Below are 62,699 nucleotides of genomic sequence, written 5' to 3' on the forward strand. Positions count from 1 at the left end.
GTTTTCAATGTTAATAACACATTTGCACAAATATTTAAAAAGTAACATGGTAAAGATGAAGCAAAATTGGACTCCAAAAAGAGTACAGCGTTAATTGATTGAAATTGATGTGTACACGTGGTATATAATTAGAGTTCTAATTAGTGTTAGTTACAAAGTGGAACCAATAACAACTAACCACTTCTAATTTGTAAAAAAAATGTTGCAAAATCTCTCTGCTACACCTAGCATCTATCATTATTATTATTATTATTATTATTATTATATATAGATTTGTCAATTGGTCACCAATCATTCGCAAGCATGCACGAAAAAAATAAAAATAAAATTTACCCTACCTTTTCTACCTTTCGCTTCGCACTTTGTATTTTCTGGAAAACGTTTTACACGAAACAAACACAACCTTATTTTCAAAATTTATCTTGATGCCGTGTCCATTCTTATTATTTTCAAGTCAAATATAAAAAGCTTTACAATAATCATTATTATCATGATTCTCTCTCTGTCCTACATAGACAAATAGTGATAGTGTACTTTATTGCAATCACAAACATAATGATCACCCTTTGGCACGCATAAGAAGTAAGAACATCATTGTTCAAACATAAAAACAAAGAGCATAATGCCAGAGTAGTTAAAACAAGTTTCTCTTAATGAAAATATTTATGGTTTAAATGCAGTACTGTAATTATTGAATTATCAAAAAATAAAAAACTCATAACCATAACTAAAGTGGATATTCGGCAAACTCAACTTAATAAGAACTAGTTGGCTCAATTGACACATACTGAATATTTATTATTTCTTAACTTGTGTCGTGTTAAAAGCTCCGTACTTTATTGATGTTCTATTGTGAACCTTGTGATAGTGGAGTAGGCAACCTGAGAATAAATGTCAGAAAAATTCGATACCTAAGCACCAATTGCATAAGAGCCCGAAATCAGTGGCCCTTAATGGTCCAAAGATAAGACTATCTTTGTAAGATCACTAGTGGCGCATTACCTTACTCCTTTATAGTTTATTCTCCATCCACCAGCATTTCTTGGTACAATTTTTAATGGTGTTAATCCCTTGCCTTTTTTATATTTGTTTTGGCGCAAAAAAGTATTATATTTGCTTTGGTTTATAGAACATGTAGCCGAAAAAAGAGAAAATATCATCTCATGATGATAATTGATAATCCTAGCAAACTTGAGAAACATTTGTGGTCCAACTTTGCCCTGCACTGGCCACTGGCCACTGGCTACCTACCACACACCTCACTATCCCAATTAAATTTGACTAAGAAAATGATGCCTGGCTGACTTTAACATGAGGGCGAGATTCAGTGGCATGATTGGCATCAAATCTATATATCTATATATATAATAATAGGTGAAATAGAAAGAAAATCCAATTAGATTTCAATTAGATTTTTAATTTTGCGCCACTTGTCCTAACCAAAACTCAAAAAAAAAAAATCTAATTAGATTATAAATTTGACTCCAATTTTGTGTCATGTATCTTATCTAAATTTTCTAATTTTTGTGCCCAAATAAATGATGCATTAACATTTAACACGGAAGCCAAGAAAACCACAATGATAATGCTCATTAGCCTAAGCAAGAACATCTTACTTGCACACTTTTATGGAGATTATAAATTGGACTCTAATTTTGTGTCATGTATCTTATCTAAATTTTTTAATTTTTGTACTCAAATAAATGATTCATTAACATTTAACACAGAAGTCAAGAAAACCACAATAATAATACTCATTGGCCTAAGCAAGAACATCTCACCTGCACACTTTTATAGGTAATCTCAATAGAGTCTGGAGCTCTTCTAATCCCACAACCAGAATCAAGGAGTCCAACGAGAAAGACTATAAAACTAAAACATCATCTCCTCCTAATTCCGTATCGTCATCTCATGTCTCCTCCTCTCTCAACCTCTACCACTAAATCCACACATTACCCTCTCCTCCTTTTTACGTATTTCTCAAAGCAAGGTCAGGTTCAAACACAATGTTCAATCCCACTCTTCCTTACTTTACACTCTCATACATTAGTGCTTCATTGGCGCCTCCAAGAAGATTTCAAGCTCAATGATCCGTTTTTATTTTTTAATGCCCCTTTATATATTTTAAATAATAAAATGCAATATTCTCTTTCTTTTTTTTATTTTTTTTTATTTTTTTTTTATCTAATACTATCCTATGTATGATAAACCAAAAAAAAAAAAAAACCAATAGCATTAAAAAAAAAAAAAAAAAAAAACCAATAGCATTACTTAAATAATAAAATGCAATATATATTTTTCATTGTTTGATGTAATTCTATCATCCGTGTGATAAACCCAAAAAAACAAAAACAAAACAAAAACAAAAAAATTGACCAATAGCATCATTACAATTAACCAGTCCCATGCGGTAGCACGGGATTACATACTAGTAAACATTAATGAGTGTATTTTGATTCGCTTTCAATAACAAACTGAATTGCCAATTAGTATTAATTTCTTGAGGCTATAGAATGAACCTAAGAGTATATGCTACTTTTATAGTAGAATCGTATCATTTTTTATAAAATGTAGACCAAATTCAACAAGACAAGACTAACTTAAATACAACTAGAGTTGCAGATAGAATTGTTATATGGTCCTAGTAATGAATAAATTTTGGTTGGCATCCATGCTCTGTCAAGCTTCTGAGAAAAATGGATGAAAAGGAGAAAAGCTAGTTCTGAAATTTCACAACTGAAAATGATTGTTTCATTTTGCATTTAAATTAACAAGCATAATCCAAAATAATAACAACAACAAACTACACACTACAAGCATCAATGTTAAAAAGAAAAAAGAAATCAAACCCACTGCTGCTTTGTTGCCTCCATTCTCTCTAACAAGCCAGTAATCTCAGCTTCCATTCTGCGTTTCATGTTGAAATAATCACCATGTGAATTTTCCAAAACCTTTAGCTCCTCCAGTTTCTTCCTGCGCCTTTCCTCAGTCTCTTGCAAACATAGTTTGGCAAGCTTTCCAGCATACTCTTCTTCCACCTTGTCACTCTTAGTCCTAATCATCCGCCGGAAACCTTCAGCCTCTCTCCGTGCATCATCAGCCTTGTTCTGGAACATCCTCGCTTCTGCTTCCTTGATCCGCACTAAGCTTTCCAAGCTGTCAAAGCTATCTTTCTTTGACAATGACCCAAACCGGAAATCATCATCTGTTGTCAACTCACTCATTATGGAAGGTTTGAGGTCACTCTGACGAAGATCATTCGACAATAAATCATTGCGTATGCTAGAAGAGCTCATGTTGAACCCTGTATATTTTGGGGGTAGAGAAATGGATTGTGAAAGAGGGGTTGCTTCTTTTTTAAGGATAGATTGAGTTGCCACCAACTCATTTGAAGCCACAACAGGAGCAGGAACGCCAGACATGCCATCTGTGTCCATTTGTCCAAAAACCAAAACCTTCAGAGTTAGGCATGCACACAAAAAATGTGACTTTATGTTATGCATATTAAGACAAATATTCAACTGATATACATTATGTACATGGCTGTCTCAGATGGAAAAGTATCGTCATAGATGATAGTGAAAGATTGAAAATATGTGATGGCATTTCATAAAATTCAAACACCATTCACTGTAATGGCCTCCATTTTCTATGGTGGTCCTGTATAAAATTTAGGATTTTAAACCCTCAACTACCGAGTAAAACACAATTTTCTTCTTCAATTCGCATGTGGCATTCCTGTAAAACATTATAATGGGAAAACTTCTAGTTCTCAGAAGGTTCCTCCAATATTCTAATGAGTAAGAAGCATCTGGAACAAAATGACAGTTTCCCAGTCAGTTTCTTATCAAATTTAAAGTTAAAATGTGTGATGTGGCAAAGCTTTCTGTGAGGTCAAGTTAGCACTCTGGCTCAGTTAAATATAACTTTTATACTTCTCAAAATATTTTTTTAAAGGAACTTTCCAGATACACACTAGAAATTACCATGAAAACAGCAATGTGAATTACAATGCTATGAAACATAATTCAGTTGTTCAGGAATTAGAACTTAGTTATGAATTGTGAGCTTTCTAACAAATGCAATATCTATCCATGTTGCAGTTCCTTCCAATTAACCCATTTAGTACATATGTAGACCCAAAATAGAGAGAGAGAGAGAGAGAGAGAGAGAGAGAGAGAGAGAGACGGAGGCCTCGCCACGTCTTGTGGTATTTCCTGACCCTCGGTTATAACTCCCCCCAATGTTCTCTGGGGCTCAACCTCCTCGGGTGGTTGGTCAGTTAAAGATATATCCTCGGCGGTCTTCTCGTGACTCTCAACCGCTGGTAATGAGGACTCCTCCTCGGGAGCAGCAAGTGTAGTCTCACGAATTGCAATAGGGTAATATACCCTGTCCTCCCTCCTAAGGTCAGATGAGGCATCAACCCCTGCTTGGTTGAGGGCTTCATGCCAGGTCTAAGAACAGTAATGCCTGCACACTGCAGGAACTTGAGCCCGAAAGGTGGCTTCAGTCTTAGCCACCCCATCTGTGAAAGCCTCCTCCTCTGCTTGTTCTACAGAGCGCTCAGCGTCTATTTTTGCAAATACCGCCTCGTCTTTGGCTCTCACAGCCTCGTCCTTGGCATACTCGGCAACACCTTTCTCATGGATTGCCACGGTCAACTTTTCCTTCATATAGGCAATGTCCCCTTTGGCGGTCTATAGTTGACCCTCAACGTCTTGTAAGCGATTAGTTTGATCCTCAGCTTGCTTCCTGGCCACGACTAGGTCGGAGATAGCAGTATCCCTGGCCTTCATCATCTCCTCCAGATCCTCGGTCGCCTTTTTTAGGTCGGCCTCAGATCTCTTGAGGGTATTGGCAGCTTCCAGGAACTTGTCACACTCTTGCGCTAAGGCATTGTTCTGGCCATCGACCTCCTTGTCTAGAGGGCCCGCAAGTATCAAAACCCTCCTCCCCGTCCGAGGGAACGTGCAGCAGGGTTTTGAGGGGCTATTGTGGGGTCCGTGGGCCTGATAGCCTTGGCCCATCGTGTAGCAGGCCCAAGGCCCACGTCGGGGAATATTGACCATTCAAGGCTAAATTGGGGAAAGCCTCTTTTCTGGATCCCTGACAAGGATGATTTTGGGAAAGATCAGGCCCAAAGTAAGTTGTCACCCTCGCATTTAATGCATTCACCTAACCCCTCTAGCTGCATTAATGGAGATATAACCCCTTAGCAGGGCAACGTTGATCAGAGTGAACCACTTGAGTACTGATAAGGCCTCTGATGGGACGGACGGCCAGAAGAGAGGCAAATGGATGATCAACAGATGGAATAAGGAGATAGGAAGATGAATACTGTATAAGAAAAGCAAGTAAAGTAAAAAAAAGGAGGGGGGGAAGAAGAAGGGGAAGAAAAGGGGCTCATCGGCCATGGGCCGAGGAGCATCCCCCCAGTTGTAAAGAAACTCTAAGTATTTTCTTTTATAAAAAAGAGTTCATGCTTGATGAACGATGGTCAGTGCCTAAACCTTTAACCCACTCTCTATAAATTTATTATTTGGGCTTGTTGGGCTGAAAACCCATTCATACTCAGGGTCAAATCCAAACTGAGTTCCTACACTTACATATTACATATTCTACATTCTATTTTAATTAAAATATCAAAATTTTCTTGAATTTAATTGCATATCTTTCTTCAATCCCCACAACCATCCTCCACTTTTTTCTTTTATTCTCAGTAAACAGAAAAAAAGAATAAAAAATTGAAATACACAACAACATCACTTATGTATATTTGCACAAATACAATAATAAATATGCATTTTGTACAATGAATGTATAAGTTGAATTGCATTTTTTTGGGTTGATTGTGTAAAATTTTGCCCTTATGCAATTTTACATCTGATGTGAATTCTTTAAGAAGGTCAGTGTTAGGGAGGGTATAGGGACATAATTTTTTGCGTTACAACTATTAATTGTGACAATTCAAAAGTGGTTGAATGTAAGCATAGAAAGGGAAAAAAAAAAAAAAGTCCATGTACTAATGTACAAATAATTGTTCATACTTATCATGAATCACTTTAATAAATTGTGGCAAATGTTAGGGTGGTCGTAATGTCGGTTTAGTGTGAAAGGATAGTCTTCTCAAGGCAAATGTTAGAGCATTCACATCACTCCATTTATAATAGAAAAATGTGTAAAATTTACATTGTTTTGCTTAAAAATGACTTACATCAGTTTGTGTATAATTGTGTAAATTTACAAGTTTATTGCAGTAATCGTTTAATAAAAGAGTTTATTGCACTAAAAAATGACTCACAAGTTTAATGTAAATTTACATTGTTTTGCATTTAGTTGTTTATTATTTCTTTACATATCTTGAGGACGAAAGAAAAGAGTGGATAATGTGTGTGAAGAAAAAGAAACAATAAAAAAAATCAAGAAAAATTGATATTTTAATAAAATATAGCGTAAAATAGATAATTTGATGTGGGATACTTTGAAAAGTAGTTGTGTAAAAAAAAAAAAAAGTAGGCTCTTCTCCTAAAATAAACGTGAATTTTTCAATATAAATTCTCTAGTGGTAGTAGTGTGAAAGGATAGCATTCACAACGAGTCCTTGGCCACGAGAGTTAGAGTGTATTTGGATACCACTTAGTTACTAAAAATGAAAAATTTATTACTGAAAATATTGTAGCAAAATAATTTTTAAATTTGTAAATAATAATGTGTGACTCAAATTTATATTGAAATATGCATTTAGATGACTTTTATGAGTTTGTAAACAGTACTATAATACTTATATTTTTTCAACAAAACCCACAAACACAAACACGAAACGCTTTCCGCACACTTAAAGAGTGGGTAGAGAGGTTGGCTACAAGTTCTTAGTTTTTTCATAGGAGAGTGTGTGTTTGTTAAAAAAGAGTGGTGCCGCCTGACATTAGGCCGAATCTCGGCAATAATTTTTGAAATTTATCCACAAAGTAAAAGAACAGCAAATAAACTATTCTCAACTATTCATGTTTTTTTTTTTTAATGGACACTCTATTAGGAAAAAAAATAATAATAAAAAAAAGGAGAAAAAGAAAAAGGACACTCAACGTGCTTTCTCTCTCCCCCACTAGTATAAATAGGCAAAGCGTCGAACCCCAAAGTTCAAACTATGCCTACGAGCTAGAAAGTAGAATCAAATTTGTTCACCTTAACTACACTTCACACCCACCATCAAGTCTCATATTATCAACTCTCCCAAGTCCAAGTACATATCTCTATTTAAGCTCCTTATCTTTCCAACCAAATCTCTCTTCACAACACACAACAAATAGTAGACAACGCCAACACCAACACCAACACCAACACCAACAACAATGGTAGTCCTATCCAAACCAGCAATTGAACAGTACTCTTTTATTAGAAACTGCATACCCACCACCACATTTTATACTGGAATTCCCATAATAGACCTCTCAAAACCTGACTCCAAGAACCTCATAGTCAAGGCCTGTGAAGAGTTTGGATTCTTCAAGGTCATCAATCATGGAGTCCCACTTGAGTTTATTACCAACTTGGAATCTGAAGCTATTAAATTCTTCTCCTTACCACTCTCAGAAAAAGAAAAAGCAGGGCCTCCTACTCCAATGGGGTATGGTAACAGGAGTATTGGATCCAACGGTGATATTGGTTGGGTCGAATACCTTCTTTTATCAACCAATCCAGATTCATGCTCTCACAAATTTCTCTCAGTTCTTGGAGAAAACCCAGAAATGTTCCGGTATGAAATACACACAAGAACAACCACAAGTTGAATTTGATTCACTTAGTTTAACCTTTTTCTTTTTGGTTAACTTGCATGTCTAGAACTCGACTTTTTTTTTTTTTTTATCAAACACCAAGTAATTATTACAGGGAACTAACACGTTTGTGTTTTATTGTTATTGCAGTTCTGCTTTGAATGACTATATATTAGCTGTGAAGAAGATGACCTGTGAGGTTCTTGAATTAATGGCTGATGGATTGAAGATTCCAACAAGTAATGTGTTCAGTAAGCTTTTGAAGGATGAAAAGAGTGACTCTGTTTTCAGGCTCAATCACTACCCTCCATGCCCAGACTTTCAGCCTTTGGAAGATAGCAATATGGTTGGATTTGGAGAGCACACTGACCCACAAATCATTTCTGTGCTGAGGTCCAACAACGCATCTGGCCTCCAAATTTCTCTGAGAAATGGGAATTGGATTTCAGTCCCACCTGATCAGGACTCATTCTTCTTTCTTGTGGGTGACTCTTTGCAGGTAAAGCTACAGTTCTAATAGCCAAAAACAGAGTTTAATTCTAATATCCAATTCCCTACTCCTATGGATTACATAGGAGACTAATTATTTGTCAAACTCAACTTTAGCTTTTACAAGCTAGCGGGTTGTTCATGTTTTGTTTGATTGATTGATTTATTTTCATTTTGGGCTCTCTTTCTAAATATAGAAAACAGAGGTTTTATAGTTTGTTAGTATTCTATTTGTGTCATCACTCATCACTCTCATAGTCACCCCCAATAATTTTTCATGTACCTAAGCTACTATTTGAACTATTTTGCCCTGCCCGTGTCCCATAAGAAAAAAAAAGAAAAAAAAGAAAAAAAATATTTTTTACCCTATATTTATTTTTTTTACTGACGTAAATATCAAGAGATCTTCGAGTTTCTGATTATTCCTTCAATACGTGTAGAACAAAATCTAATTATAAGAATAAATAGTTTTATCTAGTATGGGTTTTGCTTGGTTTATCTTATCTTTAACATTGAATTTTTGTTTAATGGTTTTTTTTTTTTGGTTGGTTGGTGGATGTGTGCAGGTTATCTTTAACATTGAATTTTTGTTTAATGGGTTTTTTTTTTTTTTTTTTGGTTGGTTGGTGGATGTGTGCAGGTTATGACCAATGGAAGGTTCCAAAGTGTGAGGCACAGGGTTCTGACAAACAGCTTGAAATCAAGAGTTTCAATGATCTATTTTGGAGGACCACCTTTGAGTGAGAAAATAACTCCATTACCTGCACTTATGAAAGGAGAAACAAGCTTGTACAAAGAGTTTACATGGCTTGAGTACAAAACATCAGCTTATAATACAAAATTGGCTGATAATAGGCTTGGGCACTTTGAGAGAATTGTAGCCTCGTAATGTTACATAAGTCTCACCTTTTTGGGAAAAAAAAATAAAAAAATGCATGGTGGCTTAATAGTACTTAAAAAATAGGTTTGAAATAGTCGACCGAATAACTCAAAAACCAAAAAAAAAAGAGGGTAGTATATCAAATTTCCAATAGATGGAATACTTCCACTTTGTATTTTCTTTGTTGCTTTGCTTGGTTTGCCTCCTGTTTCAGCTACAAACTTCTTGTGATCACCTCTCTTGTTAATAATACTGTAGTTTCTTTTTTATTCCAAAACTGTTACAAGATTACCATTATTATCTACCATTGTAAAAATGGAATTTACTCAGTTCAGGTTACCTATGGGCAATAGAAATGTTAAGAACTCCTCCACAAGAAATTAAAACCATGATTGAATGGCTAGCTAATTATATTTTCCTAAACTATATTATCATCATTTTATATAAATTTACTAATTAACCAATTTGTTATAAAAGGTTTATAATAATCTGATATTGAAATCAATGTGACATCACAAGCATCATTAATAAAAAAAAATTATGTTATATTTAAAATTTGACACAATAATTTATAAAAATGATATATTAAATTTTGTAATATTTTTAACATCACTGTTATATAATATCATGCACATGGACATGGACTTAAGCAGCATGTCCAAGATGTTCAATCCCTTTTAGGTTTTTTATTTTTATTTCTATGAAGTGATAAAATTGAGTAAGAACGTCTTGGTAGCAAATTATAAGTTTAAAACTTTAAGAAATAGAGACTACGTGTGTGTTTGGCACCCGCTTAAAAAGCTAGCTTATTTTATTATTTAGCTTATTTTTGCTACTATTAATGGGTGTCATTGCACTTTTTGGTACTATTCATAGGTCTTGCTGTACTATTTTAGCTAACTTTTATCTTTATCTACAGTACTTTCAGCAAAAAGTTTTCAGTTTCAGTAAAAGAAGCAGATCCTAAATAGTGGAATTTTAACAATCTATAGTTCGCAACGGAATTTTAACAATCAATTTTAGGCATACTTCTCTTAGCCTAAATCGATGATCACGCAGAAGTTTTGAGATTGTTTTACATTGTCTAGACCCAGCATCCACACAGACTAGCAATTCAAACTTGTTCTATATTCTAGATTGTTTATCCCATGAACAAAAACATTTCTCCGATGGTGTTACATGCTCTATAATTATGCAAAACAACCCACAACCTAAGAACCTCACAATACTCTACAAAAACTATGGAAAATACAAATTTTATTCATTATATGATGGGTTCCACTTATAGTGTTTATATATACATCACTCCATTAATATTGAGTGTGATAGTATGCATAGTAGGGTAGCGTAATTGTTCAAGACATTATTCTATAACTCCTGAATATTATTCTAGGTGAGGAATATAGAGGGACATGCCCACTCTCAATTTCTAACAAAAACAATTACTTTAAATATGCTTATATAAAAAGAATAAAATGACTCTTTCGAAATGGACTAGGGTCTCTTTTTCCTCCTCTCTCCTTAATAAATTATATTTACTTATAAATATATATATATATATATATATTTAAAGACCGACCATCCTTATAAATTTACAATATTTATTGATAAAACCTAGGAAGAAGTGGTTTTATAAAAAAAGAAAAAAAATTATAAAAAAAACCTAAGAGGTACGAAAATGAAGAATTAAAAAAAAAAAATGGTCAAAATTATGTCGATAGCAGGAGGTAAATAATTATGTCGTGTGGGCTCTTCTGGGTCGGGACCAGTTTCCGCGAAATTGCATGCAACAAACCATGGCTTGCGCCAGCCAGGTCGATATTAAACCGCGTGAAAGAATGTGAACTTCACACTATACATACATTGCTATTGGTTGCTATCTCAGCCCTTTGGTTAACAACAATACACTTAGGCAAGGAGCATGTGATTCAAACATTGCTCTTGGTTTTGATGCCAAGTGTTTTCCTAGTCATTTCCCTTTTGTTTCCTTCTCTCCCTCCCCCCAAAAAGCATCTCCTTAGTCATTTTTTTTTTAGGAATATAATAAATCAAAAAAATTTGTTCGCACATTTCAATATCCAGACTTGATACACGTCACTCACAAAATGTGGACATCAAGTATTTACAATTTTTCAACTAATTTTCACACTTTCTTAATGGGTGTGTATATTGAGTGTACGTATTGGAGTGTGAGATAATCATGGACCCATATGAAAAAAATTGCCATTTGTATGAACTACAATGGTATTGATTGGTGTGTTTTGTTTTAGAGTTTGAGAAATATCTCTACGTTTTTTAAAACTAAATTATATATTTTTAAGTATGAGGATATTTTGCTTTTAAGTTTAAAATTTTGAGTTTTTATCCTCATGTTATATAGAGCTTTGATTTAAGTCATTCAGTTAAAGTCCTTGATAATATGGTCATTAGATGATTTTTCTCCCATGATCTAGCATCACACACGATCCATATTGCATCCATTTTGGAAAGAGCCACGGAGGTTGTTGAGGAAATGGTAAATGGATTAGAAGTAGTATACATTTATTATATTTCCGAAGTATTCGCTAATCAACCATCCATCAACAACAAATTTGGCTCTGCTAATAGAAAATTCAAATTTTGCTCTATAGTGTTTGGTTGATAGAAATTTAAGGAGAGAATTCAAAATTCTTAGGAGTTTTCTTAAATTATAAGTGTTATTTTGAATCCTAGTCATGAAAATTAGAAAATCATGAGATATCATAATTCTCACAATTTATGACATTCTAAATTCTCACCTAAAACTTAGGAATTTTTCTTACCTAAATTCTCACTTAATATACATTTTTCTTATCTAGATAATTGTTTATTGGTATCAAATTGACTGATAATAGGGGTGTCCACGGGTCAATTTGGGTTAGGTTTGAGTTCAACTCACACCTGACTTGGTCCCATTTGGTGGTGGAGAACCAAACTTGTTGTCAACCGATAAGGGGGGTTGAATTGGACAGATCTAATTTCCATTGGTTGTGGTCAAATTTGGGCAAAATCAGTAATAACAAAGAGGCAGAGCAACGATTGAATCTCATTGGTCCAATGAGATCTCGCTAGATCTGGTGAGAAATCTACCAAATTTGACTTGATTCTTTTCCAGAATGGGTGGATCTCTACTGAATTTCATCAAATTTGAAGGTTTTCAAGGTCGAATCAAGCCGAGGTGGATTTTGGAGGATAAGACCCATCACTCAACTTGCTAACATTAGTTTTTGAAGGTAAAGACCCATTGTCGACAACTGGGGTCATACAATCGAGCAGATTAGGTCCGGCCGGTTGGGTTGAGTGGGCAGGTGGCTTGGATAGCCTTACCTTATAGTATGTGTTTGTTTCAAAAAAAAAAAATTGGTAATTATTCCACATTGCTTAAAATAGTGTGTTATGTGCAGTATAACTTGCTTCACCCTCTTTTAAAAGTTATTATGGCTTTTGAGTAGAGTTTATTGTATTGTTTGGTGTGAGAACCCTATTCCCTCTCCTTTTCATGTGAGTGTCTTTGTTTCTAAAATATGTAAATGGCTGATAGTAGAGTTTAGATTTAACTTTTTTCTTTTTAGAAGTGAGGTTTGTTTAAATTTGTGTATCCAATAGATATGTTACGATCAAGTGTCTGACATAACTTAAGTGCAAGTTCAACCATGTGTATATAAGTTTTTAGGTACTCTTGCCATCTAGATTTCAAGGGTAAACTCTGCCTATGAGTTTGTATGAAAATATTAATTATGGTTTTAACTCACAATTTTCACTTGACACACTAATATTTTTTTATTAATTTTCCCATGCATGTATATATGTTAATTTGTATGTATGTGAAACATGCTAAAACTGATCCCTTTTAATCGAATACGAGTAACCAAACAGTCTACGGATTTCTAAAATCAATTCTCAGTACTTATCGGACTCTAAGATTTTCTCAACAATTCAATTAGCCATGATTTTTATAAATAAAAAAAGAAACAGAAAAAAATAAAAAATAAAAAAAGAAGCCAGGAATTTAAACTCGCAAGAATCTTAAATTCTCATAAATTAAATTTAGGTCGACTAAACACTGATAAAATCATTCTAAATCATAATTATCTTTTGAATTTTTTGGAAATCCTTCTTTGAATAAATGTTATAAAAATTGAATATAAATCCAAATATCTACAACCTCTATTATATTAAGAAAAAATTCTTCAGTTGCTCAATTGCCCAATCTTCTCATTACCTAGCTGGGTTTGGATTCTGTGTTGGGTCTTTTGGCTTATGTGGAGCCTAGTTTTTTGGACCTGACTTAGAAGTTTTAGGGTTTTAAATGGTTTTTGCCGTTGTTGTGAGGCTTAGTTCATGGACCAAAGGCTTGGGCTTATTGCCAGACCTATTTTGAGGTTATATGTATTTTTACTTCAAAATCAGGGTTTAATGTATTGTAACCAATAAGTCACCTTTGGATTATTCTCTTAAACATAGTGAAAATTGCTACAACTCCATGGGCATGAATATATTGTCGAATTACGTAAATCTTTTTGTCATAATATTGAATTTTCGGAATTGTGTTTTAAAATTTGAAAATTTAATATAGTTGATGTTTTTTACTCCCTTTACTAAATGTTTTTTTTTTTTTTTTTTTTTTTTAGTAATGCTAAACAGTGAACTATGAAGACCAAAAGTATGAACAAAATTGGCTTCTTCTTGCAAGTTGCAAAATGATAAATGGATTGCGGTGGGATTGTTTTGCACAACTAAACAACAGTATATGGTGAGCTGTGGGAATTTTAATCTAAGCAACGAGAATTGCTGTGGTATTCCGAAGAAACTGAGTCAAGGACGGTGGTGAGAGTACGGTCCTCGTGCAGTGGATGTATATTGCTTGCAGTTGCAGGAACAAGCCTCCTAGGATAGTGAGGTACCGACTTTTAAAATCAGAGATTAATTCTCTTTGGAAGAAAATTTTGCATACTTTTACTACTTTAGCGAACAAAAAACGTGACATGTTATCTTGATGTCTTAATGGTGGTGTCAAATCGTGCACCGCATGCAGTGAGCCGAACGAGTTGACTGCAACACGAATGTCGGATTCTCTATCCATGAATGCAGCGTGCTGGCATTTTCTTTTCTTTTAAGGTGTGATTATCTTTTGTGATGAAATTGTGGGGGTATTGTTTGGATATTTGAAATGGAAAGGCAAAAAAAAAATAGGATAGTGAGGTACCGACTTTTAAAATCAGAGATTAATTCTCTTTGGAAGAAAATTTTGCATACTTTTACTACTTTAGCGAACAAAAAACGTGACATGTTATCTTGATGTCTTAATGGTGGTGTCAAATCGTGCACCGCATGCAGTGAGCCGAACGAGTTGACTGCAACACGAATGTCGGATTCTCTATCCATGAATGCAGCGTGCTGGCATTTTCTTTTCTTTTAAGGTGTGATTATCTTTTGTGATGAAATTGTGGGGGTATTGTTTGGATATTTGAAATGGAAAGGCAAAAAAAAAATATATGACTAGAAATTTTGATTAGACATAAAGATTTTTTAGAATTCATTTATTTTGCTGAAAGTACTGTAGATAAAAGTAAATGTTAGTTGAAATAGTACAGCAGAACTCATTAATAGTACTAAAAAATACAGTGAGACCCATAAATAGTAATAAAAATAAATTGAATAGTAAAATAAATTTGTAAAAAATAAGCTAACCAAACAGACAATAGAAACCGTTTTGGTTAGGCGATTCGGTAGATTAAAAATACGTTTTTAAAATCCAAAAAAATAGTTGGGTACGATTACAAGTAGTATCTCTGGTTGTGTTGCTCTTAAAAAACTCAAGTCATAAAACTCAATACCGTTTTATGTAATTTTCCCCTATAATTTTATACTTGCTACTTCCATCCATGCACTATTACCCATTCAACGTACGTAATTGTAAAGCGCCACGCAGATGCTTTTTTCGACATAAAATTGAACATTGCAATTCTTATTTTTATTATGTTTAGTCACAGAACAGTAGGTTTTCTTTTTTTTTGAAAGGAGAACAGTAGGTTTTCACTATTGAACTCATTAGTTTCGTCATTCATATAATCTTTCATAAGATTCATTTATACATTTTTCTACTCAACTACACATATACATGGGCGGCTTTGCATTAAGGCCAAGGGGTTCATCATATAATCTTTCATAAGATTCATTTATACATTTTTCTACTCAACTACACATATACATGGGCGGCTTTACATTAAGGCCAGGGGGTTCAAATGAACCCCCGACTTGGCTCAAACAAAATTTTTATATATAAAATTTTAAAAAAAAAATTCATTTTGAACTCTTAAAATAAAAATTTGAACACCATAATCCTAAATTTTGTTTGAACCCAATTGAAATAAGCTTGAAACTTGAATATGATCATCTTAATTTTAATTTCACAATATTTTTACAATAATATGAGGTAAGTTATAACTACTCTTTATCTAGACCCACAATTAACAATATTTTTTTTATCTACCTTTAACAATTGGCCACCTAGATTTTGTTGTGGAATTTTTTTGAAAGTATTGTATCAATTCCAAAAATTTTACTCATTCATTAAAAAAAAATATGAATATTCTTTCCAAGATTTTGGCTTACTTTGCAATTGACAAGGAAATGAATTTGTTTTTCCTTACAATTTTCTTCTTCATTAACAAAAAAATTACATTACAGTTACAACCAACACATCTGTACAAATTTGTATCTATATCTGTAATTTTTTCCTCATTCTCTCTATCTCGCTTTAGCCCTTTTATTTTTTTCTTAGTTTTTCTTTTTATCTCCAGTTATCTCCAATTCTAAGAGAGTGACTATGTCTATGTGTATGATTAAGAAGTCATCCACTTCAAACGTAAAATCTTATATCAGTTACTATTTTATTTTCTTAGTTTCAAATTTACTCCTAGTTCTACTCCTAAGTGTGTTACTAGTCTTCTCCTTCTTTATCATAAATTTTTATATAATTGATATTACATATAAATATACTAAGTTATTATTAATTTGACAAAAATGTATGATTAGTAATTTAATTACATTAGTATTATCTCCAATTCTAAGAGAGTGACTATGTCTATGTGTATGATTAAGAAGTCATCCACTTCAAACGTAAAATCTTATATCAGTTACTATTTTATTTTCTTAGTTTCAAATTTACTCCTAGTTCTACTCCTAAGTGTGTTACTAGTCTTCTCCTTCTTTATCATAAATTTTTATATAATTGATATTACATATAAATATACTAAGTTATTATTAATTTGACAAAAATGTATGATTAGTAATTTAATTACATTAGTTTATGCATTTAATAGTTGTTGTCTTACCTATTTTATAACAGTTTTAGGCTATTGTATTGTAGGGACTGGATCTGAGCACATCTTCTGCTGACGAGTGGACTTAGATCCAACTAGCCCAATACAATAAATTTGTAGAGAATGGGTTTAAGAACTAGGCCTTAGCGCATGGACAACGGTCAATATGATGTTCACCACCATCAAACATAGACGAACTGAGATTATCTTAGAAAGTCTGTCCTTGGCTCAATTCGAGAAGCTTTGTAGTAATTATTGAATGAGCATGGTTACATGAATCCGTAGTGTACCACTAGAACTCTCTGAGTGTTCTAGTGGTACATTACTCTCTTGACTTCATAGCTTATAAGGCAGCAAGTGGAGGGGTTTTTTTTTTTATTGTGGATACCTTAGGCATGCAAGGCAACGTCCTAGGCATGCTTGGCAACGTCCTCGGACGGAGTCCTAAAAGTATCACATCAAAGGAAACCCCCCCCCCTCCCCACACTTGCTGCCTTATAAGCTATGAAGCCAAGGGAGTAGTGTACCCCTAGAATACTCAGAGAGTTCTAGTGGTACACTACTCCCTTAACTTCACAGCTTATAAGGCAGTAAGTGGGGGGGTTTTCCTTCGATGTGAGACTCCTAAGACTCCGTCCGAGGACATTGCCAAGCATGCCTAGGATGTTGTAAAGCATGCCGAGGGCGGTCTAGGATGTTGTCATGCATGCCTAGGACGTTGCCTTGCATGCCTAAGGTACCCACATGTATAATATAGTTGTATTGTATACTAAATTGTATTTAGAATATTATTTTAGATTATTGTATATAATATGGAAGTTTATCTATAGAAAAAAAAGATTAATCATTTAATTTTTTACTCACGCCTCATGACAAATGACAAATTCCTAACTTTGCTATTGCTAACCCCCTTAGAAAAAAAATCCTGGAGCTGCCACTGCAAATATATGACCTATGACACCCGTGATAATTTTTTACGTGGACATGTCGAAATGTCAATCCTAAAATTATAACCTTTATGAACTGGAAGATATATTTCTTACTTAAATCATCCACACGGTAAATATTAAAAAACAAAAGTGCCTAACCATACCGTTCAATAAAAAGATATATAACTAAATAACAAAGTCATATAAACTCTTCAAAATTAAGCATAAACAAAAAATAACTCCTGGTAAAACATACCTACTAGATATTATTTGAACTTCTAATACATAAATTCCCCAAAGTAATTGTGTGTTTGAAATCTCAATCATAGTACACTTGAAAGCAAGAATAATTGTCTAACGATCTCTTAAAACTAAGAGCTTGAGCAAGTAATCTGAAAATTATCGAAATAGTATATAATGATTTGTATAGCCCAGTACGTCAAAAGCCACACACACCATTGAGTGAGGTGACGAATATGAGTACGGTTAAATGGATATAAAGCATTATCAACAACAACAAAAAAGGTTATCAAAGGTTATTCAAAAAGGAATAACACAATGAATCATGATAAGAATTAAGTTCAAGATATGGTTCATACTTCATAGAACTAAGTTCAAGATAAGTTCAAGATATGGTAGGAAAAAAAACATTAGTTTATGCATTTAATAGTTGTTGTCTTACCTATTTTATAACAGTTTTAGACTATTGTATAATATAGTTGTATTGTATACTAAATTGTATTTAGAATATTATTTTAGATTATTGTATATAATATGGAAGTTTATCTATATAAAAAAAAAGATTAATCATTTAATTTTTTACTCACCCCTCATGACAAATGACAAATTCCTAACTTTGCCATTGCTGACTCCCCTAGAAAAAAATCCTGGAGCCGCCACTGACGATAGCCCGTTTGCGTCTTTAGTACCGTAGGTGTTTCTGCCGAGAACCGATCCAAACGTCATCGCTTACTTCAAGATCGCCGATTAGGATGAGAATTGCTTGATCAAAGACAAGGAGTTGCAATGCGCGTTGTCTTCATACGATTAGAGCTTCAGCTTGAGGACCGTTCATCTTCTCATGCATCACTTCACCAATTCCAACACCAAGAAAATCAGTTAGTGTTTTCATTTTTGGAAAATTTATTGTAACTGAATTTTTTAATGGTGTAACTGAAAATTGATTTATTAAAAAACCAGTTTGGGAAAAAAAAATCGAAAATCTTTCTAAATTGGTTTTGCTGGTGAATGATTTCAAGTGAAACACAGAGTTCAAAACAAATTTGCAATTAGAACCAGAGGCGGGTCAGTGCTGGGGTTTCTTTACTCTCTCCCCTTCTCTCTCTCTCATGGGTGGGTTTGTGAATTTTTTTTTTTTTTTTAGAAGCAGTGGGTTTGTGAATCAATTGCAAATACTGGTTTTAATTTAGTACCGGTTTGTGAATTTCTTACGTGTAAATTTATTTTGTAATTTTTAATTAAAAAATGTGTCATGTTATTAAAAAAATGTCAAGTCATTGTTTCATTAATCACGTAAGTAACACTAATAACAACAATTAGTAAAATGATTAATACAGCTCAGTTTTAAAATTTGAGGGACCAATTGTGCACTCTTGAAACTTGATGGACCAATTGTGCGTACAAGGTAAACTTGATAGACCAATATTATAGTTTCGCATAAAATTTTTCTCATGAGTTGAGTTTAAGTCTACCATATGAGCTAAGTTTAAGTTACATCTTTTATAATTTTAAGTAATCTTACATCACTTAATGGAGTAATTTTTAATTGGATTAATATTTTGAAAATTCTACGATTTTTATATAATTTTTATATTTTTAAAATACATATCAAATTTTATGTCAATCAGATGTTGTTAATACTTGATCCATAAACTCATATTTTATGCATAGTTTAAAAATACAAAAACTGAAAACTTAAATATTTGATAGATAACATACAACATTCGATTTTCAAAAAAATTTAATACGCATGTTAATAATAAAAAGAAAATCTAATACCACGATGAGATTTCCAAAATATCAAACTAATATAAAATTATTAGGTAATGTAAAGTTCAAGCCTTGTGATTCGATATTATTTCTAGAGCTCGTGGCATGACCGCATCAATCATCATGCGATACCAAAAAACCAATAATTAAAATTGGACTAAACAGTACATTCACATCACTTTTTTCGTGAAGCCAACGAGTGTACAAATATTTTGATGAGGATGGGTAAAGAATAGAGCATCGTGGTGCAAGAATACACCTAGCATCCACATTTTGTACTACTAAATCTAGGATGGGATGTAATGCAGTTAGGTTTAATTAGAGATCGCCCATAAACTAATGATAATATTACAAATAAGACGTCTTTTATATAAGAAAAACGGCTAAAATGCTAAAAACACTAAACAGTACATTCACATCACTTTTTTCGTGAAGCCAACGAGTGTACAAATATTTTGATGAGGATGGGTAAAGAATAGAGCATCGTGGTGCAAGAATACACGTAGCATCCACATTTTGTACTACTAAATCTAGGATGGGATGTAATGCAGTTAGGTTTAATTAGAGATCGCCCATAAACTAATGATAATATTACAAATAAGACGTCTTTTATATAAGAAAAACGGCTAAAATGCTAAAAACATTTTTAAGGTTTGAGCTAATACCAAGCACTAGATAAATTCGTTAAAAAAAAAAAAAAATGACATGCGTTACCTATTTCACAAATATCATTTGAAACAATCACGTGGCTAATGTTCATCCTCTAATTATTTAACAATCATCCAACTGCATGCTAGATTCTACCTTGCATATAACCGTGTGAACTATAAAGCGCTGGATTAATATATTAACTAAGCAATTATAGATTTTTTTTTTTTTGAATTAACTAAGCATGGCAATGTTAATGAAAATTTTACATATTATTGTGCTAAAATAAAAATAATTATTAAAAATGGTAAAAGGTACTCTCTCTGTCTATGTTTGGAGTAATTTACAATTTTCCCGTCTTGTTTTTGAAATTAACCAATTTTCCCTTCTATATTTGGGAAAAGGTCAAATACTTCAAATCCGATACTTTTTTCAATTCAATCAAATGGAATTACAATAATTACAAATACAATCCAATAAAATAACAATGCAATTCTCAACTTTTTATCTTCCTTGTGGTGTATGACTCATAATTTTTTCAAAAGATTCTGTTGAATTTAATTAAAAAGTAACAAATTTAGAGTATTTGCTCATTTCTCAAATATAGAATGGAAAATTGATTTGTTTCAAAATAATAGGAAAAATCGTGAACTACTCCAAATATAAAAAAATAAAGTGTTTTTTTTCCCAAAATATTTTTTATTTTTTATTTTATATTTTAGAATCGTTTGATGATGTATTTGAGAATTGACTGTATAAGGTTGTCTTGAACAAAGGATGTTTGTAAGGAGGAAAGCAATTGGAGTGTGATTTTTATTTTTTATGAAATTGGAGTGTGATTTTGAGTTGGGGAATTTTAGTACACAAATATTTTAACCCAAAGGGTGACAGTTTCAAAGTCATTTCCTTCCGAATCCAGAGAAAGCCAACAACTTTACAACTCCAAAGTACCCTTTTGTCATAGCTCACAAGATTCTCATAATATTAAGCTAGAGCTTTCTTCGCTTAATACAATGAAAGGGAAGTCGAAACGTATAATTATAAGTTATAACAATCATCGTGTTTTATTTCTCAAAAAAAAAAAAAAAAAAAAACAATCATCATGTTTTTTTTTTTTTGGGGAGAAAGTAACAATCATCAACAACAATCCTAAAGGGCATTAGTTTAGGAACCATTTTTAGAAACATTTTATTAGAAAATGATAAAACAATTAATTTTTTTGACAAATTTTTATATTTATAATAAAAATGGCGTTAAAATTTTCTTAATTTAATTTATTAACAATTGTCCTAAATAACACATTATTAGCACAATTGCTATTGCTATCAGTTTTTTTCCTAAAAAATAAAATAAAATTGCCCTAAAAGTACTCATTATCATTACTCATCATAATAATACTCAAAAAGAAAAAAAAAAATCATAATCATAACAACAACACTAACAATAATCTATTGGTCATGGAGAACAAAAAGCCATTCTTGTACGTAGGTTGGAGTCGTTGGACTTTGGATCCTCAATGGAACAAAAAGCCAGGAGAACAAAATATTGGTCATGGAGATTATAATATTTATGTGATTTTCGTTTGAAGTGGAGACTCTTCTTTTCTTATTTATCTTACATATATATACTTTTTGGTAGAATTTTTTTTTTTTTTTGGTAAACAGTTATTGTTGTAAAAGGAGTGAAAGTGAATAAAAACATGACTTCTAGGTTAGTTTGCTTCTTCCTCAAAAAAAAAAAAAAAAGGGTTAGTTTGCTTCTTCTTTTTTTTCCTTTTGAGAGAGAGAGAGAGAGAGAGTTTTAGTTTATGGCGTCTGCTCCTAATGATAGTTTTTTTTATCATCAAACCAAGACACCAATCAGTTTTTGATGTAGGCGGAATTGAACTTCAAATCTCTTATTTAACTATCAGAAACTTTAACAGTTGAGTTAATTAGAACTCACAGTTTTTTGTGTAGATGGGGTTAATTTGCTTGTTAAAATAATTGAGTTGAGTTGAACCAAGGGGAGAATTGAAAATTAGGATTGATTCATTTAATTTTATTCTAAGCATGAGTATGAACTGAAAATAAACATATAGCCAAGTTAAATTATATATTTAGTCCTAGTTAATTTTATTGTTGAATAAGTTGAGCCATTAGTTAACTTGTTTTATCCTCATATAAAAAAAAAATATCATGACTAAAATTTTACAAGTTTACAATAATGATTAATTACTCATATATGAGGTAGTAGGTACTTAAATTAGAAATTATCGTGAAATTGTTATGAATATTTTTCATGAACCTAACTCTATTCATTCCAAAATCCGAATCCTTCACAATAATATAATTTTATTTGTGTTTCTTACATATATATATATATATATATAATTTCATTTCAACACGTGTTGAATTACTAATACTCGATGCGAATACCATAGATATTTTAGGATAAGGTAGGTGTATATGAGGAAGGTTCGCTAATTAATTTGCACCGTGGGGTGTGGAGTGGTGTGAAAGTAGGAAAGATCCATTGGGTTATTAATTTCTTACGTGTATTAATTAATCTCATAAATGTATGTGGTTGGATTTGGTAGGTATAGGAATATGGTGAGATTCTATGTCTGCAATTAGATTATGTGGTTTGCTTTAACTGTGTTAGAATTTATTTTCCTCCCCCTTATGTATGAGTGTTCGTTTCTGAAAAAAAGAAAAAAAAAAATGTTGAATAACTATTGATTATCATCAGTCATCACCAACTTGAGGAAAATATTAATCTTCTACAGAAGCTCACGATTAATTTCCCTCCGGGACCCTTTATCCCCCCCCCCCCCCCTTTTTTTTTTCAATGGTCAAATATTTGATGTAGGAAATTATTTGAATCAATTAATGTACGTACTTTTTTCTCAAAAAAAAAAAAAAAAGTATGTACTTAACTGCTTAATTTGAGATTCTCAACAACAACAAAAAAGCTTAATTTTAGAAAGTCATTATATCACTTTTATAGTACTATTATCTAATAGGGGGATTTTCCTTTGTATACTCATGTACACAATGATTAGAATGCATATGTACGGTACAATTAAAAATAACACAATTACACATGAGTTTAATTCCTGTTCGAAGCTGATGACAAAGAAGTCTTTTACGCCACCCAATGAATGAAAGCCACGCCGTCATTTTACAAAAAAATCAATACACCTCAACACACACAATCATAACTCATTAAATCTACAATCCTCCTCACACACGATAGTTTCATATCTGGAGAGCTAAACCCCAAATCTGCTCTCCTCTCTTCTTAGCACTGGAGCTCTACGCTGCCACATACGCTACCACGTGCGTCGTTTCCGGCATTTGAAAATTATGTCGGAGCCTTCGCAACTGTGGTGTCACTACCTCAAGGTGTGTTCTTTGAAGATTTGTTATTTCCCCAAATTTTGGATTTTGAAATATTGATGGGTTTGCGGTATTTTTTGGATATCAATCACTTGATTTGGTATGGGTTTTCCTGGTTTTTGGTATTTTCATGGGTTTTGATCAGATTATTAAGTCGTTGGTTCAAACCCTAAAAACAATTTGATTGTGGTTCTTAATTATTTTTTCCCAACTAGTTTGGGTTCTTACTTATTATGTTTCAACTCTAAATCATGATTCTTGTGTGCTTCCTCTTTAATTTATGAATTTTTTTGAGGTTTTCTATGTATTTGGATCCCCTGTATTGCTCTACCATTGTTCTTTTGAAAGGATTTATTTAGTTAGTTAAATCATTCTTTTTGTTAATAGTTAATACTTACATACATACCATTCATGTTCCTATAATATATACCGTGGGAAGTGAGATTTTTTTATTACTCTTATATGTTTTAAAAATCTGATATGGAATTTACTTAAACCAGATTAAATAATAAAAATTCGGTAGAGGTACTCCTTTCTTTCTCCTCCTTTTCCTCCTTTTCCCAACCAAACCATAAATGGTGCTTTCAGGAACTACTTCATTTGTTTGAGCATCAGTTTGCTGAGGGGATGTGAGTCAGTGAGATTGATTAAATGCAATGAAGTAAAACCAAGGTAGCACCAGCTTTGGTCTAATTTTGTTTCAACTCTATAACCACGTTTAAATCGTTGGAGAAAACGAACAATGAAACAAAATTAGACCACAAGGCAACAAAGGGTATCGAGATTGGTAGAATGCAAATAATGCAGTTAAATTAAGGTGGGGTAACTTGCCAGTATTATTGAGCATAACAATCACATTCTACAGAATTTTTATTATTTAATCTGGTTTAAGTAAATTTCATATCACATTTTTAAAACATATAAGAATTAAAAAAAAATCTCATTTCCCACAGTATATAATATAGGAACATGAATGGTATGTATGTAAGTATTAACTGTTAACGTAAAAAAACAATTTAACTAACTAAATGAATCATTTCAAAAGAACAATGGCAAAGCAATACAGGGGATCCAAATACATAAAAAACCTCAAAAAAAATTCATAAATTAAAAAGAAAGCACACAAGAATCATGATTTGGAGCTGAAACATAATAAGTAAGAACCCAAACTAGCTAGGGAAAAAAAATGAAGAACCACAATCAGATTTTTTTTTTTTTTTTAGGGTTTGAACCTACAACTTAATAATCCGATCAAAACCCATGAAAATACCAAAAACCAGGAAAACGCATACCAAATCAAGTGATTGATATCCAAAAATTACCCCAAACCCATCAATATTTTGAAATCCAAAATTTGGGGAAATAACAAATCTTCAAAGAACACACCTTGAGGTAGTGACACCACACTTGCGAAGGCTCCAACATAATTTTCAAACGCCGGAAACGACGCGTGCAGCGGCGTATGTGGTGGTGTAGAGCTCCGGTGCTAAGAAGAGAGGAGGAGAGGAGGTTTGGGGTTTAGCTCTCCAGATCTGAAACTATCATGTGTGAGGAGGATTGTAAATTTAATAAGTTATGATTTTGTGTGCTAAGGTGTATTGATTTTTCTATAAAATAACGACGTGGCTTTCATTCATTGTGTGGCGTAAAACACTTCTTTTTTGCCAGCTCTGGACATAAGTTAAACTCATTACATATATATAGATTCAAATTATACATTGTTTAAGTCATAGATAATACATGAGTTTTACTCTTTCTTTCTTCTTTATTTTATTTTATTTTATTTTTTGGATATACACATGAGTTTATTCTTTTTTATTGTTTTTTTTAATAGTTTATTTATATTAGACTCTTCATCTTTTGCACAACATTAACTCAACTAGAAATTAAAAAAAATATATAGATAGGGCATGTGGCGCTAAATTAGACAACAATTAGAATCTAATTTGAAATCTAATTGGAATTTTTCTCAGATTTACCTATTAATATATACTAGGTTGTAACCCCATGTATATGCATAGATACACTTAAAGATATATAATAAGATGGATAATATAATTCTTATATATATAATTTAAATACTATTGACAATCATTTTTATATTTTGTTAACTCTTTAAAAATTTTTGTAAGGATATTATTAGGTATAAAATGTAAATTGTCAATTTTTTTTTTTAATTATTGTGAAACACTTTTTTTTTTTTTTTTACAATTAATTTATTCTAGAATCTTTGGTTTTTTTAAGGATATTATTAGGTATAAAATGTAAATTGTCAATTTTTTTTTTTAATTATTGTGAAACACTTTTTTTTTTTTTTTTACAATTAATTTATTCTAGAATCTTTGGTTTTTATACTTAATAACTCACTTGGACGAATATTTATGATGTAGTCCCACATTTAATTAACAAATTAAGAAATAAAACTCTTTAAGAATAAATAATTTAGGACATATGACGCAAAATTGTACTCTAATTTGGAATTCTAATTTGAATTTCTCTCAGCTTCACCTATTATTATATATATAGACTAGCTTATAACCTCATGCATATGCATGGATATACTTAAAAGATATATATTAAGGTGCATAGTATAATTCCTATATATAATTTTAAATTTTAAATACTATTATTAATATATGGTCATTCTTATATTCTGTTAAGTCTTTAGAAAATCAAGTAGGAATATTATTAGGTAGAAAATGTAAACTGTCCGTATTTTTTTTTTAATGAATTCTTAATTTTTGATATTGTGAAGCACTTTTTTTTTTTTTTTTAAATTCTAGATTCTTTGGTTTTTATACTTAATAACTCACTTGGATGAATATTTATAATGTGGTCCCACAGTTGGCTCCAAAATTAAGAAATAAAACTCTCTAAAAATAAAAGGAAATACTAATGGATGCCCTTAAGGCAATAATTAACAATCCATTTAAAGAAAGTTTTTATGGAAAAAGAAAAAAAATTAATGTTTTGATAGCTTTTTCCATTTTCCATAAAAGTGGTATCAAAACTTTCTTAAAATGGATTGTTAACCAATGCCCTAAGAGCACCCATTAGCATGACCCAAAAATAAATAATTTAAGACACATGGTGCAAAATTGGACTTCAATTTTAGAATCTAATTGAATTTTTTCTAAGCTTTACCTATTAATATATATATGGATTTTCCTTTGTATATGAATTTACACAATGATTAGAAAGATTATCTAGTCATTTTCTATTTTTGAATTAATTTTTTAAATATACCTAGTAGGAAAGGAGAATTTGGATTGATATTTAAGTAAGGTCACTCTTGCCCTATTATATTGTAACTAGTGTGTAGCATCGTGCATATGCACAGGTACAATTAAAAATAATCATAATTATACGATTTAAATTATACATTATACATATATATATATATATAGAAGAGGTTCAAAAAAAAATTTTAAAAAGTTTCAACCTATGGCGTCTACTCCTGATGATAACTCTTTATCATTAGACCAAAACATCAATCGGTTTTTGGTGTAGGCGAGGATTAAACCCTAGATTTCTTATTCAATTATCAACAACTTTTCTAGTTGAGCTAACTAGAACCCACAAAAAGGTTCAAATTATATGTTTTTATGTACTATTTTTTAAAATCTCACTTTTTACCACTTTTTCTTACTTTATCAAAATTTTTCAAGTTATAAGTATATTTTAGCACACTTTTAGCATAACATTTTCAGTAAAAAGCTAAATAAGCTATTCCAAGACGGACTCTTAGAATTTAATTGATTTTAGACTGTTTAGTTTTTACACCCAATAATTCTCTTGTCACAAAAATTAGAAACTTAGATGGACATATGGCGAAAAATTGCACTCCAATTGAAATCCAATTTAGAATCTAGTTAAATTTGAACTCTTAGATTTTTACATTCAATAATTCACAAAATTAAAAATTAAATAGGACAACTGGCACAAAATTGGGAATCCAATTAAAATCTAATTGGATTTTCTCTAAGTTTTGGCTATGTATATATATATATATATATATATGGATTTTGGATTATTTGTGTCCAATGCTTGCTTAATTTTAGCAACTCGTTAATTCCATGATGTAATCTTGGATTTTTCCCTTTGCATATTTGTATAAACTAAGAAAGGTTTTCTTTTTCCTTTTTTTTTTTGGCCAAAGGCCTTGTAACTGAATTAACACATTCTCATGCACAAAGTGCTTGGGAGGTTGAGGGTGAAATGATTCAAGTTGAGAGATTAGCAACATATTGTAATTATCTCTAAAAAAAAGTTTTTTTAATTTTTTTTTTTTAAATTACCAATGGTCAGCCATTTTATACAAGAAATTATTTGAATTAATATCAAAGAAGTAAGAGGGAGTATGATGTCGAAAACGAATATATGTGTCTGGCTTGATTACTTTGTTAAGAATTTATAGTTGTAGGGAAGTGGTTTAAATATTTCCTTTATACCACTGTCTAAAAGCTTTCTAGATCCCAAAGAAGACAAGTTGGACGAGTGCTCTAATGTGGCCAAGCACAAGAGTTTAAAGGAAAAGCCCATGAAGTTACTAGCCCACTAAGGCAAAAATTGGACCGTAAGTGCAAAGGGGTGGCAACTCCTTCTGTGAAAGGCCTTACTGAGATACCCAACAAAAGGGAAGTGGTTTAAAACCCAAGTGATGTTGGGCCCCAAATCGAGATAGACGTATTAAAGTAGGCCCAATGTGAACTAATAACCCATCCTAATGACTGATTTCTTCAAAGGAATAGAACCTCGAACCACGGACTTAGTCGAACACACTATCGTGAGAAGGGTAGAAAATGACAAGCCGAGGATGAAACACTTGCCGAGCCACCGAGGATGAGACACTTGTTGAGCTACTAAGGAAGAACTCCGAAGAATGCAGAGTTGTTCGAGGATGCTTGCTAAAGTTTCTTGATAAAGTAATAGTCACCTCCACATTAATGAGGCTTACCTGCTTGGCATAGTTGAATTTATTAATGAATGACTGGTTTGAATAGTGCAAGTAGCCCTAGTAGTCTCTATTTATCATGAAAGTAGGGAAGCAAGAGCCTGATAGGATAAGAAGTTCTCAAGTTGTGTAGGGACGACACATCCTTGAGAAGAAAGTAGGACAAAAATAAGAGAAGAAAAGGGCAAAAAGAGAGAGACACATAAAATTAGATAGAAACTGAGAGAGAGAGGGAGTTGTAGAGAGAAGATAGAGCCTAAGAACACCTTCAAGAGTATGTTCTTGAGAGTAAGAAGTGTATTTCTTTTTCTTGTGCATGAATAATACTATCACTTTACGTAGTTTTACTCTTGGCCTTGTTCTTGTTCTTTTTCAAAATTTCCATTGTGGATTATTAGTAGCCCCTTAATACAAATTAGATGTTCCTAAAAAAGGTTGTTTATCATTTTTCACCCGCACAATAGCCAACTTAAAAATTTTTGACTACGATTTGATTGTTATTGTATGTAATCAACTAGTTTTTTTAAAGGTAAATAATGGGAGATGGAGAAAGTAGGATTCAAACCACAGACATAAAGCACCACAAAAATGTCATTACTATTAAGGTCATCACTTAACGTCTTAACCCTTTTGACTGCATAATTTTAGGAACCTATTATTTGCATTATTCAATATTAGGATTTCCCCCCTTGTAGTTTTGTAGATATACACAACAAAATTAATAGAAAGATTTTCTAGCCATTTTATTTCCTATTGCCTTAAAGATAGAGACAAAATTTTATCTAATTTCAAAATTTGCTAACTAAGGTGCCTTTTATTTGTTTTCGTTTCTTCTTTTTTCCCACTGGTGAATGATGTGCATGGTTTTAAATTTTAATTGACATGACATCTTTCCTATTATGAATATGGGTAAATTATAATTTACACTCCTAAAATTTGAGAATATTTGGATTTTATATTAAAATTTAAGAATTTGGATTTTACCCCCTGAGTTTGGAGGTGTTTGGATTTTACACCTTGATGTTTCAGAATTTGAATTTTACATCCTAAATTTTAAGAGTGTTTGGATTTTATATCCTAAAGTTTTAGAATTTGGGAGTGTAAAATCCAAACACTTCCAAAATATAGAGGATAAAATCTAAATTCTGAAATGTTATGGTGTAAAATCCAAACACCTTAAATTTCAGGTGGTAAAATCCAAATTCTAAAATTTCAGGGTGTAAAATTCAAACATCCTCAAACTTCAAGGGTGCAATTTGCAATTCACTCTATGAATTTTTATTGGGAAATTTTTTTTTTTTTTTTTTTTAAGAGAGATAGGATTGAAAAGAAGAAAGTAATTAATGAATACTCTTAGAGTTCACAAGTTCTACTAATTAACTTCATAGTAACATCCATTATTAATGTGATAGTAAGAGAATGAATATCATGTCTCTTATAATAATTTTTCAAAGAGAAGCAATTAGAAAAAGTATGTATTCTTAGAATTTTTTTTATTCAATTAGATATTTAGCAATTTATTAAATTATTAAATTTGTACTCAAATGAATTATTTAACCTTGTAATAAATTTCTATGAAATTTTATTGATCAAATGTAATCAAAACATAAACACCTAAATGATTTAAACCACCTAGTATAATCTTTAATCTAATTGAATTCTTTTCAATGCAAGATAATCGTATCCCTTTTTTTTTTTTTTTTTTTAATAGTGTTCGGAAACCACTTTCTTTTTCTAATTATTTGTCCGGTCCAATTTTTATAATAAATAAATTAATTGAGAGTTCCAATTTTTTAATTTTCTTTTATATAAAATAAAATAAAATAATAGAGTAAAAGACAAGCATTTAGGAGTTTCCTTGCATGTGAGGGACACCGCGGAGATTGTTTATTGTATGGTCGACCGCGTTGACTTTCCAGCACGCACAAACATTTGACCTTTGCTATTTGTAGTAGTTGGAACTTGGAACTTGGAAAAACGTTATCACCATTCACGAGCTTCGGCAACCATTAACTCCAATTTATTATTCATCAGCTTTTTCCAATTCAAGCCCATTTGAGATGAAAAAGCTGATAAACGTTCCAAACTTCTCTCTTTTTTAATGATAAGTTCTTGGAAACTCCGTATTATAACATCATAAATAATTTTGGAGTTTGTGGTGGGTGTTTGTTTTAAAATTTTATTTATTTTTTTAATTTTTTAAAGAAAAAATATCATAAATAATTTAATTGATAATAATTAAATAATTCAAATAAATCAAATAAAAACTAATAATATATAAAATAAATAAATAAAAATAAATTTTAAGTGGATATTCACACGTTTAATATTAAGAAATGAAAGTCACAAAACAATAAATAAACAAGTTTTCATTAGAAAAATAATAACTTCAGAATAAATAAATATATTCCAATGTCTAAAAAGACTCTAAACAAAGGAAATGTGGAACTAAAATGGTAAATAATAAATCCATATATATGTTTTATTAAAAAAAAAAAATTCAGCTTGGACATTGAACCAATCTATAAGATAGGTCATGGGATCATCAATTCAACCAGTAGATCACTAGTCAAACAGTAGAGTCAAATAAATCAAAATATAAATATGTAAAATTTTAAAAAATAGATATATAGATAAATTAACCTGATCATTATAATTCAAAATCAAAGTTCACAATAACAGAGCAATCTTTTGATAGGATAAAAATTTTAGAGGTAAGTAGATAGAAAAAAAAATTTAGGTTTCCTCCTCTTTAAGTTACTATATTATAACACACAAAACAATAAATAAGCCAACAAAGTGAACCTAAAGGTATAATTTTACAAATATCGCAAACTCAGCTTGATAATAAAAACGCATCTGTGTTACATGGGTCATCACAAGCCCATTAGGTTTGACTGAGTTTGACCAGGTTTTGTGCAGAAACGATCATTTTAAACACCTAAACTAGTTTAAGAATCGATCACTGGATTTCTAAATTCTAATCCGACCGGCTAAGTCGATCTAGATTAACAAGTACGAATTTTTAACCCACAATATATAAATATATATATATATATATATTAACGTAGTTATCAACGTAATCTGAGCCCCTCTATGCCCATTCCACTCCTTCCAAAGGTCAATATATAGCCCACCCATAACAAGCCGACTATCATCTAATTAAAAATATAAAAGCATAAATTTCACAAGAATCACAATGCAAAACCAGATGCCCACAAAGCACACAGGATAGCCTATCGTGAAAACTTAAAACGTGGTCTTGTCATAAATTTAAATATTAATTTATTTTTATTTTATATTTTTATTTGTATCTCTAGCATTATTCATTAAGTTTTTGTATTCAATTACTTCTAGTATTTCTTTTTCAATTGATAATATAACTAAAAAATACAAATTAAATAGCTTACCTAGAAAGTTAGAATAAAAATAACCCAGTTCTATCTTATTAAATAAATAAAAGGATTGACACAAATGGGAAAAGTTAAACTAAATAAATTATTAAAAAAATTGATAATAAATTAACAAAAGTGGGTTGATGTGATAAATTTTGTTTCTCAAAAAAAAAAAAACTTGACATTAGGCTGTAAGCAAGTTTTGTTCAAATTTAAGAATTTCATAATAATGTGATGTAATAATATATATTTTTAATTTGAATTATTTGTGTAGGCCCAAGAGACCTAATTTTATTGTAAACCCATATATGCCTAACCCTAGCTCGCTCTCTCTATAAACCCTACTTTAAAGTAATATCTAAAGACCAAAAGTTGTTGTTGGAGACATGACAAACAAGGGTGCTTGATTTATGTAATTTTTTTTTTTTCTCTCTTTCTCTTTTTGGTGAAATTTTTTTATCAATCCAATCATTTTATTTAGTTTTAAATAGTAAGGTTGTTCTCCATATACAAAAATCTACTAGAGCCATTTAGCATCTCTTTCTCTTTTTGGTGAAATTTTTTTATCAATCCAATCATTTTATTTAGTTTTAAATAGTAAGGTTGTTCTCCATATACAAAAATCTACTAGAGCCATTTAGCCTGTTATTGTAGGCAATCTAAAAAGATAATTTTTATGATTATCACTATCCACCAATAGTATTCACCATTCCAAATTTTAAGTTGGGTTACTGTAAGGTTTAGTTGTTTGGAGAATATTCAATGTGAAGCATATTTTGTTAAATGGGTATAAAATTTGATATGTTTGATGCTCCGTTTTATTTTTTATATTAATTGGGAATCTTTGGGTTATGGGATAAGAATTATGGGTTTTAACTGAATTTCTCAGAAAAAATGATAGTATGGTTGCTATAGTAGGCACCCCCTAAACAATAAGTTTAGGGATATAAAACTTTTTTTAATGTATTAAATTAATATTTTGTAGACTTTATTTTTAAGTTAGGTAAAGAGCTGCATATTTTGGGGAACATATTCAATTCCAAGTGCGTTAACAAAATAATTTTGTTAATTTTTATAATGACTTTTTTAAAATAAATTTTATGTTCCATAAGTTTTTTTTTTAATTCATTGTAAATAATAATAATAATAATAATAATAATAATTGTACAAGAAATTTCTTTTCTTCCTTTTATAACATGTTGTTAATAGATAAACCAAGATCAAATCATATATCATACTCAACACATTTTCCATGCCTTGCATGAGTTAGCGACTAGTATCTAATATAAAACCAAAGCTAGATGACTTTTTTATTGACTTCATAATACTGTGACACCTCACCTTGGTGGCCTCACAATTTTCCACATCATTATTATTTATTAATATGAATGATTATTTAGTTTAAAGGGTGCAATAGTGTAAGTTATTGAAAAACAGTGTTTTGAATTTACAATGAATATTTGTACAAAAGTTACGAGGAGTTGTGCTTGTAAAACAAAATTTTGGGTTTTAAAAATGTTATTTTAAGCTCCCAAAATGCTTAACTAAATAGACCCAAAGTTCATACAAAATCTAAATCACTCCCTCATGCAGGAAAAAAAAAAAAAAAAAGAGACCTAATGCAGAAGAAATCTCTCTCTCTCTCTCTCTCTCTCTAAGTTGAATCATTATCATCTACTATTATAAAAAAAAAAGAGACCTAATGCAGAAGAAATCTCTCTCTCTCTCTCTCTCTCTCTCTCTCTCTCTCTCTCTCTCTCTCTCTAAGTTGAATCATTATCATCTACTATTATATTTTTAATTTGAATTATTTTTTAGTTTAAAGTCTCAAACAAAATCTAAATCACCCCCTCACACAAAAAAGAACAAGAAAAAGAAAAAAAAGAGACCTAATGCAGAAAAACTCCCTCTCTCTCTCTCTTTAAATCTCTAAGCTTCCCCCAAACCCTAAACTCAAGCAGTCGCTTCCACTAAAAAGATTGCAGCCACATCAAATGCTCTCCTTCCACAAATTCATTCTTTTTTTTTTTTTTTAAATAATTATAAACCGATTGATAAGATGCTTGAGCTAATGTGATCACCTTTCTCTAAAATGTTGTCTTTCTAAAGCATAACCCCAAATCAACGTTAAGAGAAGAGAATTTGCTATAGTTTGTGTTTGTTAGGTATCAAAGGTTGTGTTTTACAACCATTTGATGTGACAATAAAACATATCAAATGATTGGCGATGCATTTTAACAAAATTAAATTTGCTATGTAATTCTATACCATATTTTTTTATGGACAAAGTTTAGCTACAAAATTGGTTGTAGCCTTAGGCTATAAACTCACTTAATAAAATAAATATTACTGCATATTTTGAAAATCTAACCGTTGAATTACATGTTTTTTATGCTCTTAATGCACATGTCAATTTTTGTGTCAATCGGATATCATTTACTATATAATCTATAATATTATATTTTATACATAATTTTAAATTTCAAAAACTTGCAATTTAAAAATTTATTGATGACATAGCTATTGATTTTTAATTTTCTTGAAATTTGGCAAACATGGAGAATATAACAAGAAGATGCAATCCAATGGTGGATTTGTAAAAATTCACCTCCAATAAAAAGATATTGAGTGAGTTTGTAGCCTAAGGCTACAATCGATTTTGTAGCTAAATTTTGTCTTTTTTTTATATGCTCTCTATTAAGCTATTATTATAATAATTTATAGGGACAAAATTGGCCTTTGCCCTTTTCGGGCAAATTGTATAGCTTTATGCCCTCTTTTCCAAACTAATTAGGAAAATGCCCCTCTTTTGAAACTCGACTTACTCAAAATTGAGTTAAGCTCTATAGTGACGTTATTAAGGACCTATGGTGGCGTTTTTTAACTCGACTTCCATGAAATCAAGTTATAGGTAAAAAGATTGCCTATAACTCGATTTCATGAAGGCCGAGTTAAAAAACGCCACTATAGGTCCTTAAAACATCACTATAGGTCCTTAAAAACGTCACTATAGGCCTCCCGATTTTTTTTTTTTTTAACTCGATTTTGAGTAAATCGAGTTTCAAAAGAGGGGAATTTCGCTAATTAGTTTGGGAATGGAGGTATAAGGCTATATAATTTTCTTGAAAAGGGCAAAGGGCAAAGGCCAATTTTGTCCTAATTTATAGCTCTAAGTATTGTACTTGGCAATTTTCTATGTAATTTATAAAATGTTGTATGTATATATGATGAAGTTTTGAAAGATTTATGGGTGCTACTTTTTATTATTATTAAACATTTTCATGGATGGTGGTACTTTTCTTATTTTATGTTGAGATCTATGATTTCTTAAACATTGTAAAAAGTATTTTTCTCATTTCCCTTCTTACAATTCATGACAAAGCACCACATAACAAAGGATGCTTTGGAATTGAAAAAATGGGTAGGGAAAAAGGTTTAGTTTGAGTTTAGTTTTACTAGCAAACTTTGTAGATATATTAGTCATGATTAACAATAATAGAATTGATGAACCCAATGGACTATAGGATAATTTCTTACAAATTTTTTGAAAATGGACCGCGAATCGTGCGGGATATTGGCCAGTTATATTTAACTGCACAACCAATTGATGAATTGAAATATTGAATTGTGAACTCGAGTGTAATTCTTTTCATTACAATGCAATGAATCGAATATCTTAGAGCGTTGTTTGTACTTGCCACTTGCTTTACATTCAATTGTTGTTACTTTTTAAGTTATGACTTTACTAAACATTATTCATATAAAAGAGGCTAAGTCTCTATTGTTATGGACCTTTATTTATCAACTTAAGTACATTTGTAGCTGATATCAAAGTTTCTTTATGACATTGAAATAAATATTGTGTTGAAACATATGCAAATTTGTGACACAATAACAAGTCTTACGTTTGCTTCCAAAGTTGCATCATATGCGTTTCAAATCAATAAAGAGTTGATCTCCTTCATTGTATTTTGACTCCAACATGCTGATAAACTCTTCTTCTTTCTTACAGAATCGATCAATAGTTCATCAATAATCTCAACTCCAAAATGTTTGCTTATTATAACCTCCATGCCAGCTCTTAGGTGCATCGCGCATGCCTGGACAATGAGGCCATCAGCTCTTGCATAAGGTAGTGTTATTTCCATTCTTTCAATGCTAAATCACTCATTTCTTTCCACAAGTTGCGTCATCTCCTTGGGTGAGACAAAATACACAGGTAAGTTAAAGGTGTCCACCTGAGCTTCACTAATTAATCCCTGTAAAGATAAGAGTAGGTATTTTGGTTTGAAAATACTAAAACTATTATTGATATTACTAGAAAAGGCCTACAACCTGATGGGCTAGTGGATGCGACTGGTCCTATTTCAATAAAATAATAAAGGAATGTTTGAATTATTATGATTTTTACACAAATTAGTTTGCAAAGCATATGTAATAAAATTTATAGTATCTCTGGCATCATTCTTTTCATTTTTACACATGTTAAGAATATAAAGTGAGAGAGAAAGACTGAATAGTCTTTATATTCTGTGTAAATAATAATGTACAATAAAGAGTCTTATATAAGCTAGGTATGTGTGTAGTACAAGTAATATAAGTAAACTACAAATACAGTATACTAGGCCAAGCCCAATGGGCTAATCTAGTCTAAGCTATACACTAACATCCCCCCCTCAAACTCGAGGTGGCAAGGAGGAAGCCAACTAGAGTTTGGATATAAGATCTCGAAGACAACCAAGCGAGTGAGTCTTGGTGAAGATACCAAGTAGGCTGGTCACCAGAGGAGATGGAGAACAACTTGAGATTTCCTTTCTTGAGATCCTGGCGAGTGATGTGGTAGTCGATCTCACTGTGCTTGGTGCATTCATGGAAGACATCATTATGAGCAATGTAGATAGCATTATGATTGTCACAATAAAGAGGAGTAGTAGTGGGTTGTGGAGCATCCATGTCATCCAAAAGCCAACAAAGCCAGACAAGCTCGCAAGTGGTGTCGGTAAGGGCACGATACTTAGTCTCAGTACTAGAATGAGAAACCACATCCTGTTTCTTGCTGCACCATGAAACAAGAGAAGTACCTAACATGAAACATAAACATATGATAGAGCATCAATCAGTTGGATTACCTGCCCAATCCGCATCTGAATAGGCATGAAGCTCGAGAGAAGATCGAGAGAAGATCGAGAGAAGAGTGGAGACCATGATAAAGTGTGCCCTTGAGATATTGGAGAATTAGAAAAATAGCAGCATAGTGGACAAAATGTGGGGCATCCATGAACTTACTAACCATACTCATGGCACGTGAAATATCTGGACGAGTAATAGTGAGATAGATTAGACTACCAACCAACTGATGATAGCAAGTAGCATCGGATATAGGTTCACCATCCAAGGGTGTGAGCTTTGCATTGTATTCCAAGGGACTGGAAACAATCTTGTTGTTGGTGATACTGACTTTGAAGAGAAGATCAGAAGCATATTTAGCTTGGGAAAGATAGTATCCATCAGAGGATGAGGTAACCTCAAGCCCAAGAAAATAGTTGAGAATGCCCGGATCTTTCATCTTAAAATGCTGACTAAGGAAGTGCTGAAGAGAGCAGATACCTATAGAATCATCTCCAATAATAATCATATCATCAACATAAGGAAGAATAAGAGTGATACCAGTAGAGGATCTTTGGACAAAGAGAGCAGTGTTATGAGGACTCGAAGTGAAACCCTGCTGAGTAACAACTGAGCTAAACTTTTCAAACCAAACTCGAGAAGCCTACTTGAGGCCATAAAGAGCACGGCGAAGGCGACAAACTTGACTACCTGAGTGTGGATAGCCAGGGGGTGGTTGCATGTATACTTCTTCTTGGACGTCTCCATTGAGGAAAGCATTCTTCACATCCATTTGATAAAGAGGCCAACGGCGAATAGCAACCACAGCAATGAGACATCTAATAGATGTAAGGCGAGCAACAAGAGCAAATGTTTCCTCATAGTCAATGTCATACTCCTGAGTAAAGCCCTTGGCAACGAGGCGAGCCTTATATCGTTCAACAAATCCATCAGCCTTGGTCTTGATCTTGTAAACCCACCTACAACCTACTATAGACTAACCAGGAAGCAAATCAACCATATCCTAAGTGTGATTATTATGAAGGGCATCTAGTTCTTCGTTCATAGCTTGCCGCCAAAGAGGGTTAGTATGGGCCTCACGATAGGTGTGAGGTTTATAGAGGGTGGCAAAAGCAAAAAAGCAGTGATAATCAGTGAGATAAGGGGGAGGAATGCTTACCCGAGTGGAACGATGAAGTTTAGAACCAACAGGAGACTCAGGAGAGGGTGGTGCCACAGGATTCAAAACAGGCGGGTCATATGCCGAGGACAGAACCGAAGATGAGTCGTTTGGAGAGGTATCCGATGTTGAAGAATCCTCCACAAGTTCAGGATAGAGAGGGTGTAAAATATCTGTAAAAATGGGAGACTCTGAGGAAGAGGATGCAAGAAGCTGTTGAAGATTCGAGAAAGGATGATGTTCCCAAAACTCAACATGACGGGAGACATGAAGGAGATGAGAAATGGGATCATAGCAGCAAAACCCCTTTTGAGATACACTACAACCAAGGAAATAATAGAGATGAGCACGAGGATGGAGCTTTGTTCGTTCATGAGGAGGAATAGAGATAAAGCAAGCACAACCAAAAACCCGAAGAGAGGAGTAGTCATGAGTTTGACCATAGAGAAGCTCGAATGGTGATTTGTTGTGTGTAGTTGGTGAAGGAATATAATTAATGGTGTACACAGCAGTGAGTGCGGCCTCACCCTAAAAGCGCTCAGGAAGAGAGGCAGAAATGAAAAGGGTGCGGACAACATCAAGAATGTGATGATGTTTTTGTTATGCATGACCATTTTGTTGAGAGGTGTAAGGACAAGACCACTAAGGAAGGGTACCATGACTGTCTAAAAGGAATAGGAAATATTTATCATTATATTCTTGAGCATTATCTGATCGAAAGACTTTGACGGTGCGATTGAAATGTGTTTCAATCATTTTATGAAATGTTTGGTAAATAGACACAAGTTCAGACCTATGGTGAAGTAGATAAATCCAAGTATATCAAGAAAAATCATCCACAAATATGAAAAAATATTTAGATCCCCCCTCAGTAAGAACAGGTGCAGGACCCCAAATATTAGAATGTATAAGATCAAATGGTGCAGAAGAAAATGAGTCACTATTAATAAAGGGCAATTTTGTTTGTTTGCCAAAATGACAGGAAGTACAATCAAAATTTTGAAACTAAACTGAACCTAAATGACCTTGAGAAGCTAACAAATGAAGACAAGATAAGGATGGATGACCAAGACGAGTATGCCATAGATCAGGTGAGGGGGTGGTAGTGCTAGCAACTGCAAAAACAACTTATGACGGAATCTTCAAGTCATGAACCTCAAACATGCGATCAACCTTACAGCCTATCCCAAGTACTTGACCCATCCGGGGATCCTACACATCCACACCATGATTAGTAAATAGAAGATCAATGCCTAATTCACAAAGTTGACCAACAGAAAGCAAATTGAGGGATAACTTTGGAATATGAAAAGTATCATTAAGGGATAAACGAGGAGAAGAGATTCTTCCTTTATGACTAACAAGCATAGGAGTTCCATCAGCAATGTAAATGGTGATTGGATGTTCTAAGGGTGCCTTATCATAAAATTGGGATTCATCAGGAGTTATATGGTTACAACATGCAATATCAAAAAATTAAGGTTGTTTACATGAGGTGACAGAAACGGCAATGGAAGTGCGGAATAAAACCTGTTGAACTACTGCCTCAATATCAGCCGTAGTAAGTGAGGAAGCCAAAGATGAACCTGTAGAAACTGATGGATCTGAAGGACATACAACAGCTGCTCGAGGAAGAGAAGCTTTATTCTGCTCTTGCATAAATTTCTGCAGTTTGCGAAAAACTAAGATGTCATGGCTTTTGACACGACAAAACTTGCAGCGAGTTCCTTTGGAAGACTGAGAGGTGGGACGCCCAGAGTTTATTCGTGGAGGAGCAATGAATGCAGCAATGGGAGGCTGTGGAAATGGTGTAGCCAATACATGATTAGATGATGACATTTGATGAGTAGGCCGATGGTTCTCCTCAGAAATGAGCTCCTTGATTGTAGTACCAAAAGAAGGAGTAGGAGATCGCTAAGCAGAAAAGCCCTAGTAGGCTCAAAATCCTGATGTAAACGCATCATGAAGTGCATAAATTTACAGCGATCCCGATATTTGACAAAGAGCTTAATGTCCTTAGAACACACTAGTGAAAGATCTGCAGCAGAGAGTTGTTCCCACATAGTAGAAGTCAGAAAATAAAAATCAAAATAGACTGACCTGTCTCTTGGCGCATTTGATAAAGTTTTGATTCAATATGGAACTCCAGGCTTGAATCATTAGTACAATTATAGCAATTGGCTAGAAATTTTCAAGCAGCCTCAACAGTCTCAAGACGAGGAAGAAGATTATGAATGGAAGGAATAGAGGTATTGATAAACCAAGACAAGATCTTACTCTGAATACTCTCCCATTCCTCTAGGTGTTCTTTATAATCATCAGTTGTAACAGCAGTCTTAGAGGCATCTTTAGCAGCTGTGGCTTTGGACTTAGGGTTTGGTACTGTCTTAGGAATTGAACCAGTCACATATCTCCACAGTTTGCAACCCTTGAGAAAGACAGTCTTATTCTAAGACCATGTATGATAGCTAGTAGGACTATCCAACATAATGGTGATAGGACATATGATATCTTGTTCATTTTGTTAAGCCATAATGAAGAAAATGACCAAAAAGTGAGATTTAGAGACCTCAAATGCATAAACAAAGCCCAAAATTAGAATCTACGCAAAAAACTGAGCAAGGCAAGCCTTGTTGAAAATTTTTTACTTTAGTAAAAAAGTCAACGGTCAACAATGGTGGTCAATGGTCAAGGTCAACTGCTGGCGTGTGCTGACATAGGCAGATGACGCAGATGCTAACGTGTACAGGATGACGTTAGCCTAGGGCTGACGTGGATAAACGTTGATGGTCTTAGGCGCGTGTCGGCTCGATGTTCAACACGTGGAGCGCGTGTGCACTTCTAGTGGTGCATGGTGGCGCATGTTTGACAATTAGAAGCTTTAGGTGGCACATGTGGGCGCATGTCAGGTCCGTTATGGCTGTTCTTGTTTGGGTTTTGCTCGGGATTGGCTGTTCTGTCACTTTATGCCTTTGCTTTGGCAGTTGGATGAATAAAATGATGAGATCTGAGAGTTGTAGGGACTGTGGGCATGACGGCGGTGACTCGATTCTGACAGTGATTACTAGATGAAGGCGAAGGCAGTGGAAGAACATCGGAGATGTCCACAGGAACCAGAAAGTCAAAGGAATGGCTCTGATACCATGTTAAGAATATAAAGTGAGAGAAAAAAATTGAATAGTTTGTATATTCTGTGTAAATAATAATGTACAATAGAGAGTCTTATATAAGTTAGGTATGTGTGCAGTACAAGTAATATGAGTAAACTACAAGTACTATATACTGGGTCAAGCCCAATGGGCTAATCTAGTCTAAGTTGTACACTAACAACACATATGGAACATAAATTTTTCTTGGAACAATGCATAACTAGGAGAAGTGAGAATCTCCAACCTCTACAAAAGAGATCCTCATGAAGTGGTTTTCTTTTTATGTTGCTTGCCTAGCAAATTGCTTGTACATTATATAGACCAATGAGTATATAAAAGTTTACGTTTTACAAAATTTTGTATTTTTTAAGTTCCAAATTCTAAGTTCATATGCTGACATTTAGAATAAGTTCAATATATTTACTTGCAGTGATCTATTTGACTTGAAAATTTTTCTAGTGTAAAAAGTAATAGTTGATTGCTAGCTTACCTCCTTTGCCATACCCATGAGGCACTGTCCCAGGAAATCAAAGATCCCGCCTGTCAGTGAACTGGAATGAGGAATCCCATTCGGAATACCTGGCATAATAATCACCATTAGTCCACCCACCACAAGCCCTTTAGCCCTACAATCTAAAAAGGCTGTTATGTCCTTAGCAAACTGGGTTGTAAAAGCTTGAGCTACTTCATCTGGGGCACTTGCATAGTGAACCCTCCCCTTGTTCCACGCAGCAGAGTTCTTATTTGGCAGTTCTTCTGGCACCTTAGAGAGACATTGGAGTGCATAAGATGAATATACAAAATCGAGAGAGAAATTAGGGAATAGCCGACCATGGAAAGACCCTGGCACCCCAGTTGCAAAGTATGGCCTTTCTGGTGGGAGAGAGGCAAAGAGGGTATTAAAATCATTGGATGCGTGGTCACTGAAGAACACTTGAAATTCAGGCATTTGAGAAGCAAAGCCTTGGCATTGGTACTTTTGTTGCACAACATCTGTTATATTTTGCTTAGCAATAAAGGTATTTGGCCCAACTGAACATTCCAAATCTGCCATACGGAATGTGCGGCAAAAATAGCCAAATACTATTATTTTTCAAAATTAGTAGTGTATTACCACTGTTTGAGAAATACGTAGTAATGTAGTACTTTTTAAAAATCGAGTTTTTAAAACTCGAGTTCGACATGGAACTCGAGTTTAAGAAAATCAAGTACCATAAAAAGTTCACTTGGAACTCAAAAATCAAGCTTTTGAAACTCGAGTTTGACATGGAACTTGAGTTTAAGAAAATCGAGGACCATAAAAAGTTCACTTGGAACTCGAGCTTATGGAACTCGAGTTCTTTGTGATATAAAATTTATTGCCTGTGTTTCTAACTCTTGCGCTACCTTTTTCAGTACAGCTGTGTTTGGTTCTCGTAAAATATTTTCCGGAAATGCTATTTTCGAGAAAGAAGAATATTTTCAAGTGTTTGGTTGCATTATGAAAATTGTTGTAGAAAATATTTTCATGTGTTTGGTTCTATTCTGAAATGCTATTTTCCTACACATTTTTCACATTTTCTCAGCTATTTTCTCAGCATCCAAACAAATTTTATTACAAAAAATTTCAAAATCACAGCAAAATCCCAACCCACAAAACAAATCACAGCCAAATCCCAACACCACACACCACTAAAACTCCAATTCAACCCACAGCAACAAACTCTGGCAATCAAAAGCCACAAAAGAAACAAAACCAAAGAAAAAAAATCATCAAATCCGGTCAGATCGTTGCGGTGAGGCGACTGGGTTCGATCAGTGCGGTGCGACTTGCGGCGTGGTGCGACTCACGGTTCGTGGGTTCATGGGTTCGCAGTGTTGCAATCGACGATCGGGGTTCGCCGGCGTGACCCGAAGTGAGCTGGATTGGTGTGGTGGCTGGATCAGTGGTTATGCGAAGGCTGAGCTCTCGTCTTTCTCGATGTGAGTGGCTGGATCGATGGTTGAGGTGAGGTGAGCTCTCTTCTTTCTCTGGCTCTCTCCAATTCTCTGGCTCTCTCTTTTGCGCGTGATCCAGAAATGGTTTGAAGTGAAAATAAAAATGTAAAACTATTTCTGGGTCAAAGGAATAAATTATGGTCAACATGCATCTGATTTTTCAGAAAATTTTATTTTTCATAGCTGCCAAACATGTGGGTCAGGTAGAAAATAATTTCCTAAAATCGTTTACCCCCTAAACAAACAGAGCCTACATGTTCACAATTGTTAACTTGTCTCTCATCCCACGTGACCCTAACAAAAGAAAGAAAAAAGTGAAACCCACACCTGGAAGCAAATGAGAAAACTAGAATAATAAGAAAGAAAATTGGAAGTCAACAATTGTGGCTGTGTGAATGCTGTGGGAATTGCTGTACATGGTACGAGTATCATAAGCTAGAGTTCTATGTCAAACTTAAAAAAAAGTTATACACTGCTAAATATTTCTTAAATAGTAATAAAACACTAATAACACTAATAATTTCAAAAAATAGTACTCCTATTTGGTTATTTTTACCCGAAATGTGCCCTTTGAACTAGAAAATATTTTTTCTACATCAAGCTTCTCCGCAATTACATCATCAATCATTGCCTTCACAGCATTTGCACCTGCCCCTGTATACTAGTACGTCAATCATAGGAGTTTCGACTTTTTTAAATGTCACTTTTTATTATGCACATAGTTTTTCTTTTCTTTTCAATTTTTAAACAATCCTATTTTCAATAAAGATATAGCAAATGGACACTAGGTTTATCTAAATAGACACTGAGTTAAGTGAGCCATTATTAACCTATATGCACAAGAATATAACAAGAATCATTGGTATGGTTGAATCGTGGTTATAAACTTATAATTGATTTTGTAAATGAATCCACTGGCTTTTTTGGCAATCTTTCTTTCTTTTTGGCAACTCTGACTAAAATACGTCACTTGAACAATACACAACATTAATTTAAAGAGATGATAAATTTTCAAAAATAAAATTTTTTTATTAACACTTTTTGCTCCTTGATAAACTTTTTTATATTATTAGATAGATAAATAACGCATTCTATTAGTCAATAAAGGAAGTCTTTTTTTTTTCTAAGTGAGATGTCATATATATATATTAAAAATTCTATTGTTAAATTACATGTTTTATATGTTCTTAATATGTATGTCTTTCATGTCAATCGAATACTATTTACCATTCAATTTATAAACTTATCTTTTATACCTCCTTTGCCATACCCATGAGGCACTGTCCCAGGAAATCAAAGATCCCGCCTGTCAGTGAACTGGAATGAGGAATCCCATTCGGAATACCTGGCATAATAAGCACCATTAGTCCACCCACCACAAGCCCTTTAGCCCTACAATCTAAAAAGGCTGTTATGTCCTTAGCAAACTGGGTTGTAAAAGCTTGAGCTACTTCATCTGGGGCACTTGCATAGTGAACCCTCCCCTTGTTCCACGCAGCAGAGTTCTTATTTGGCAGTTCTTCTGGCACCTTAGAGAGACATTGGAGTGCATAAGATGAATATACAAAATCGAGAGAGAAATTAGGGAATAGCCAACCATGGAAAGACCCTGGCACCCCAGTTGCAAAGTATGGCCTTTCTGGTGGGAGAGAGGCAAAGAGGGTATTAAAATCATTGGATGCGTGGTCACTGAAGAACACTTGAAATTCAGGCATTTGAGAAGCAAAGCCTTGGCATTGGTACTTTTGTTGCACAACATCTGTTATATTTTGCTTAGCAATAAAGGTATTTGGCCCAACTGAACATTCCAAATCTGCCATACGGAATGTGCGGCAAAAATAGCCAAATACTATTATTTTTCGAAATTAGTAGTGTATTACCACTGTTTGAGAAATACGTAGTAATGTAGTACTTTTTAAAAATCGAGTTTTTAAAACTTGAGTTCGACATGGAACTCGAGTTTAAGAAAATCGAGTACCATAAAAAGTTCACTTGGAACTCAAAAATCAAGCTTTTGAAACTCGAGTTTGACATGGAACTCGAGTTTAAGAAAATCGAGGACCATAAAAAGTTCACTTGGAACTCGAGCTTATGGAACTCAAGTTCTTTGTGATATAAAATTTATTGCCTGTGTTTCTAACTCTTGCGCTACCTTTTTCACTACAGCTGTGTTTGGTTCTCGTAAAATATTTTCCGGAAATGCTATTTTCGGGAAAGAAAAATATTTTCAAGTGTTTGGTTGCATTATGAAAATTGTTGTAGAAAATATTTTCATGTGTTTGGTTCTATTCTGAAAATGCTATTTTCCTACACATTTTTCACATTTTCTCAGCTATTTTCTCAGCATCCAAACAAATTTTATTACAAAAAAATTCAAAATCACAGCAAAATCCCAATCCACAGAATAAATCACAGCCAAATCCCAACACCACACACCACCGAAACTCCAATTCAACCCACGGCAGCAAACTCTGGCAATCAAAAGCCACAAAAGAAACAAAACCAAAGAAAAAAAATCATCAAATCCGGTCAGATCGTTGTGGTGAGGTGACTGGGTTCGATCAGTGCGGTGTGACTCGCGGCGTGGTGCGACTCACGGTTCGTGGGTTCATGGGTTCGCAGTGTTGCAATCGACGATCGGGGTTCGCCGGCGTGACCCGAAGTGAGCTGGATTGGTGTGGTGGCTGGATCGGTGGTTATGCGAAGGCTGAGCTCTCGTCTTTCTCGATGTGAGTGGCTGGATCGGTGGTTGAGGTGAGGTGAGCTCTCTTCTTTCTCTGGCTCTCTCCAATTCTCTGGCTCTCTCTTTTGCACGTGATTCAGAAATGGTTTGAAGTGAAAATAAAAATGTAAAACCATTTCCGGGTCAAAGGAATAAATTATGGTCAACATGCATCTAATTTTTCAAAAAATTTTATTTTTTATAGCTGCCAAACACGTGGGTCAGGTAGAAAATAATTTCCTAAAATCGTTTACCACCTAGACAAACAGAGCCTACATGTTCACAATTGTTAACTTATCTCTCATCCCACGTGACCCTAACAAAAGAAAGAAAAAAGTGAAACCCACACCTGGAAGCAAATGAGAAAACTAGAATAATAAGAAACAAAATTGGAAGTCAACAATTGTGGCTGTGTGAATGCTGTGGGAATTGCTGTACATGGTACGAGTATCATAAGCTAGAGTTCTATGTCAAACTTTAAAAAAAGTTATACACTGCTAAATATTTCTTAAATAGTAATAAAACACTAATAACACTAATAATTTCAAAAAATAGTACTCCTATTTGGTTATTTTTGCCCGAAATGTGCCCTTTGAACTAGAAAATATTTTTTCTACATCAAGCTTCTCCGCAATTACATCATCAATCATTGCCTTCACAGCATTTGCACCTGCCCTCTGTATACTAGTACGTCAATCATAGGAGTTTCGACTTTTTTAAATGTCACTTTTTATTATGTACATAGTTTTTCTTTTCTTTTCAATTTTTAAACAATCCTATTTTCAATAAAGATATAGCAAATGGACACTAGGTTGATCTAAATGGACACTGAGTTAAGTGAGCCATTATTAACCTTTATGCACAAGAATATAACAAGAATCATTGGTATGGTTGAATCGTGGTTATAAACTTATAATTGATTTTGTAAATGAATCCACTGGCTTTTTTGGCAATCTCTCTTTCTTTTTGGCAACTCTGACTAAAACGCGTCACTTGAACAATACACAACATTAATTTAAAGAGATGATAAATTTCAAAAATAAAATTTTTTTATTAATACTTTTTGCTCCTTGATAAACTTTTTTATATTATTAGATAGATAAATAACGCATTCTATTAGTCAATAAAGGAAGTCTTTTTTTTTTTTTCTAAGTGAGATGTCATATATATTGAAAATTCCATTGTTAAATTACATGTTTTATATGTTCTTAATATGTATGTCTTTCATGTCAATCGAATACTATTTACCATTCAATTTATAAACTTATCTTTTATTCATTGTTTTGATCTACAAAAACTTGAATTTAAACACTAATTGATGACATGGTATATTTGATCATCTTGAAATTTTGCAAGCTTGAAGAATAGATGAAAATAATGAAATTCAACAATGAGTTTGTCAAAAGTCACATTTAATTAAATATAATATAATATTGCTTAAAATTATATTATGTGTAACTTTTTTTTTTTTGAGAAGATATTATGTGTAACTTGAACCCAAGAGATTTATTATCATGCACATTATTTGGCTGGTAAAAATTCATTACCAAATGATATACACATTAGTATGCAACATACCTAGCAAGGCTGGTAGTATAAGAAGAGTGTAAGAAATAGGAGAAATAGATAATAAAATTGAAGAAACCTGGGGGGAGGAGTTTTTGGTATAACTATTAATGCCATCTCCGCCATTCATTGGATAAGATTCAGGCACTGTATATGTATTGTTGCTCATCTCTCTCTCTCTCTCTCTCTCTCTCTCTCAATAATATTAATAAAGCACTCGATTTTATAGAATTTTGTGGGCTTTCAAGTTTTAACTTTATGGAAGAGGGCGATTCTTTGTCACAATGATTTTTTTTTTTTTTTTATAATTTTTTTTATGACAATCACGGCAATATGTTTCCAAAAACAAAAAGACAGGTGTTTCCAATAAAAAAATCCATATACTATTTTTTTAGTCAATTATTTATATCATATTATTAATATGTAATAAAAATTGGACTTAGAAGAAGTGGTTGGGCCAAATGGCTACTCTCACTAATTAGTAAATTAATTTTATAGTATTTATTAGGATATATTTTCTCAAATTAAGGAATAATATTTAACAACCATTTAATTCAGGTAGAATTTTATCATTTAAATTTCAACAAATTTAAATTCTATTCAAACTAAAACTCTATTATAAATAATTATAAACTTAAATCTGAAACAACAACTCATGTTTTCTTTCTAAAATAAAACCCATATTTTGACTTATACTTCAACTAAAAGTCTATTATCAATATTTTAAAATTAACTTATTTGTAAATTAATTTTATATTATTTGTTATGATATATTTCCTCAAATTAAGGGATAACATTTAACAATTGTTTAATTTAAATTAAACTAAAAGCCTATCATCAAAATTTTCTAAAAATCCCACACAACTCACGCTTTTGTTTTTGTTTTTTCCCTCAAGTTGCATCTTATTAAATTAATATTTTATTAGAATATTAAGCTACAAGACTCTTGGTTAAGGGATAAGATTTAATAATAATTTAATTTAGATAAAATTTTATCATCTAAGTTTTAGAAATTTAAATTCTACTATAACTAATAGTCTATTATCAAATGACTTTAAGGGTATGTTTGTTTGGAGGTGAAACACGATAGATGGAAAACTTTGGAGAAAAAAACTTTTTTGGAGTGTGCTTGGATAGGTAGAGAGGAATGAAAATAAATGGTAGGCTCAAGTGTTTTCTCCTCAGGCTTACTAAAATGTTTTCTCCCTAAAATGGGGAGAGGACTGAGTGGGGATGATTTTTTTTTTAATTGACAAAAATGCCCACATACACATTCTTCAAGTTTTTTTCTACTTCACTGGGCAATACCGTTGCCCCTTTTTTTGTTTTTGTTCTTTTCTGGGCCGTTGCCTCTTTTTCATTTTTTATTCAATTCTTTTTTTTCTTTTGATTTTCTAGAGCCTGGGCTTGCCTTTTTTTTTTTTTTTTTTTAGCACAACCAATTGATGAATTGAAATATTGAATTGTGAACTCGAGTGTAATTCTTTTCATTACAATGCAATGAATCGAATATCTTAGAGCGTTGTTTGTACTTGCCACTTGCTTTACATTCAATTGTTGTTACTTTTTAAGTTATGACTTTACTAAACATTATTCATATAAAAGAGGCTAAGTCTCTATTGTTATGGACCTTTATTTATCAACTTAAGTACATTTGTAGCTGATATCAAAGTTTCTTTATGACATTGAAATAAATATTGTGTTGAAACATATGCAAATTTGTGACACAATAGCAAGTCCTACGTTTGCTTCCAAAGTCGCATCATATGCGTTTCAAATCAATAAAGAGTTGATCTCCTTCATTGTATTTTGACTCCAACATGCTGATAAACTCTTCTTCTTTCTTACAGAATCGATCAAATAGTTCATCAATAATCTCCACTCCAAAATGTTTGCTTATTATACCCTCCATGCCAGCTCTTAGGTGCATCGCGCATGCCTGGACAATGAGGCCATCAGCTCTTGCATAAGGTAGTGTTATTTCCATTCTTTCAATGCTAAATCACTCATTTCTTTCCACAAGTTGCGTCATCTCCTTGGGTGAGACAAAATACACAGGTAAGTTAAAGGTGTCCACCTGAGCTTCACTAATTAATCCCTGTAAAGATAAGAGTAGGTATTTTGGTTTGAAAATACTAAAACTATTATTGATATTACTAGAAAAGGCCTACAACCTGATGGGGTAGTGGATGCGACTGGTCCTATTTCAATAAAATAATAAAGGAATGTTTGAATTATTATGATTTTTACACAAATTAGTTTGCAAAGCATATGTAATAAAATTTATAGTATCTCTGGCATCATTCTTTTCATTTTTACACATGTTAAAAATATAAAGTGAGAGAGAAAGACTGAATAGTCTGTATATTCTGTGTAAATAATAATGTACAATAAAGAGTCTTATATAAGCTAGGTATGTGTGTAGTACAAGTAATATGAGTAAACTACAAGTACAGTATACTAGGCCAAGCCCAATGGGCTAATCTAGTCTAAGCTATACACTAACATCCCCCCCTCAAACTCGAGGTGGCAAGGAGGAAGCCAACTGGAGTTTGGATATAAGATCTCGAAGACAATCAAGTGAGTGAGTCTTGGTGAAGATATCAAGTAGGCTGGTCAGTAGAGGAGATGGAGAACAACTTGAGATTTCCTTTCTTGAGATCCTGGCGAGTGATGTGGTAGTCGATCTCACTGTGCTTGGTGCGTTCATGGAAGACATCATTATGAGCAATGTAGATAGCATTATGATTGTCACAATAAAGAGGAGTGGCAGTGGGCTGTGGAGCATCCATGTCATCCAAAAGCCAACAAAGCCAGGCAAGCTCACAAGTGGTCTCGGTAAGGGCACGATACTCAGTCTCAGTACTAGAATGAGAAACCACATCCTGCTTCTTGCTGCACCATGAAACAAGAGAAGTACCCAACATGAAACATAAACATATGATAGAGCATCAATCAGTTGGATCACCTGCCCAATCCGCATCTGAATAGGCATAAAGCTCGAGAGAAGATCGAGAGAAGTAGTGGAGACCATGATAAAGTGTGCCCTTGAGATATCGGAGAATTAGAAAAATGGCAACATAGTGGACAAAATGTGGGGCATCCATGAACTTACTAACCATACTCATGGCACGTGAAATATCTAGATGAGTAATAGTGAGATAGATTAGACTACCAACCAACTGATGATAGCAAGTAGCATCGGATATAGGTTCACCATCCAAGGGTGTGAGCTTTGCATTGTATTCCAAGGGAGTGGAAACAATCTTGTTGTTGGTGATACTGACTTTGAAGAGAAGATTAGAAGCATATTTAGCTTGGGAAAGATAGTATGCATCAGAGGATGAGGTAACCTCAAGCCCAAGAAAATAGTTGAGAATGCCCGGATCTTTCATCTTAAAATGCTGACTAAGGAAGTGCTAAAGAGAGCGGATACCTACAAAATCATCTCCAATAATAATCATATCATCAACATAAGGAAGAATAAGAGTGATACCAATAGAGGATCTTTGGACAAAGAGAGCAGTGTTACGAGGACTCAAAGTGAAACCCTGCTAAGTAACAACTGAGCTAAACTTTTCAAACCAAACTCGAGGAGCCTACTTGAGGCCATAAAGAGCACGGCGAAGGTGACAAACTTGACTACCTGAGTGTGGATAGCCAGGGGGTGGTTGCATGTATACTTCTTCTTGGAGGTCTCCATTGAGGAAAGCATTCTTCACATTCATTTGATAAAAAGGCCAACGGCGAATAGCAGCAACAGCAATGAGACATCTAATAGATGTAAGGCGAGCAACAAGAGCAAATGTTTCCTCATAGTCAATGTCATACTCCTGAGTAAAGCCCTTGGCAACGAGGCGAGCCTTATATCGTTCAACAAATCCATAAGCCTTAGTCTTGATCTTGTAAACCCACCTATAACCTACTATAGACTGACCAGGAAGCAAATCAACCATATCCTAAGTGTGATTATTATGAAGGGCGTATAGTTCTTCGTTCATAGCTTGCCGCCAAAGAGGGTTAGTATGGGCCTCACGATAGGTGTGAGGTTTATAGATGGTGGCAAAAGCAAAAAAGTAGTGATAATCAGTGAGATAAGGGGGAGGAATGCTTACCCAAGTGGAACGACGAAGTTTAGAACCAACAGGAGACTCAGGAGAGGGTGGTGCCATAGGATTCAAAACAGGCGGGTCATATGCCAAGGACAGAACTGAAGATGAGTCGTTTGGAGAGGTATCCGATGTTGAAGAATCCTCCACAAGTTCAGGATAGAGAGGGAGTAAAATATCTGTAAAAATAGGAGACTCTGAGGAAGAGGATGCAAGAAGCTGCTAAAGATTCGAGAAAGGATGATGTTCCCAAAACTCAACATGATGGGAGACATGAAGGAGATGAGAAATGGGATCATAGCAGCAAAACCCCTTTTGAGATACACTACAACCAAGGAAACAATAGAGATGAGCAAAGGATGGAGCTTTGTTCGTTCATGAGGAGGAATAGAGATAAAACAAGCACAACCAAAAACCCGAAGAGAGGAGTAGTCATGAGTTTGACCGTAGAGAAGCTCGAATGGTGATTTGTTGTGTGTAGTTGGTGAAGGAATATAATTAATGGTGTACATAGTAGTGAGTGCGGCCTCACCCTAAAAGCGCTCAGGAAGAGAGGCAGAAATGAAAAGGGTGCGGACAACATCAAGAATGTGATGATGTTTTTGTTATGCATGACCATTTTGTTGAGAGGTGTAAGGACAAGACCACTAAGGAAGGGTACCATGACTGTCTAAAAGGAATAGGAAATATTTATCATTATATTCTTGAGCATTATCTAATCGAAAGACTTTGACGGTGCGATTGAAATGTGTTTCAATCATTTTATGAAATGTTTGGTAAATAGACATAAGTTCAGACCTATGGTGAAGTAGATAAATCCAAGTATATCGAGAAAAATCATCCACAAAGGGTCCACAAATGAGTCACTATTAATAAAGGGCAATTTTGTTTGTTTGCCAAAATGATAGGAAGTACAATCAAAATTTTGAAACTAAACTGAACCTAAATGACCTTGAGAAGCTAACAACTGAAGACAAGATAAGGATGGATGACCAAGACGAGTATGCCATAGATCAGGTGAGGGGGTGGTAGTGCTAGCAACTGCAAAAACAACTTATGACGGAATCTTCAAGTCATGAACCTCAAACATGTGACCAACCTTACAGCCTATCCCAAGTACTTGACCCATCCGGGGATCCTACATATCCACACCATGATTAGTAAATAGAAGATCAATGCCTAATTCACAAAGTTGACCAACAGAAAGCAAATTGAGGGATAACTTTGGAATATGAAAAGTATCATTAAGGGATAAACGAGGAGAAGAGATTGTTCCTTTATGACTAACAAGCATAGGAGTTCCATCAGCAATGTAAATGGTGATTGGATGTTCTAAGGGTGCCTTATCATAAAATTGGGATTCATCAGGAGTCATATAGTTACAACATGCAGTATCAAAAAATTAAGGTTGTTTACCTGAGGTGACAGAAACGGCAATGGAAGTGCGGAATAAAACCTGTTGAACTACTGCCTCAATATCAGCCGTAGTAAGTAAGGAAGCCAAAGATGGACCTGTAGGAACTGATGGATCTGAAGGACATACAACAGCTGCCCGAGGAAGAGAAGCTTTATTCTGCTCTTGCATAAATTTCTGCAGTTTCTGAAAAACTAAGATGTCATGGCTTTTGACACGACAAAACTTGCAGCGAGTTCCTTTGGAAGACTGAGAGGTGGGACACCCAGAGTTTATTCGTGGAGGAGCAATGAATGCAGCAATGAGAGGCTATGGAAATGGTGTAGCCAATACATGATTAGATGATGACATGTGATGAGTAGGCCGATGGTTCTCCTCAGAAATGAGTTCCTTGATTGTAGTATCAAAAGAAGGAGTAGGAGATCGCTAAGCAGAAAAGCCCTAGTAGGCTCAAAATCCTGATGTAAACGCATCATGAAGTGCATAAATTTACAACGATCCCGATATTTGACAAAGAGCTTAATGTCCTTAGAACACACTAGTAAAAGATCTGCAGCAGAGAGTTGTTCCCACATAGTAGAAGTCAGAAAATAAAAATCAAAATAGACTGACCTGTCTCTTGGCGCATTTGATAAAGTTTTGATTCAATATGGAACTCCAGGCTTGAATCATTAGTACAATTATAGCAATTGGCTAGAAATTTCCAAGCAGCCTTAGCAGTCTCAAGACGAAGAAGAAGATTATGAATGGAAGGAATAGAGGTATTGATAAACCAAGACAAGATCTTACTCTAAATACTCTCCCATTCCTCTAGGTGTTCTTTATAATCATCAGTTGTAACAGCAGTCTTAGAGGCATCTTTAGCAGCTGTGGCTTTGGACTTAAGGTTTGGTACTGGCTTAGGAATTGAACCAGTCACATATCTCCACAGTTTGCAACTCTTGAGAAAGACAGTCTTATTCTAAGACCATGTATGATAGCTAGTAGGACTATCCAACATAATGGTGATAGGACATATGATATCTTGTTCATTTTGTTAAGCCATAATGAAGAAAATGACCAAAAAGTGAGATTTAGAGACCTCAAATGCATAAACGAAGCCCAAAATTAGAATCTACGCAAAAAACTGAACAAGACAAACCTTGTTGAAAATTTTTTACTTTAGTAAAAAAGTCAACAGTCAACAATGGTGGTCAATGGTCAAGGTCAACTGCTGGCGTGTGTTGACATAAGCAAATGACGCAGATGCTAACGAGTACAGGATGACGTTAGCCTAGGGCTGACATGGACAAACGTTGATGGTCTTAGGCGCGTGTCGGCTCGATGTTCGACACGTGGAGCGTGTGTGCACTTCTAGTGGTGCATGGTGGCGCGTGTTTGACAATTAGAAGCTTTAGGTGGCACATGTGGGCACATGTCAAGTCTGTTATGGCTGTTCTTGTTTGGGTTTTGCTCGGGATTGGCTGTTCTGTCACTTTATGCCTTTGCTTTGGCAGTTGGATGAATAGAATGATGAGATCTGAGAGTTGTAGGGATTGTGGGCGTGACGGTGGTGACTCGATTCTGACAGTGATTACTAGATGAAGGCGAAGGCAGTGGAAGAACGTCAGAGATGTCCACAGGAACCAGAAAGTCAAAGGAATGGCTCTGATACCATGTTAAGAATATAAAGTGAGAGAAAAAAACTGAATAGTCTGTATATTCTGTGTAAATAATAATGTACAATAGAGAGTCTTATATAGGTTAGGTATGTGTGTAGTACAAGTAATATGAGTAAACTACAAGTACTATATACTGGGTCAAGCCCAATGGGCTAATCTAGTCTAAGTTGTACACTAACAACACATATGGAACATAAATTGTTCTTGGAACAATGCATAACTAGGAGAAGTGAGAATCTCCAACCTCTACAAAAGAGATCCTCATGAAGTGGTTTTCTTTTTATGTTGCTTGCCTAGCAAATTGCTTGTACATTATATAGACCAATGAGTATATAAAAGTTTACGTTTTACAAAATTTTGTATTTTTTAAGTTCCAAATTCTAAGTTCATATGCTGACATTTAGAATAAGTTCAATATATTTACTTGCAGTGATCTATTTGACTTGAAAATTTTTCTAGTGTAAAAAGTAATAGTTGATTGCTAGCTTACCTCCTTTGCCATACCCATGAGGCACTGTCCCAGGAAATCAAAGATCCCGCCTGTCAGTGAACTGGAATGAGGAATCCCATTCGGAATACCTGGCATAATAATCACCATTAGTCCACCCACCACAAGCCCTTTAGCCCTACAATCTAAAAAGGCTGTTATGTCCTTAGCAAACTGGGTTGTAAAAGCTTGAGCTACTTCATCTGGGGCACTTGCATAGTGAACCCTCCCCTTGTTCCACGCAGCAGAGTTCTTATTTGGCAGTTCTTCTGGCACCTTAGAGAGACATTGGAGTGCATAAGATGAATATACAAAATCGAGAGAGAAATTAGGGAATAGCCGACCATGGAAAGACCCTGGCACCCCAGTTGCAAAGTATGGCCTTTCTGGTGGGAGAGAGGCAAAGAGGGTATTAAAATCATTGGATGCGTGGTCACTGAAGAACACTTGAAATTCAGGCATTTGAGAAGCAAAGCCTTGGGATTGGTACTTTTGTTGCACAACGTCTGTTATATTTTGCTTAGCAATAAAGGTATTTGGCCCAACTGAACATTCCAAATCTGCCATACGGAATGTGCGGCAAAAATAGCCAAATACTATTATTTTTCAAAATTAGTAGTGTATTACCACTGTTTGAGAAATACGTAGTAATGTAGTACTTTTTAAAAATCGAGTTTTTAAAACTCGAGTTCGACATGGAACTCGAGTTTAAGAAAATCAAGTACCATAAAAAGTTCACTTGGAACTCAAAAATCAAGCTTTTGAAACTCGAGTTTGACATGGAACTTGAGTTTAAGAAAATCGAGGACCATAAAAAGTTCACTTGGAACTCGAGCTTATGGAACTCGAGTTCTTTGTGATATAAAATTTATTGCCTGTGTTTCTAACTCTTGCGCTACCTTTTTCAGTACAGCTGTGTTTGGTTCTCGTAAAATATTTTCCGGAAATGCTATTTTCGAGAAAGAAGAATATTTTCAAGTGTTTGGTTGCATTATGAAAATTGTTGTAGAAAATATTTTCATGTGTTTGGTTCTATTCTGAAATGCTATTTTCCTACACATTTTTCACATTTTCTCAGCTATTTTCTCAGCATCCAAACAAATTTTATTACAAAAAATTTCAAAATCACAGCAAAATCCCAACCCACAAAACAAATCACAGCCAAATCCCAACACCACACACCACTAAAACTCCAATTCAACCCACAGCAACAAACTCTGGCAATCAAAAGCCACAAAAGAAACAAAACCAAAGAAAAAAAATCATCAAATCCGGTCAGATCGTTGCGGTGAGGCGACTGGGTTCGATCAGTGCGGTGCGACTTGCGGCGTGGTGCGACTCACGGTTCGTGGGTTCATGGGTTCGCAGTGTTGCAATCGACGATCGGGGTTCGCCGGCGTGACCCGAAGTGAGCTGGATTGGTGTGGTGGCTGGATCAGTGGTTATGCGAAGGCTGAGCTCTCGTCTTTCTCGATGTGAGTGGCTGGATCGATGGTTGAGGTGAGGTGAGCTCTCTTCTTTCTCTGGCTCTCTCCAATTCTCTGGCTCTCTCTTTTGCGCGTGATCCAGAAATGGTTTGAAGTGAAAATAAAAATGTAAAACTATTTCTGGGTCAAAGGAATAAATTATGGTCAACATGCATCTGATTTTTCAGAAAATTTTATTTTTCATAGCTGCCAAACATGTGGGTCAGGTAGAAAATAATTTCCTAAAATCGTTTACCCCCTAAACAAACAGAGCCTACATGTTCACAATTGTTAACTTGTCTCTCATCCCACGTGACCCTAACAAAAGAAAGAAAAAAGTGAAACCCACACCTGGAAGCAAATGAGAAAACTAGAATAATAAGAAAGAAAATTGGAAGTCAACAATTGTGGCTGTGTGAATGCTGTGGGAATTGCTGTACATGGTACGAGTATCATAAGCTAGAGTTCTATGTCAAACTTAAAAAAAAGTTATACACTGCTAAATATTTCTTAAATAGTAATAAAACACTAATAACACTAATAATTTCAAAAAATAGTACTCCTATTTGGTTATTTTTACCCGAAATGTGCCCTTTGAACTAGAAAATATTTTTTCTACATCAAGCTTCTCCGCAATTACATCATCAATCATTGCCTTCACAGCATTTGCACCTGCCCCTGTATACTAGTACGTCAATCATAGGAGTTTCGACTTTTTTAAATGTCACTTTTTATTATGCACATAGTTTTTCTTTTCTTTTCAATTTTTAAACAATCCTATTTTCAATAAAGATATAGCAAATGGACACTAGGTTTATCTAAATAGACACTGAGTTAAGTGAGCCATTATTAACCTATATGCACAAGAATATAACAAGAATCATTGGTATGGTTGAATCGTGGTTATAAACTTATAATTGATTTTGTAAATGAATCCACTGGCTTTTTTGGCAATCTTTCTTTCTTTTTGGCAACTCTGACTAAAATACGTCACTTGAACAATACACAACATTAATTTAAAGAGATGATAAATTTTCAAAAATAAAATTTTTTTATTAACACTTTTTGCTCCTTGATAAACTTTTTTATATTATTAGATAGATAAATAACGCATTCTATTAGTCAATAAAGGAAGTCTTTTTTTTTTCTAAGTGAGATGTCATATATATATATTAAAAATTCTATTGTTAAATTACATGTTTTATATGTTCTTAATATGTATGTCTTTCATGTCAATCGAATACTATTTACCATTCAATTTATAAACTTATCTTTTATGCATTGTTTTGATCTACAAAAACTTGAATTTAAACACTAATTGATGACATGGTATATTTGATCATTTTGAAATTTTGCAAGCTTGAAGAATAGATGAAAATAATGAAATTCAACAATGGGTTTGTCAAAAGTCGCATTTAATTAAATATAACTAGTATGTAACCCCGTGCTACCGCACGGGACTGGTTAATTGTAATTATACTATTGGCCAATTTTTATTTTTTATTTTTTTGTTTTTTTGGGTTTATCACATGAATGATAGAATTAAATCAAATAATGAAAAATATATATTGCATTTTATTATTTAAGTAATGCTATTGGTTTTTTTTTTTTTTTTTTTTTTTTGGTTTATCATACATAGGATAGCATTAGATAAAACAATGAATAAAAAAAGAGAATATTGCATTTTATTATTTAAATGATGATACAATGAAGAAAAAGAGAATATTACATTTTATTATTTAAAACATATAAAGGGACATTAAAAAATAAAAATTGATCATTGAGTTTGGAATCTTCTTGGAGGCGCCAATAAAGAGCTAATGTATGAGAGTGTGAAGTAAGGAAGAGTGAGATTGAACATTGTTTTTGAACTTGGCTTTACTTTGAGAAATCCGTAAGAAGGAGGAGAGAGTAGTATGTGGATCTAATTGGTAGAGGTTGAGAGAGGAGGAGACATGGGATGACGATATGAAATTAGGAAGAGATTATGTTTTGCTTTTATAGTCTTTCTTATTGGACTCCTTGGTTCTGGTTGTGGAATTAGAAGAGCTCCAAACTCTATTGAGATCACCCATAAAAGTGTGCAGGTGAGATGTTCTTGCTTAGGCCAATGAATATTATCATTGTGTTTTATTGGCTTCCGTGTTAAATGTTAATACATTATTTATTGGGCACAAAAATTAGAAAATTTAGATAAGATACATGACACAAATTTGAGTCCAATTTATAATCTCCATAAAAGTGTGCAGGTATAACATTGCTTAAAATTATATTATGTGTAACTTTTTTTTTTGAGAAGATATTATGTGTATCTTGAATCCAAGAGATTTATTATCATGCACATTATTTGGCTGGTAAAAATTCATTACCAAATGATATACACATTAGTATGCAACATACCTAGCAAGGCTGGTAGTATAAGAAGAGTGTAAGAAATAGGAGAAATAGATAATAAAATTGAAGAAACCTGGGGGGAGGAGTTTTTGGTATAACTATTAATGCCATCTCCGCCATTCATTGGATAAGATTCAGGCACTGTATATGTATTGTTGCTCATCTCTCTCTCTCTCTCTCTCAATAATATTAATAAAGCACTCGATTTTATAGAATTTTGTGGGCTTTCAAGTTTTAACTTTATGGAAGAGGGCGATTCTTTGTCACAGTGATTTTTTTTTTTAATTTTTTTTTATGACAATCACGGCAATATGTTTCCAAAAACAAAAAGACAGATGTTTCCAATAAAAAAATCCACATACTATTTTTTTTGTCAATTATTTATATCATATTATTAATATGTAATAAAAATTGGACTTAGAAGAAGTGGTTGGGCCAAATGGCTACTCTCACTAATTAGTAAATTAATTTTATAGTATTTATTAGGATATATTTTCTCAAATTAAAGAATAATATTTAACAACCATTTAATTTAGGTAGAATTTTATCATTTAAATTTCAACAAATTTAAATTCTATTCAAACTAAAACTCTATTATAAATAATTATAAACTTAAATCTGAAACAACAACTCATGTTTTCTTTCTAAAATAAAACCCACATTTTGACTTATACTTCAACTAAAAGTCTATTATCAATATTTTAAAATTAACTTATTTGTAAATTAATTTTATATTATTTGTTATGATATATTTCCTCAAATTAAGGGATAACATTTAACAATTTTTTAATTTAAATTAAAATAAAAGTCTATCATCAAAATTTTCTAAAAATCCCACACAACTCACGCTTTTATTTTTGTTTTTTCCCTCAAGTTGCATCTTATTAAATTAATATTTTATTAGAATATTAAGCTACAAGACTCTTGGTTAAGGGATAAGATTTAATAATAATTTAGATAAAATTTTATCATCTAAGTTTTAGAAATTTAAATTCTACTATAACTAATAGTCTATTATCAAATGACTTTAAGGGTATGTTTGTTTGGAGGTGAAACACGATAGATGGAAAACTTTAGAGAAAAAAACTTTTTTGGAGTGTGCTTGGATAGGTAGAGAGGAATGAAAATAAATGGTGGGTCCAGGTGTTTTCTTCTCAGGTTTACCAAAATGTTTTCTTCCCAAAATGGAGAGAGGACTGAGTAGAGATGAATTTTTTTTAATTGACAAAAATGCCCATATGCACATTCTTCACGTTGCCTTTTAAGATTTTTTCTACTTCACTGGGCAATACCGTTGCCCCTTTTTTTGTTTTTGTTTTGTTCTTTTCTGGGCAGTTGCCTCTTTTTCATTTTTTATTCAATTCTTTTTTTCTTTTGATTTTCTAGAGCCTGGGCTTGCCTTTTTTTTTTCTTTTTTCTTTTTTTATCTGGGCAGTAACGTTGCCTCTTTTTTCTTTTTCTTTTTTTCTATTCTTTTCTTTTTCTTTTGATTTTCTAGGGCCTTTTTTTTTTAAGTAGACGTGATTTTTTCTTTTGGGACATGATTTTTATTTTTTAATAAATTTGGGTGATTGCACTTTTTTTGTGTGGTTATTTGTCACTTTTTTGTTTTAATTGGGTATCATTCTTTAACAAGGTTATATGAATAAATTTATTCAAACTTATTTTTTCTATCCTCTACTTTTCCACTCCCAACCAAACAAAAATGAGAGAAAATAAAATATTTTCTATCCTCTCACTTTTCCACCCCTCCAACCAAATAGACCCTAATAGTTAAGAGAGATTATATATATATATAAAATCATCCATATAATTAAATCACATATAGTATACCCCACATTGTTGCATTTATTTCACATTTTTTTTCCCAAGATGTAACTTACACTTATATTTTAATCTAATAAATCCATCTTACATATTGGTCTTTGCTTCTGAATTTCCCCGCAAAATATTATGTCAAAGGAAGTTCACTATAAAGAAGAAAAAAAATGGACACTCATTTAAGTTAAAGTCCAAACTCTAAACAATCAAAACTTAAAGCAATTTTTTATTATTAAAAAATTTTACTTATTTTATAATTTATTATTACTATCTATTTAATAATTTTATTTAATTATTTTTAAAAAAATTTAGCTTACATATAAATTTACATCAAGTCGTGCATTGCATAGGAATAATACTAGTATAATATTCAACCGAAAGCACGGCTAACTGTTTTATTGACTTCATAATATTGTGACACTTCACCTTTTGGAGGCCTCACAATTTTCCACATTATTATTCTTTTTCCAATTTGAATGATTATTTAGTTTAAAGGGTGCGTTTGCATAAATTGTTGAAAAACAGTGTTTTAAGTTTACAATAAATGTTTGTAAAAAAAAATTTACAAGAAGTTGCGGTTACAAAATAAAGTTTTGGGTTTTAAAACTCTCAAAATGGCTAACCAAACAGACCCAAAGTTTCTAACAAAATCTGAATCAATCCCTCATCCAAAAAAAAAAAAGACAGTGCAAGAAAACTCCATCTCTCTCTTTAAATCTCTAAGCTTAATCTTTATTATCTACTATTATTTTTTAATTTTAATTATTATTTAACTTCGTCTCAAACAAAATTTGAATCACTCCCTCACGCAAAGAGAGAGAGAGAGAGAGAGAGAGAGAGAGAGAGATCTCAATAATATTAGTAAGGCAATCGATTTTATAGAATTTTGTGGGCTTTCAAGTTTTAACTTTATGGAAGAGGGCGATTCTTTGTCATGGTAATATTTTTCCAAAACCAAAACGACAGATGTTTCCAATAAAAAAATTCATATAATATTTTTTTTTGTCAATTATTTATATCATATCATAAACTATATAATAAAAATTGGACTTAGAAGAAGTGGTTGGGCCAAATGGTTACTCTTACTAACTAGTAAATTAATTTTATAGTATTTGTTAAGATATATTTTCTCAAATTAAGGGATAATATTTAACAACAGTTTAATTTAGGTAAAATTTTATCATTTAAATTTCAACAAATTTAAATTCGATTCAAAATAAAACTCTATTATAAATAATTCTAAACTTAAATCTCAAACAACAATCCATGTTTTCTTTCTAAAAAAATCCCCACATTTTGACTTCTACTCCCACTAAAAGTCTATTATCAATATTTTAAGAACAACTAATTAGTAAATTAATTTTATATTATTTGTTATGATATATTTCCTCAAATTAACGGATAACATTTAACAATTGTTTGATTTAGATAAAACTTTATCATTTAAAGTTCAACAAATTTAAATTTTATTCAAAATAAAAATCTACTATAAAAAATTTTAATCTTAAATCTCAGACAACAACTCACATTTTCTTTCTTAAAAAAAAAAAAAAAAAATAATCCTAAACTCAAGCAATCCTTCCACTAAAAAGATTGCAGCCACATCAGTTGTACTCCTTCCACATATTCATTATGGTTTTTTTTTTTTTTTTTTTTAAATTAAACCGTTTGATAAGATGCTTGACCTTGTGCCGATCACCTTTTTCTTAAATTTTGTCTTTCGAAAGCATAACCCCAAATCAGTGTTAGGAAAAGAGAATTTGCTATAGTGGGTTTTTATTAGGTATCAAAGGTTGTGTTTTACAACCATTTGATCTTGGTACATCCTTTTTTTTTCTTTT

General features: G+C 33.1%; 2 protein-coding genes and 2 pseudogenes across 2 annotated transcripts; 1 reads left to right on the plus strand and 3 right to left on the minus strand.

Moving 5' to 3' along the window:
* The first annotated feature begins 7,150 nt into the window (after positions 1–7,150).
* LOC112017109 (gibberellin 2-beta-dioxygenase 1) lies at positions 7,151–9,416 on the plus strand. The gene is made up of 3 exons (XM_024049575.2): positions 7,151–7,759; positions 7,929–8,277; positions 8,908–9,416. Exons 1-3 carry the CDS (start codon positions 7,356–7,358, stop codon positions 9,154–9,156), a joined length of 1,002 nt encoding a protein of 333 aa, XP_023905343.1. The 5' UTR covers positions 7,151–7,355; the 3' UTR covers positions 9,157–9,416.
* A 26,314-nt stretch (positions 9,417–35,730) lies between these two features.
* LOC112005147 (loganic acid O-methyltransferase-like) lies at positions 35,731–43,846 on the minus strand (annotated as a pseudogene).
* A 166-nt stretch (positions 43,847–44,012) lies between these two features.
* LOC136061355 (loganic acid O-methyltransferase-like) lies at positions 44,013–47,636 on the minus strand. The gene is made up of 4 exons (XM_065779288.1): positions 47,586–47,636; positions 46,531–46,617; positions 44,475–45,047; positions 44,013–44,048 (listed from the first exon to the last, which is right to left on the minus strand). Exons 1-4 carry the CDS (start codon positions 47,634–47,636, stop codon positions 44,013–44,015), a joined length of 747 nt encoding a protein of 248 aa, XP_065635360.1.
* A 1,632-nt stretch (positions 47,637–49,268) lies between these two features.
* On the minus strand, positions 49,269–59,200 carry LOC112015780 (loganic acid O-methyltransferase-like; annotated as a pseudogene).
* Between the last annotated feature and the right edge of the window lie 3,499 nt (positions 59,201–62,699).

The sequence above is a fragment of the Quercus suber genome, unplaced genomic scaffold (assembly GCF_002906115.3).
Source record: "Quercus suber isolate HL8 unplaced genomic scaffold, Cork oak 2.0 scaffold_204, whole genome shotgun sequence".
Classification (NCBI taxonomy): domain Eukaryota; kingdom Viridiplantae; phylum Streptophyta; class Magnoliopsida; order Fagales; family Fagaceae; genus Quercus; species Quercus suber.

Coding starts and splice junctions, on each gene's coding strand:
- LOC112017109 (XM_024049575.2), top strand. CDS start 7,356: ATGGTAGTCCTATCCAAACCAGCAATTGAACAGTACTCTTTTATTAGA. Junction 7,760..7,928: donor GAAAACCCAGAAATGTTCCG/GTATGAAATACA, acceptor TTGTTATTGCAG/TTCTGCTTTGAATGACTATA. Junction 8,278..8,907: donor TTGTGGGTGACTCTTTGCAG/GTAAAGCTACAG, acceptor GGATGTGTGCAG/GTTATGACCAATGGAAGGTT.
- LOC136061355 (XM_065779288.1), bottom strand. CDS start 47,636: ATGAATGGCGGAGATGGCATTAATAGTTATACCAAAAACTCCTCCCCC. Junction 46,618..47,585: donor CCAAAAACTCCTCCCCCCAG/GTTTCTTCAATT, acceptor ACTAGTATACAG/AGGGCAGGTGCAAATGCTGT. Junction 44,049..44,474: donor TCATGGGTATGGCAAAGGAG/GTATAAAAGATA, acceptor TTGTGCATATAG/GTTAATAATGGCTCACTTAA.